Below are 72,089 nucleotides of genomic sequence, written 5' to 3' on the forward strand. Positions count from 1 at the left end.
CCAATCCATACCAATGATTAGATCGAAGCTCCCTAGTTCTATAGGTATCAAGTCAATTTCAAACTCTTTACCCATTAAGTTTAACGTACACCCCTGGTAAAATTTGTCGGCACTCAATAGTTTCCCGTTGGCCATTTCAATGGTATAAGTAGTATCTAGTGGAAGTGGTGGAGTGCTAAAAGAATGAGTCAAAGTGTTGGATACAAAACTCTTGTCGGCACCCGAATCGAATAAACAAGTAACATAAGTGTTGTTGAGAAGAAACTTACCCGTGACTAGTTCATTGTTATCTCGGGCTTCCTCGGTGTTAATGTTGAAAGCTCGGTCGCGCGTATTGGGGTTATCTTTCTTCTTTGGGCATGCATTTCTATAATTACCCGTTTGGCCACATTTGTAACAAGTGACCGTCTTTGGTGCAATGGGCCCCTTTCGAGCGACGGGGGTGGCACTTTTACAATCGTTGGCCTTATGACCAATTCTATGGCACCGATGGCAAATTAGCTTGCCACATTCACTAAAGTGATGCTTGTTGCATTTGTTGCAAAGAGGTAGGTTTTCGTCATAACCCTTCTTGCCGTCGGAGGAAAAAGGCTTCTTGGCAAAGTTGTTGTTGCTTGATTGGGGAGCTTCCCATTTTCTTTTGTTGTTACTCGACTTATCCTCGGCTTTAGGTGCCGACACTACAATTTCGTCCACCGTTTCTATCAATTTGCGGGCCATATTCAAAGCTTCTTGATGATTAGTGGGTTTGGATGACATTACTCCGTGTTTGATGCTCTTTGGAAGACCATCCATGTAGAGTTCAACCCTTAAAGACTCGGGGTTCACAAGGTTTGGGCACATCAAGGATAGTTCGGAAAATTGTTGATTATAGGCCTTGAGATCGTTTCCAACCGCTTTTAAAGTTCTTAGCTCTTGTTCGAGCCTTCGGGTTTCTTCACGAGGAAAATATTCGATGATCATCTTTTCCCTTAAATCGGCCCAAGAGAGGGCGTGGGCTTCATCGGTACCCATCGATTGCACATAGGTGTTCCACAAGTGAGAGCGGCGCCGGCGAATGTGTGAGTGGAGTACTTGACCTTGTCTTGGTCTCGACAACTGCTTATGCTAAAGACGGCTTCCGTTTACTCAACCCATCGGGTGAGCACAACCGGTCCCCCGGTTCCGTCGAAGGTGTGAGGTTTGCATCCCATGAAAGCTTTATAGGAGCATCCCTCGTTTGAATTACCGGCTCCATTGTTGTTGTTGTTGTTGTGGTTGTTGTTATTGTTATTGTTGTTGGATGAGTGACCGGCCATGGCCACATCCACGGCGGTGGTTATCATTCGTTGTAGAGCTTGTTCGGGAGTCTCATGGTGTGGTACACGGCGAGGGGGCATTGTTCCTTCAAAACACAAGAATATCATTGATTAGTATTCTCAATAATACTAACCGTGATATGGAATGAGGATAAAGAGAAAATTTTCCTTGACTCGCCTTAAATTCTTTATGTCATAATATCGGAACGTTCATATGAGTCATCATAATATAATCCCTAAAATTATATTACCCTAATTCATATGTGCATTCGACATTATTTCGCTAAGTTAAGGTGGCGTGTCAATCAAATTAAACAGCGTGAGATTAAGATGAAATAAGAGTAGATATGAGTAGAAACGTTCGAGTATAAATGAACAAGTAGTCAAGTAATTCCTACTTCAAGTCTATATGCAGGTTGTAGTCTAGATTCACTAATGTACCCTATGACTCGGGGTTGACACCAATGAACTCTAAATCCCTACAACCAACGCTCTGATACCATCTGTAGCAACCCGACAAAATCGTCATTGATGGCGCCGACTACTTAGGTCCCATTACGTGGTCATAAGTCTTTAAAACAACGTTTGACCAAAAATATGTCGCATTCATTTCAAATGTAAAGATTGTTTCAAAGTTTACAAGAATAGTTCAACCATAAGTTACGTTACAACGTTATAAGTACAAATGAAACCTATGCGACACAATTTAAAAGTAACCAAAAGACGCTCCATGTATGCATATATACTCGACATCCAATTCAAGTATCAAAATAATGAGCGGAAGCATGTATCACAAAACGTTCAAGGACCTGAGAAAAACATAGAAATCTGTCAACGAAAACGTTGGTGAAATCATAGGTTTAAGTAAGTAAGTAAGTACAAATGAACCACAAGATTTATATCATTGAAATAATAGTAAACCATTCTAAAATTTGTTATCACGAGCACCCAATTATCAAGGCTTAACTTTCCATCCATAGAACCACATCACAATAGTGTTAGAACATACACTGTTTCTCGAAAATATATTTCATCCGCATAACGGTAGCGAACCGTTCGAATGAGGGTTTGTCAAAACCATATGGCCATACAACATAAGTTCTCGCTTACACCCAGCAAGTGTAACTAATGATAATTGAATTGAGGATTTTGTTCTAACTCGTATGTAGAATGTTTGTTTTCGTACTTGTGTTCACTTTGTAAAATGAAACGTTTATGTTTTCTCATCCCAAATGTAAGTTTAAAAGAGTAAAAGTGGGACTATGATCTCACCTTGAGTGCACGAGTAATAAAGTACTTCACAAATAAACGTGTGCAATGACAATTGCTAGTCTTGACCTAAACAAGTAGGTTGTATCAAAAACGGTAAACATGATTGGTCAAAGTGCTCAATTAGTCCTATGGCTCGTTACGACTCGATAAATATAGCATGTGAGTCAACTTGTCAAGTTTCATGCAAGATAAAAAGATAAAACCATGTTAGAATGATTGCATAAGTATTTGGTTAAGTTTGGGCAAAAGTCACCTTTGATCAAGTCAAAGTCAACGAAAAGTCAACACGTTCGGGTCGGGTCCCGAACTATTTTTCTAAGTCTAATAATCATATATAAGCATGTTAGAACAAGTTTCATGTTAATCGGAGGTGCGTAGCATAGTTAGAATTAAACGAAAAAGTGCACTTTCGGACAGCAAGGTTTGGAGCGCCGCTCAAGGGTATGGAGCGCCGCTCCATGTATCTGTTCAGCAATTCTGGGCAGTTTTAACACTTAAATGCACGAATCCAACTTCAAACAAGCATAACTAATGAACCGTAAACATTCAAAACACGTATATTATATCGTTGGAAAGGTAATTTAACAAGGAATATAACTAAACACTTTTCATCAAACAAAAACATCATTTAAAATAATCAAATTCTCATCGATTGATCATTAAAGGTTCATTATCAAGGTTTCAAGTTCACAAAATGCATAAGATGATTCGAGAACTTAATACACACATATAATACACCGTTTCATAGTTAATTATGTATACAATACTACTAAATACTTACAATTAACATTGCAAAGCATTTAATGCATCAAAAACCCATTTTACTTCTATCAAACCCTAACTCAAAATCACAAATTTAGCAATTATGTTTATGGAGTCTTTCTAAGTCAACCTACACATCAAATTAAGCAAGTGATGCTAGTAACATATTTAATACATGCAGTTTTAACATCTAACAACATTTAGGCAAACAAATCACAAGATCAAACACACCAAATTTCAAGTTCATGCTAGGTACTTAAAATAACAAGATCGAGCATATAAATCACATATTCTTGTTAGACTTGAGCCATAGACACTAATTAACACTTTTATAAGTTGAAAACATCACGAACACAAAATATAGTGATTTTAGAAAGTTACCCAAATGCAAAAAAGTTGGTATGGATTCGAAGAGGAAGATGCAAGGATTCCGAATATGTAATTTGTTTTGATGTTTGTTTCCTTAAAATGATTTAGATGATGATTCTTTGTATTGGGAGTTTGAGAGAAAAACGAGGTGGAAGTATTAGAGAGGGAGGTGAAAATGAATGGAGGAGTTGAGGGTTTGGCTCTTTGACTTAGTCACATCTTTGGTCATTTGGCAAGTCTAGTCCCTCGAGTTTGAATCGGGTGCGTGAATTACCTAAACAAGATATTTTAAAAACACGTATTAACGGAAGATGTTATAATTAAATAACGGACTTTAAAATAGTATAAAGGAAAAAGGCGGGATGTTACACATATTGCAAGTAAGCTTGCTAAAAGCTTAAATTACAAGTTGTGTAAATATCTATATGATTGATCTTAGAGTAACTATCTCTTGCTATGTGTGAGTATTACTTGCTACTTGCTAATATGTTTAATACTCATAAATTTGTCAACTTGATTAACATGCTTGCTATTTGCTTACTAGTTAGGATTCAAGTAACTAGTCTACTCCAACAAATTAAGTGTAAATTGGTTCACAATGAAATTATGATCAATTGTTTACTTGGTCTTGTCTAAGTAACAAATTGTGATTGCTTGTTCAAGTATGACTTAACTTTGATGTCTCTACATACTTAATGATTATCTTAGAAAGACATCATTCATTTAATCTACCTAAGCTTAAAATAAACATGACTTGTGATTAATTGAAACTAGGAAGTTAATGACATATTGACTAGTCTTTAGAATTGAACCAAATGCATTAAAGTGACTAACTAAGTCTTGACCAATCTGAGATTTCCCAAAATATCAATTAAGACACTTCTCCAAGAATGTTGGGTTTACCACTAATGGAGTGTTATGTCACTTTCACACAATAAGACCAAATCTCACACACTTAATGCATATAGTACTTGTATAGGATGTTTGGTTTCTTTTGCAGGTGCTAGAAGGAGTAAAGGTGCCAAAATGTGGTGTTCAAATTTGAGTCAAACGGCTATACAACGGATACCAATTTTGGACTGGAGCACGCACGGTCGAACCACGGTCTACCGTATTGGCAACCGTGTGTCAACGGCTATTTTTTGAATCCTACTATAAAAGGCAAGCATTGAAGAGTATTTGAAGTTGACCCTCTTGCATATTTCAAAACCTTATTTCCAGAGATCACAAGGGCTCTAATTACTGCTCAAATGTGATCAAATAAGAGAAGATTCTATAATCTTATAGATATAGAATTTGGTTGTTGTAAACTTACTAATCAAAATCATTAATCTTGTGAGTATAGTTAGTGTAATGTATGTCCTAGTATTGTCTTAGGATCATCATTACAAAGTGTATAAGTCTTGTAACTTCAATTAGTAGAAGCATAGGCTAGCTTAGTGATCTACTTCCTTAAAGGGACTTAGGAAGTTGATTAATCTTATTTGGAGATTAATACTTGTCCAAGGTGAAGACAAGTTGATCTAGGTTGGAGTTGATCTTTCAAAGGGATAGAAAGATTAGGTTTGTTGTCTACCAAAGAAGTTTAAGACTTGTAAATCGAATCTCCACCGAGTTTGGAGAAAAGTGTTAAGTGAAGCAACAAATCCCGATTAGTGTAATCGGGGAGTGGATTAAGGTGGATTAGTTAACATTCACCCGAACTACTATAAATCTTTGTGTCTATGTTCTTTACATTACTTTATTCATCATTTTTAACATATACACTACATACATCAAGTTTGAGTTGAATCGGTTGATCATAATTAATCGAATTTGGTGATCAATCGAAAAAATTGTAAAAACGTATTAAGTAACTATTCACCCTCCCCTCTAGTTACTTACAATTGGTATCAGAGCGGATGCTCAAATCATTGATCTATAAACGATTGTGAAAGTATCAAAATTCGTTTTGTGCAAAAACTTGAGTCAACGATTCTCGGATCAACTCAAACTATGTGATACTTGGAAGAATTTGTGAAAGAAGCAACAATCTTTGATAAGATGGATATTGATGTGTGAAAATTAAGATTTAAGGCTTATCTCAAATCCAAGGATTACTACTTGTGGAGAATAATCAAAGTAGGAGACTTTGTTCCACAAGCTAGTTCAAGACTAGTAAAGTCAACATTTTAAAACAATGATGTTTTGAAACAATTTGATGCAATTTCACTACTTCATGGAATTCTTCCTAGTAAAGAAAGATTAAAGATAATTACATGTGAAAGTGCAAAGGAATGTTGGGATTCACTATGTTCTCAAGAAGAAGAAAACTCTAGGAGTTTAAAGGGTAAAGGAATAGGGAAGGTTTTGGAGAAGCTTGGTGATTCTCAACCAAAGGGTTTGAATGGAAATGAAGACTTTTGCCTCATGAGTTCTTGGGATGATCTAAATCAAGATGGTCAAAGTGAGGAAGAGGCTGAATCTCCCTTCAAAGAAGATGATGTCTTAAGCATAGATTGCAATGAGGTACATGTATTATATCCTTATAATTATGAAGAATTGTTAAATGATTACAAGACTATTAAATTTGTGTATGATAGTAGTCGTGACAAAGTAAAACTTTTGGAGAAAGAATTACACAAAGTTAGACAACTTAACAAAGTTTTAATTGATGAAAATAACACCTTGAAAAGAAAAATTGAAGGGATAACTATTTATGATTCATCAAAAGATAAACTTGTAATGAACGTGTGTCACGACTCTGGTAAACACAAGTCATGTAATCAAAGTCCATTGTCAATTATTAGAAGAATTGAGAACATGGGGAAAATGGATCAAGCTAACAATTCAATGGTAGGGATAAGTCAAGGATTGGGTAATCTTAAAATCAATCAAAACCAATGTTCAAAATGCTAATGAGAATAACTTTCTCAAAAGACTTTGTATTAATTAAAGGTTTTTCTTACAAATGCAAAATAGTTTTGGAAAAATTATTTTAAAAGATTATTGAAGGAAGCTTAATTATATTAGGATTGTGTGCTTGTGTGAAACTATGTATTGCATGCTAAATACAAGATTGATGCGTTTTGTGTATACTATGTGCATGATTGAATATATATATATATATATATATATATATATATATATATATATATATATATATATATATATATATATATATATATATATATATATATATACATATACATATACATATATATATATATATATGTATATATATATATATATATACATATACATATACATATATATATATATATATATATATATGTATATATATATATATATGTATATATATGTATGTATATATATATATACATATATTTATATGTATATTACGTGTCATTGATGATTAAACATCGGGATGATGTAATCATTCAATGTTAGGAAAAGAAAACTTGTCCTCAAGTATTCTATAGAACCTAAGAATTGTCAAAACGCGCTCAAAGAAAGAAGAAGCGAAGAAATTGGAGATCAGAAGAATCCATGGCACCATCACGGCTGACCGTATACCCAACCGTAGCCTGTCCTGTACGTATGAAAATTTCTGCACGGCTAACACCACGGTCGACCGCACGAAGAAGAACGCTCATTCCTTCAATCTCAATTTCTACTTTCGGTATGATTAATCCTTTCCTTCCTAGCATTCAATTGTGTTTGTATGATGAATTAGGGCTATGAAGAAACCCTAACTAGAATGAATCAAAACTTAAATTGATGCAAACAATCAAAATTGTTCTTGAAGAACAACTTGGAAACGATTGTAGTAGTACCTATCTATGCATTAATTTAACATTGAATAATTCTAGGGTTCAATATACATCTAGGTTAGATTTTCATAGAATCATTGTTCATATGATACAAATGATATTGTTGCAAATTGAGTGTAATAATGTTGGATGTCAAAACATGTGTTGATGATGATCTCAAAAGTCTAGAACACATATGAACTTTGTGAAAATTTTAATCTAGTTGCAAACTCATTGACACTAATGAAGAGTGAAAATATGAAGAATATTAACATCAAAACATCCAAGTATTGATGATAATTAAAGTTTGTAAAACTTGTTGCCTACAATTGAAATTATACACTTTGAATTAATTTGAAGTATCATCGTGTATAAAATGGCAAGAACCAGGGATGCTCAATCAAGAGGCGGTGAGGAAAGATATAATTCTCCAGCCGATGCAAGACAACGTACATTATACAACAAGAAATGGCTCAAAGCAAGAACAATAGCAGAAGTAAGAATCATAAACCTTGAAGCATTCCCTGAAATAAATGACAAGCTGTTTCAAAGGAATCTAGCGTCTTTTGTACTAATGAATGGACCTATATATCCTGAGCTGATAAGAGAATTCTATACCAACTTCAGTTTTAACTTAGAAACTAACGTGGTAAGATTTCATCTTAACAAAAAATGGTGGGAATATCCTCTCAAAACTTTTGGTGAAATTCTGGGTGTACCTACTGAAGGAATGGAGTTCTACAGCAGAAGACACAAGCTAGAACATCTTCCTGAATTTATTCAAGCTACTGATGCATTAACCTTGCTCTGTAAACCTACCGCCAATCACTTAGAAATCCTATCCAAGGGACTAACCGGAAAGGATCTCCGGTCGGACGTTGATATTCTGAACAAAATCATTGACCACAACATCTACTGTAGGCTAGGAAACCACTCCCACATTCATGTCACTCAAATTTATGTTATGTGGGCAATTGAACTAAATGTGAAAATTATTGTGGCGTTTCTGATGGCGTCCCGAATGAGCAACCTGATGACTGAATCAACTAGATCTCTTTCTTATGGAATGCATCTGAATAGTTTGTTTAGCTACCTCAAAGTAACTCACGCTATTGTTCAACAACCTTCATTCGATCCACTAGATAAGTCGACCATCATTCGAAGTGGTCATCTATCAGAAACCTCTCGTGGAAGAAGATCAAGTCTTCAAGAGGATCTCTATGAGATTGAGAACTATCAACCAGAGGAGGAATCGGATGAAGAAGGAATAGAAGATGAGGAGGAAAACTTACAGGAACATCAAGAATTCGTGAACTCGAATTTCGAAACCAAGATCGACAGGATTCTTAAGCGGGAGGAAGAGAGTAGTGAGAATCACTCTAGGTTCAAGAAGGCATTGAAAGGATTTGTGAAAACAATCTCTTGCAGTAGGTCATAACTTGTGTGTTTGGGATAATGATATTTATTGAATACTTTTGTGCTCTGTGAAGTGCTTAAATGTTGGCACTAAAAAAATTACGTGTAAGATAATTCGTAATGTTATGTTTATTGTGTGTTTAAATTGATTTTGCTTGTATAACCATGCAAAAAGATAAATTTGTCACTGTACGACTACTCCCACGGTCGACCGTGATTCGACCGCAGAACACCTGACAGAATTGATTTGTCCTAACACTCTTAAACAAATTCAATGATCAATAGACTGCAAAAGGACAAATTAATATTTCTGTCAAAGTGCTCTTAAATTAGCTACCTACCCCATCAAGTTTATTAGACAACATTCATCATTTGTCTATTAAAGCAAATACATTCAACAAATTCACACCCACATCAATTATTCCAAATATCTCTTTGCAAAGCAAAAGTTCTTCACAATGAGGTCTATTGTTGAAGGGAGAGAAGTTCTTACACATCATCTTACTACCTACTCTCTTGAAAGCTTCTCAAACATCAAGTGAGATGTTTTTCTAAATCTAAGAGGTACACTTTATCCTCTTCACATCAATGAACTCTATGAGAATTTTCAATTCTCACAAAATAATGAGAAAATCTCATTTTCTCTTTATGGAAGAAGTCATTCATTAACGCTTAAAGAATTTGGAAATATTATGGATGTTCCGAATGAAGGGCGAACATTCTTTCTAAAACCAAATTCGTTCAATGAATTTCCTGAATGGGTAAAGAGAGACAATGCACTAGACATTATGCGCAACGGAACTCTTAAACTCGAATACATCAAAAAGGATGGATTCCTTTGTCAACATCTTGCATAAACATATGATCTCTGGCAATAGATCATCACTTCAAATGTTTATGGAAAGGGGGAACTACTGGATCGACTTGATGCAAATGAAATCACCTTCATATGGTGTCTCCTGAACTCCATCAAAGTAAATGTTACACACTTAATGGCATCAAGAATTCAACATGCAGCTCAACATTTCCATATGTCGCTTTCGTATGGTCTCCATCTGACCAAACTATTCGCACATGTTGGAATGACATCTCCATTTCACCATTCCATTCAAGTCTCTTCATATCCAATATGTAAAGCTTCAACCAAGCAGATTCAAGAACTTCCTCTTGAAAATCCACCCAACTTTTGTTCTCTTTTGACACAGGGACAAAACAGTGTGATTCATGGAAACATTCTAAAACTTGGTCGAAGAGTGTCACGACTTGAAGACAAGGACAAGGGTCACTCCTCGCTTCATGATAATTGAACTTTTCTGACTGTCATGAATTATCTATGTATGAATTATCTATGTTTAGTATGTGACTTGAATGAAATGTGTGCTTGTTATGTTTTATTATATGTTTTCCAACGTGCACAAGTTAAGGGGGAGCTTTGCTTTAAGGGAGAGCTTAGTTCTAGGGGGAGCTAACCTTTTTGCTTCGACAAAAGGGGGAGAAAGATAGATACAAGTGATTGTTAACACTTGCTTATTTATAACAAAATGTCCCTCATCACTTGTAAGTTTGTCATCATCAAAAAGGGAGAGAATGTTGGTTGAATGTTGGTTAATGAACTAAATGACAAAATTAAGTATGAGGATTAACCAAGGAATAGGTTTTGATGATGACACATACATATGCATAAGTGATGACTGACATCTTAACATAAAACACGCAAGGTCACTAATCCATACTTTATCTTGCAAATGACCAAGTCAAACATAGCTTAAGAATGAAATTAAAGATCAACTAAATACACGGTCAAGGTACGGTTGACCGCATAGCCAGCCGCAGAACCCCAAACTGAATTGCAATGCAGTTTTGTGAAAACAAGTTGCACGGTCACCACCACGGTCAACTGCAGTACGACCGCAGTTTTCTCTGTTACCAATTTTGACCAAATAAAGTTTGACTAGTTTCCGACATCTATAATTCATGAAATCTTTCTCAACACGCTTAGAATAGATGCCTTCTCCATACTCAATTGAGTTTTGGTCATAAAAACACTAATCATGGTTAATTATGCCTAATGACATCTTAATGACAAATTAACCAAGATTAGGCGTAACACATAAGTGTTAAACAACAACTTGTGATCTTAAATCTTATCAAGACTTCCTTAGTATGATCATCAAGTACCAACACACTTAAGCCAATATCACTTGAACAATAATTGTTATTAAAGATGACTTAGTGATTAATTAAGGGAAATGCTTTCAATTGTAACTAGTAAAGACTTGTAATCCTAAAATACACTTAGATACATTTAGGATGGTCACCAAGTCCCAACTAGAGATTGCTCTTCCCTTGTGCATGTGTTGGACATTAATGTGTGCTTACACATTAATCATGTAATATGTCATATTGCAAGTAAGCTTGCTAAAAGCTTAAATTACAAGTTGTACAAATATCTATATGATTGATCTTAGAGTAACTATCTCTTGCTATGTGTGAGTATTACTTGCTACTTGCTAATATGTTTAATACTCATAAATTTGTCAACTTGATTAACATGCTTGCTATGTACTTACTAGTTAGGATTCAAGTAACTAGTCTACTCCAACAAATTAAGTGTAAATTGGTTCACAATGAAATTATGATCAATTGTTTACTTGGTCTTGTCTAAGTAAAAAATTGTGATTGCTTGTTCAAGTATGACTTAACTTTGATGTCTCTACATACTTAATGATTATCTTAGAAAGACATTATTCAATTAATCTATCTAAGCTTAAAATAAACATGATTTGTGATTAATTGAAACTAGGAAGTTAATGACATATTGACTAGTCTTTAGAATTAAACCAAATGCATTAAAGTGACTAACTAAGTCTTGACCAATCTGAGATTTTCCAAAATATCAATCAAGACACTTCTCCAAGAATGTTGGGTTTACCACTAATGGAGTGTTATGTCACTTTCACACAATAAGACCAAATCTCACACACTTAATGCATATAGTACTTGTATAGGATGTTTGATTTCTTTTGCAGGTGCTAGAAGGAGTAAAGGTGCCAAAATGTGGTGTTCAAATTTGAGTCAAACGGCTAAACAACGGATACCAATTTTGGACTGGAGCACGCACGGTCAAACCACGGTTGACCGTGCTGGCAACCGTGTGTCAACTGAAAGGACCCGTTCATATACATTATAAACGATTCACAATAGTTGATTACATTGCGAGGTATTTGACCTCTATATGATACATTTTACAAACATTGCATTCGTTTTTAAAAGACAATCTTTCTTTACATCAAAAATTGACAGGCATGCATACCATTTCATAATATCCACTATCCAACTATAAATTGATTTAATAATAATCTTTGATGAACTCAATGACTCGAATGCAACGTTCTTCGAAATATGCTATTAAAGACTCCAAGTAATATCTTTAAAATGAGCAAATGTACATCGGACGATTTCTTTAACACCTGAGAATAAACATGCTTTAAAGTTTCAACCAAAAGGTTGGTGAGTTCATTAGTTTATCATAATCATTTATTTCCATCATTTTAATAGACCACAAGAATTTCATTTCCAGTTCTCATAAATATACGTCCCATGCATAGAGACAAAAATAATCATTCATATGGTGAACACCTGGTAACCGACATTAACTAGATACATATAAGAATATCCCCTATCATTCCGGGATCCTCCTTCGGACATGATATAAATTTCGAAGTACTAAAGCATCCGGTACTTTGGATGGGGTTTGTTAGGCCCAATAGATCTATCTTTAGGATTCGCGTCAATTAGGGTGTCTGTTCCCTAATTCTTAGATTACCAGACTTTAATAAAAAGGGGCATATTCGATTTCGATAATTCAACCATAGAATGTAGTTTCAATTACTTGTGTCTATTTCGTCAAACATTTATAAAAGCGCATGTATTCTCAGTCCCAAAAATATAAAGGGTAAAAAGGCAAATGAAACTCACCATACTGTATTTCGTAGTAAAAATACATATAACGTCATTGAACAAGTGCAAGGTTGGCCTCGGATTCACGAACCTAAATTAATTATATATATTTATGTGTTGGTCAATATTTGTCTAACAAATTAGGTCAAGTCATAGTGTACCACAATCCTAATGCTCGAGACTAATATGCAAAAGTCAACAAAAGTAAATTTGGCTCAAAATAATTTCCAAAAATCTATACATGATTAATATATAGTTTAAATATCATCGTTTTATATTTTTAAATATTTTTAAAAGATTTATTAGAGTAAATAATATAATTTATTTATTAATAAATAAAATTTTATATTAAATTTTATAACAAAATATACTTTTATATATATTAAGTAATAAAATTTATAGGGTTCATTTAATATCATAAAGATAATATGATAGGTATTATTAAAGTAAGTTATTACACGTAGTAAAATATGTTTGTATCACATATTTATTTAATAAAATAATATCTATAATGATAGTAAGTAAAAGTTGTATTATTTTGTAATAATAATTATTATTATAAAAATATCAATATTTATAATTACTAAGATGACATTATGATAAAACGATAATTCTAATTATGATAACTTTAATATTTACGATAATTTTTAATATTATCTTTAAAATAATAATTCTATTTAAAATAATAATAATAATAATGATATTTTATAGTAACAATGACATTTCTATTAAAATGATAATTTTTGTTAAAATGATAGTTTTAATACTAACGATACTTTTAATAATAATAGTAATGATAAAAATAATAAGAACGATAATTTTATCTAAATCAATATCTTATAATATTTTAATTTCATCATGATACTCTTACCCATTATTTCCTAATCGTTTCGTTTAATAGCTTTTAATCGTCTTTTATATCGTGTTCATAATAATGATAATAATAGTAATCAAAATAATTAGGTGTTACAAATATTTGTTTTAATTACACTAATATTAATAATGATAGTTACTATAACATTATTAACGATAATACTAAAGGAAAAGTTCTTAATTTTTCGCTAGCTTTCCAAGGACATGCATATCTTATACCTTATCTCAACCGCAAGTTTAACTAATTCAAGATTCAACCTAACCTGTCTAAGGGCAATATCAAAAGTACAAGCATGCATAATCCTAAATACTCGAGCACTAGTCAGGGATACACTATTAGTATGTAAAAGTTAAATTATGAGTACTCACGTATCAATATTGAGATTCAATATTGCAGGAAAGGTACGTAGACGCAACGGAAATGATAAACACTGTATTGACCGCACGAGCATACCCATGAACCATACTCAATCACCTCCATAGCTATAACCCATAATTTTCTTAATCCTATCCCACTCGAAAAACAATTTCGAAATCACTCGGACAGCACTCCGTCGTAATATTTTATGTATACTAATAATATCTTGAAATAATACTGAGTAAATATAAATATATATATATATATATATATATATATATATATATATATATATATATATATATATATATATATATATATATATATATATATATGTGTAAATCGATTGAGAGAGTTTAGAGAAAAATATTTTCAAGTTTCTATGAAATAATGAAACCTATTGAATTCTATTTATAATAGATTTTTGAATTATTAAAGTGAATTATTAAAGTATGAATTATTAAAGTATGAATTATTAAAGTGAATTATTAAAGTATGAATTATTAAAGTGAATTATTAAAGTATGAATTATTAAAGTGAATTATTAAAGTATGAATTATTAAAGTGAATTATTAAAGTTAAAGTAAAGTAAAAATAAAGTAAAGGTAAAGTTTAAGTATAGTAAAAGTATAAAACTATGTACGTATAATACGCGTATAAATATATATAATATTAATTTAAATCGTTATATATATTTAATAAAATAAAATATAAATATCGTTATCTTTATCATACTAGTTAAGTAATGAGTTGTCAAAAGTGGTTCTAGATATTTATAAAAGTTATATACGTTTTAATAATAAAGTTCTTTTTAAACTGAAAACGTTTTTGTACGTTTGAAACTAAATAGATCAATCGAGTCTTTATGATATTCATTCTTCCACTATCCTTTGTCTAATTCTCAATGATTGAAAATTTGTTCTTATTTATAAATCACTTTACCATTTTTCGAATATTGTTAAAATGGAAAGATTTCTCAAATCAACGTGGGCCTTTCAACAGAGACTTGTAATCATAATTCAATATATCTGATAATTCAATCATTTGATCTTATCTTCTAATTCTATTGATAAACATTTTGAAACAGATACAATCATATAAAGTATTTAATCTAATATTTTGTTTACGTTTCAAGTTATATTATATATACACATATACATATATAATCATATTCGTTTAATGGTTCGTGAATCGTTGGAACTTGGTCGAGGTTGAATGAATGTATGAACATAGTTTAAAATTCTTGAAATTTAACTTAACAAATATTGCTTATCATGTCGGAAACATATAAAGATTAAAGTTTAAATTTGGTTGGAAATTTCCGGGTTTTCACATCAACGGCTATTTTTTGAATCCTACTATAAAAGGCAAGCATTGAAGAGCATTTGAAGTTGACCCTCTTGATATTTCAAAAGCTTATTTCCAGAGATCACAAGGGCTCTGATTACTACTCAAATGTGATCAAGCAAGAGAAGATTCTATAATCTTATAGATATAGAATTTAGTTGTTGTAAACTTACTAATCAAAATCATTAATCTTGTGAGTTTACTTAGTGTAATGTATGTCCTAGTATCATCTTAGGATCATCATTACAAAGTGTATAAGTCTTGTAACTTCAATTAGTAGAAGCATAGGCTAGCTTAGTGATCTACTTCCTTAAAGGGACTTAGGAAGTTGATTAATCTTATTTGGAGATTAATACTTGTCCAAGTGAAGACAAGTTGATCTAGGTTGGAGTTGATCTTTCAAAGGGTTAGAAAGATTAGGTTTGTTGTCTACCAAAGAAGTTGAAGACTTGTAAATCGGATCTCCACCGGCTTTGTAGAAAAGTGCTTAGTGAAGCAGCAAATCCCGATTAGTGTAATCGGGGAGTGGATTAAGGTGGATTAGTTAACATCCACCCGCACCACTATAAATCTTTGTGTCTATGTTCTTTACATTAATTTATTCATCATTTTGAACATATACACTACACACATCAAGTTTGAGTTGAATCGGTTGATCATAATTAATCGAATTTGGTGATCAATTGAAAAAGTGGTAAAAACGTATTAAGTAACTATTCACCCCCTCTAGTTACTTACAAAATTATCAATAAATTGTCTTGTGTTGCTGACCTTATATGTATTTATGTTACCAATTGACCAAACAAATGAATCCTCTTCATCTGTGAGTTGTACCTCTTGTAACGAACTTTGTAATTCAGTAAGGAACACTGTGTTTCTTCCACCAATATTCTCTCTATTCCATGTCCAATTTCACTTCTCATTACTGAATTTATCAGAGATAACACAATTTTGTCGCTAGACAAGTGATACAATCTATTAAATCGTAAGTACAGAGGACCACCATTACACCAATTGTATGTCCAAAACAACGTATTCGGCCCATTTTTCACCTTGCTAACAATGGGATTAGAAGGTATCAGATTAAATAATTGTTGTTTCCGGTAAGCTTTGATCAAGTTTATCCAAATGCTGCATACACCTGAAATCATCAACATTGTTAGTAGCAGCCCTATGACCATAAATGGATGTAATGACTTGTTTTCACGGATGCTCATGTTGTGTGTGAACCTCTATATCCATTAAACATCAACGCCAAGTCAAAATCCTCCAAAATTCTGATATTCAATTCCCCTTTATCGAAAGAAGATAAGATCGAATCCTATTTGATCCATGACATCTTTTTAACTTCATCGTCACTACCCAAAAAAGAACTTTTTAAACTTTCGAGTATTTAAAGCACCTTTTTAGGCATTTGAAAATCAACAGATATTATATTCCAATACTCCCTAAAACCGACTTTATCAAGCATAAATTACCACCATATGATAACATTCTTCCTTTCCACATCGACAACCTCTTTTTGAATTTATCTAGTAACGGATTCCAACTAGAGATCAAGTTCATGTTGTAACCAAGAGGTAAGCCAAGATAAATGCATGAAAAGCGACCCAAGTTAATTTCATTAGTCGAATCTATTTTACATATATAACTTGGTTTTTAAAGTGTCATTTTTTTGTAACGAAGAACTCTTATGAATGAGCACATTGGCTCCATCATAGCAGGTATACATCGGACATCGGGAACCCATGCGTCACCTCGATGTCGGGTAAAGCACCTTCCACTGTAAATACCGGACATCAGGAACCCATGCGTCATCCCGGTACCAGGTAAAATACCTTCCATTGTAAATCCCTAATAAGGTTCATCTAACTTTACCAATGATCGCACACGAGACTTGCAGTTTCACTAGGAGTCCCGATGGCCAATTGAGTTATGCGTAAAAGGTTTTTTTTTTCTTTCAAAAATGTCATTCAACGTTTGTATTTAAAACTAGTAAAATGACCCGTGAAATCACGGGTTTGTTTAAACAAAACAATTTAATGACATGTTTTAGGTATTAAGTGAATGTAAATGTTGAATTCATTTATTTTAATGACCCGTTTAACTAAGAAACTTGTCGTTGTTTTAATGACCCGTCTGAATACATATGTAACGTAATTAATTTTGTAAAAAGAATCCATATTTGAATATTAATAATATAATAATTATAATTATAATTATAATTATTATATTAAAAGTAAATAATAATAATAATAATAAAGTTCGCTCAAAGTTAAGTATTTATATTTTTAATAATAATAATAATTATTAGTAAAATAAATGCTTTTTAAATTTTTTTAGAAAATTAAAATTACAATTTAGGAGAGATTAGTATTTCCTTTTATAAAAGATTTTCTATTATTTTTTTAATTAAATTGATATATAATTATGACATCATCATTATGAAAATTAAAAGGAAATTAGCTTAATAATGAAATCATCATTTTAAAGCTTTATATGACTATATAGATAGATATAGATGTGTATTTAAGTAAGTTCTAGTTTTTTTGTCCAAAAAGTGAAAATAAAATTAATAAATAATATATGTATTTAAAATATGTTTGGCTAAATATTTTTATTCTTATTAGAAAGTATAAATTAAAATAATGAACGTGAACTATATAATAATAAATGAAGAGAAACCGAAAGTTTATTATTTCTTATATTTACTAGGGGATACTTCTTTCATTGAAAAATAAAATAGTAAAATGGATATTTATTTATTATGTATATTGAATTGAATTGAATAATAGTTAATTTGAAATGTTTATCTTGTAAATTTTTTCCCCTAAATGAATATGTTGTTAATATAAATACGTATTATATTATATTATATTATATTATATTATATTTTATATATATATATATATATATATATATATATATATATATATATATATATATATATATATATATATATATATATATATATATATAAATCTCTATCATGATGATGTTATAAATGAGTAATTTACAAGCTTAAAAAAATTCAAAAATAAAAATCAAAAATTTTAAGCTATTCATGATGATGTCATTAAAATAATTAATTATTTATTTAATAAAAATATTAATGTTAGTTGTACAATATGGAAAGTATTATGTAAAAACTTATAGTAAACACCCCGATGACCATATGTACAATCTTTGAAACACTATGTACAATCTAATTGTAAAACACCTCATGACCATATGTACAATATTTGAAGCATTATGTACAACTTAATGATAAAACACCACAGGACTTTATATACAATATTTGAAGCATTATATACAACCTTATAATCCCAATGACCATATATACAATCTTTAAAACAAATTTTACAATATTTCACAAAATATCGCATGAACACATGTACAAACTTTGAAGCACGTTGTACAACGTTTACATAATAATTGTATTTTATTTTATTTTTTTAAGAATTCTAGAGTCATTTGTTATTACTAATAATAATGATTACTAATATAAAATCCCTATAATGACGATGTTATAAATAAGGATTATTAAACTTAAAAAAAAAATTGAAAATAAAGAGAAAAATTGTAAACCCTCCATGACTATGTCATTAAAATAATTAATTGTATTTAATAAAAAAAATTAACATGTTATATATATATATATATATATATATATATATATATATATATATATATATATATATATATATAATTGGTAAACATGATAAATAGTAACATCTCAATTAATTTTTGATTGCGCCAATTCAACGTCTTTTATTAGTTAAATATGTTTAGTTTCATTATTATAACAAACGCAAATATAGTCCAACGGTAAGCTTTTGTGTTTGCATACCAAATGTCCCATGTTCGATATCCTTCCATCAGCTATAGCATTTGGACCCAACGTAGCGGGCTTGTCAGTATTTTTTGATATATTTTTCCTAGAGAAATATATATGCCTGTCTAATTGATTAAAGTGTAAGTTTTAAATATAAGAAATACTATATAAGATATAGATAAAGTGATTAAATATTTCAAGAAAGCGCGAATGATTTGAGTTCAAAATTTCTAGTGCAAATTCAAGTTCAATATCATAAACTTTAACTTTTAAGGCCTTTAACTTCGTTTAAAAAAAATTGGTAATGATTTTAATACCACTAACTTATTGAAAGAAATCTTAACTACCGACAGTTAATTTTTCCTTAGACCATTATTAACGGAGCATGATGACGAGTTTTTGGAGCATCACCCTACTAATCACGCCATAATGGGGCGGCATCCAACAAACAAAATGTTGGCGTAGGAATTGGGCGTGATTTGGTTTCAACTAATGAAAATAGTTACATATATATAATTTAATTAGTTAACTAAAAAATAGTAAATAACTAAAAAAATGAGACCCCTTTAACACACGTCATCGCTATTATAAATTCTATCACGTTATCACAATTGTCACGTCAACACTATACTAAAAAAAAAAAAATCCCATCACACACCATCACCCTTATTTATGGTCTTATATCATTTTAACTTAATAACCCTGCTAATATGCTAAGCTATCATATGTGTCATTCACCAATTCTCTATTCAAATTGCCATTATTAATTTTTAAGTGTCATTATACTTTTGAGTGTGTTTGGATGAAAGTAGCTTGAGCTGGAGCTTGTAGCTGGAGCTGAAGCTTATTTTTAAAGCTGGTAGCTGAAGCTTATTATTTTTTATAAGTGTTTGGTAAACTAGCTGGAACTTATTTTTCAGTTCATAAGCTCTACTTTTTTTTCATAAGTTACTACAAGTAGCTTATTTTTTAAGAGCTTATGATTTTCATAAGCTACTTTTTATGTTTACCAAACAAAGTTTATGACTTGAAGTTTATTAAAATCATAAACTCAAGCTCATATAAGCTTTCATAAGCTGGTGTACCAAATAAACCCTTTGAGTAGGTTGATTAGTAGGATGAAATCATTACTCTTATGAGGATTCTTATCTAAAGACATTTGAAAACTGATAATTATAAATTAAAATTTTGACTTTTTCTAGGAAATTTATTTCATAAAGTCGACTCTTACGTCTACAAAAACACATTTGGAAACTGCCTTATTTATATACTACTCGTATCATACATTTCAATCCAATTCAATTCCTTGTCTATTTTCTACATACAATGGAAATATCAACAACTTTTTTATTACTTTCCATAATATTCTTTTATCATTTTTTCGAAGCATCTTTATGTTTGGATCCAATGTACGAATCTTGTGTCCCCAAAGACTGTGGTGATGGTATGAATATAACCTATCCATTTTATATTCAGGGTTTACAAAGTTCAGATTGTGCTTACCCTGGTTTCAAACTCAAGTGCAACACTAACGGGTCCTCGGTTATTCGAATATCAGGAAATAACTACGTAGTTAAGCATATTAACTATACCAACCGCTCAATGCGATTGATGAATACCCTGGATTCAATCTCATGCCTGCCGGAAGTACTCACAAATTTAACACTAGATCCCGGTCGATTTGTACTTGACGATATTTCATCAACAAAAATTGTTTTTCTTACAAGTTGCTCTAAGCAACTCCCTATAAATGTTACAAGATATAGACTAGAGTCATCTTGTGATCAATCCAACAGAACAACTGATCAGTTAGTTATGCTTGAAAACGACACGAATTTGGGTATTGGGAAGGAAGTTTGTAGTCATGTGGTTGTGGCACCGGTAGAAATGGACAAATCAACTGAGGTGGTGGTAGACAGGGGAAATTATGTGGAGGTGGTGAAGAGGGGGTTTATGATGTCGTGGTTGCCGTTAGCGTCAGATTGTGGCTTGTGTGAAAGAAGTGGTGGAAAATGTGGATTTAATATGACAATGTTCGTGTTTCAATGTTTCTGCCTCGATGGACCTGACGCCGTGAGTTGCAAAACTGGTAAAAGACCTACTTTCTACCCTCTCTATCTCAATTTTTTTTTTTCATTCATATCATTTTTAGTTAAATATTATATAACACGAATGACAAAAATACCGTACCCGATAAAGAAACCCGAAACCTGATATTTTTGGGTCGGGTTCAGGCCGGGTATATAGGGTCTTGGGCCAGGTATGAGAATGATTTTAGATACAAACCCGATTATCAGGCCCGTATACTCGAAAAAACCAGAAACCTTATACCCGACATGTTTAAATTTCAACAGTATATAATATTGCATATATTTCTTTTGTAATATATGTATATTCTATTTAGGGATTATAAGATACCGAGTAAAAATTATTATATTTACTTTACAATTTTTACCTATTACGGAAAATATCATTTATACGGAGTAAAAATTGTTATTTTACTTTACAAATGTTACCTATTACTTTTTAAATATCATTTTTGTTTTACATTTCATTACATGCATACATAAAGTGTATAGGAAAACTTTGTCTTTTAATCATCATCTATTTATTACGTAAAAAGTTGGACAAATAGTAATTTGAAATAGTATAAAAAAGTAATAGCATAATTAAATTGCGACGCAGAGAGTACTTTTTACCACTGTTGTAAAAAACCCGATTATTAATCCCCGATTACTCATTTTTAAGAGCAATCTGTTCCGATTTTACAAAATCCGTTTATTTAATCGGCCAACGTCCATTGATGGGTCAAAATCAAATTTAGCAATCAAAGTCGGTCAAAGTCATAATTGGTCAACATTTTAATACAAATAAAAACTGGACTTAAGAATTTTTTAACAAAATGAAAATTTTTAGACAATTTTGTTAACGTTTAGTTTTATGTTTATGATTTTCTTCTATATTTATATATATAATTTTTGAAATTTAATATTTAAATTTATAACAATCCGATTAATCTCCGAATTGCCGATTAAATCTTCTAAAATTTTGACCGATTAATCCCCAAATAGTGAATTTTGCAACCTTGCTTTTTACCACCTCTAATATCTTTAAAGGTTTCCTCATGAAAAGAGTTTGACACAAGAGTGTTATTATGTTAAATTATTTGAATTTGGGTTTTTTTAGATTTTCAAATTTGTTTTTTTAACCCGTAAACTACAATGAAAATAAGGTTTGGACATTTGGATTCTGATCGTATTTCAGGTAATACGTTAAAACCCAAATAAGATGATATCTTACATTTCAGGTATGCCGATTTCTTATTGGTATTAACATACTCTCTCTTCTAAATCCGTACTTTTTGTAGGTGATGGGGAAAGAACTTCAAAATGGATAATTCTTGTCTCAGGTAATTTGTCTTAAGACATACTCCCTCCGTCCCTAGTCCACTGTTCCATTTTGGATGTCAAATTAATTGTCCACTTCCATAAATAGAAAAAAATAAGAAGCTTAAGTTCGATTATACTCCTAATGTATATGTATATGATCAAAAGAAAAAGAAAAGGTAAGGGTAAAACTGAAAAGTAAACAGAAAATACAATACTTTTATGACATTTTCTTAAACTGTTTGTTTTTTTTGTCTGTGAACTATTAATATGGGACGGAAGGAGTAATATATTATTGCGCTAACCCACTACTTCACTACTCACTAGGAATATTGAACTACGTCTATTGAATCTTGCAGTCCTGGGAGTACTAGGAGTTGTGTCAATTGCAATATTAATCGTCATAAAGTTATGCTTAAAACGAGATCTTGGATGGCTGAAAGTAAAGAAGTACAATGTCAATGCGGAAATGTTTCTAAAGAATCAAGAATTTTTAGCTCCAAAAAGGTACACTTATTCGCAAGTTAAGAAAATGACGAACTCCTTTGAAGTTAAAGTTGAAATGTCCCGTTCTTATTGATTAAAAACGTTCCATATTAATTGATTTCGTTGCGAGGTTTTGACCTCTATATGAGACGTTTTCAAAGACTGCATTCATTTTTAAAACAAACCATAACCTTTATTTCATAAATAAAGGTTTAAAAAGCTTTACGTAGATTATCAAATAATGATAATCTAAAATATCCTGTTTACACACGACCATTACATAATGGTTTACAATACAAATATGTTACATCGAAATCAGTTTCTTGAATGCAGTTTTTACACAATATCATACAAACATGGACTCCAAATCTTGTCCTTATTTTAGTATGCAACAGCGGAAGCTCTTAATATTCACCTGAGAATAAACATGCTTTAAACGTCAACAAAAATGTTGGTGAGTTATAGGTTTAACCTATATATATCAAATCGTAACAATAGACCACAAGATTTCATATTTCAATACACATCCCATACATAGAGATAAAAATCATTCATATGGTGAACACCTGGTAACCGACATTAACAAGATGCATATATAAGAATATCCCCATCATTCCGGGACACCCTTCGGATATGATATAAATTTTGAAGTACTAAAGCATCCGGTACTTTGGATGGGGTTTGTTAAGCCCAATAGATCTATCTTTAGGATTCGCGTCAATTAGGGTGTCTGTTCCCTAATTCTTAGATTACCAGACTTAATAAAAAGGGGCATATTCGATTTCGATAATTCAACCATAGAATGTAGTTTCACGTACTTGTGTCTATTTTGTAAATCATTTATAAAACCTGCATGTATTCTCATCCCAAAAATATTAGATTTTAAAAGTGGGACTATAACTCACTTTCACAGATTTTTACTTCGTCGGGAAGTAAGACTTGGCCACTGGTTGATTCACGAACCTATAACAATATATACATATATATCAAAGTATGTTCAAAATATATTTACAACACTTTTAATATATTTTGATGTTTTAAGTTTATTAAGTCAGCTGTCCTCGTTAGTAACCTACAACTAGTTGTCCACAGTTAAATGTACAGAAATAAATCGATAAATATTATCTTGAATCAATCCACGACCCAGTGTATACGTATCTCAGTATTGATCACAACTCAAACTATATATATTTTGGAATCAACCTCAACCCTGTATAGCTAACTCCAACATTCACATATAGAGTGTCTATGGTTGTTCCGAAATATATATAGATGTGTCGACATGATAGGTCGAAACATTGTATACGTGTCTATGGTATCTCAAGATTACATAATATATAATACAAGTTGATTAAGTTATGGTTGGAATAGATTTGTTACCAATTTTCACGTAGCTAAAATGAGAAAAATTATCCAATCTTGTTTTACCCATAACTTCTTCATTTTAAATCCGTTTTGAGTGAATCAAATTGCTATGGTTTCATATTGAACTCTATTTTATGAATCTAAACAAAAAAAGTATAGTTTTCTAGTCGGAAAAATAAGTTACAAGTCGTTTTTGTAAAGGTAGTCATTTCAGTCGAAAGAACGACGTCTAGATGACTATTTTAGAAAACATACTTCCACTTTGAGTTTAACCATAATTTTTGGATATAGTTTCATGTTCATAATAAAAATCATTTTCTCAGAATAACAACTTTTAAATCAAAGTTTATCATAGTTTTTAATTAACTAACCCAAAACAGCCCGCGGTGTTACTACGACGGCGTAAATCCGGTTTTACGGTGTTTTTCATGTTTCCAGGTTTTAAATCATTAAGTTAGCATATCATATAGATATAGAACATGTGTTTAGTTGATTTTAAAAGTCAAGTTAGAAGGATTAACTTTTGTTTGCGAACAAGTTTAGAATTAACTAAACTATGTTCTAGTGATTACAAGTTTAAACCTTCGAATAAGATAGCTTTATATGTATGAATCGAATGATGTTATGAACATCATTACTACCTTAAGTTCCTTGGATAAACCTACTGGAAAAGAGAAAAATGGATCTAGCTTCAATGGATCCTTGGATGGCTCGAAGTTCTTGAAGCAGAATCATGACACGAAAACAAGTTCAAGTAAGATCATCACTTGAAATAAGATTGTTATAGTTATAGAAATTGAACCAAAGTTTGAATATGATTATTACCTTGTATTAGAATGATAACCTACTGTAAGAAGCAAAGATTTCTTGAGGTTGGATGATCACCTTACAAGATTGGAAGTGAGCTAGCAAACTTGAAAGTATTCTTGATTTTATGAAACTAGAACTTTTAGAATTTATGAAGAACACTTAGAACATGAAGATAGAACTTGAGAGAGATTAATTAGATGAAGAAAATTGAAGAATGAAAGTGTTTGTAGGTGTTTTTGGTCGTTGGTGTATGGATTAGATATAAAGGATATGTTATTTTGTTTTCATGTAAATAAGTCATGAATGATTACTCATATTTTTGTAATTTTATGAGATATTTCATGCTAGTTGCCAAATGATGGTTCCCACATGTGTTAGGTGACTCACATGGGCTGCTAAGAGCTGATCATTGGAGTGTATATACCAATAGTACATACATCTAAAAGCTGTGTATTGTACGAGTACGAATACGGGTGCATACGAGTAGAATTGTTGATGAAACTGAACGAGGATCTAATTGTAAGCATTTTTGTTAAGTAGAAGTATTTTGATAAGTGTCTTGAAGTCTTTCAAAAGTGTATGAATACATATTAAAACACTACATGTATATACATTTTAACTGAGTCGTTAAGTCATCGTTAGTCGTTACATGTAAATGTTGTTTTGAAACCTTTAGGTTAACGATCTTGTTAAATGTTGTTAACCCAATGTTTATATTATCAAAAGAGATTTTAAATTATTATATTATCATGATATTATGATGTACGAATATCTCTTAATATGATATGTATACATTAAATGTCGTTACAACGATAAACGTTACATATATGTCTCGTTTCAAAATCATTAAGTTAGTAGTCTTGTTTTTACATATGTAGTTCATTGTTAATATAATTAATGATATGTTTACTTATCATAATATCATGTTAACTATATATATAACCATATATATGTCATCATATAGTTTTTTTACAAGTTTTAACGTTCGTGAATCACCGGTCAACTTGGGTGGTCAATTGTCTATATGAAACATATTTCAATTAATCAAGTCTTAACAAGTTTGATTGCTTAACATGTTAGAAACATTTAATCATGTAAATATCAATCTCAATTAATATATATAAACATGGAAAAGTTCGGGTCACTACAGTACCTACCCGTTAAATAAATTTCGTCCCGAAATTTTAAGCTGTTGAAGGTGTTGACGAATCTTCTGGAAATAGATGCGGGTATTTCTTCTTCATCTGATCTTCACGCTCCCAGGTGAACTCGGGTCCTCTACGAGCATTCCATCGAACCTTAACAATTGGTATCTTGTTTTGCTTAAGTCTTTTAACCTCACGATCCATTATTTCGACGGGTTCTTCGATGAATTGAAGTTTTTCGTTGATTTGGATTTCATCTAACGGAATAGTGAGATCTTCTTTAGCAAAACATTTCTTCAAATTCGAGACGTGGAAAGTGTTATGTACAGCCGCGAGTTGTTGAGGTAACTCAAGTCGGTAAGCTACTGGTCCAAAACGATCAATAATCTTGAATGGTCCAATATACCTTGGATTTAATTTCCCTCGTTTACCAAATCGAACAACGCCTTTCCAAGGTGCAACTTTAAGCATGACCATCTCTCCAATTTCAAATTCTATATCTTTTCTTTTAATGTCAGCGTAGCTCTTTTGTCGACTTTGGGCGGTTTTCAACCGTTGTTGAATTTGGATGATCTTCTCGGTAGTTTCTTGTATAATCTCCGGACCCGTAATCTGTCTATCCCCCACTTCACTCCAACAAATCGGAGACCTGCACTTTCTACCATAAAGTGCTTCAAATGGCGCCATCTCAATGCTTTAATGGTAGCTGTTGTTGTAGGAAAATTCTGCTAACGGTAGATGTCGATCCCAACTGTTTCCGAAATCAATAACACATGCTCGTAGCATGTCTTCAAGCGTTTGTATCGTCCTTTCACTCTGCCCATCAGTTTGTGGATGATAGGCAGTACTCATGTCTAGACGAGTTCCTAATGCTTGCTGTAATGTCTGCCAGAATCTTGAAATAAATCTGCCATCCCTATCAGAGATAATAGAGATTGGTATTCCATGTCTGGAGACGACTTCCTTCAAATACAGTCGTGCTAACTTCTCCATCTTGTCATCTTCTCTTATTGGCAGGAAGTGTGCTGATTTGGTGAGACGATCAACTATTACCCAAATAGTATCAAAACCACTTGCAGTCCTTGGCAATTTAGTGATGAAATCCATGGTAATGTTTTCCCATTTCCATTCCGGGATTTCGGGTTGTTGAAGTAGACCTGATGGTTTCTGATGCTCAGCTTTGACCTTAGAACACGTCAAACATTCTCCTACGTATTTAGCAACATCGTCTTTCATACCCGGCCACCAAAAATGTTTCTTGAGATCCTTGTACATCTTCCCCGTTCCAGGATGTATTGAGTATCTGGTTTTATGAGCTTCTCTAAGTACCATTTCTCTCATATCTCCAAATTTTGGTACCCAAATCCTTTCAGCCCTATACCGGGTTCCGTCTTCCCGAATATTAAGATGCTTCTCCGATCCTTTGGGTATTTCATCCTTTAAATTTCCCTCTTTTAAAACTCCTTGTTGTGCCTCCTTTATTTGAGTAGTAAGGTTATTATGAATCATTATATTCATAGATTTTACTCGAATGGGTTCTCTGTCCTTCCTGCTCAAGGCATCGGCTACCACATTTGCCTTCCCCGGGTGGTAACGAATCTCAAAGTCGTAATCATTCAACAATTCAATCCACCTACGCTGCCTCATATTCAGTTGTTTCTGATTAAATATGTGTTGAAGACTTTTGTGGTCGGTATATATAATACTTTTGACCCCATATAAGTAGTGCCTCCAAGTCTTTAATGCAAAAATAACCGCGCCTAATTCCAAATCATGCGTCGTATAATTTTGTTCGTGAATCTTCAATTGTCTAGACGCATAAGCAATCACCTTCGTTCGTTGCATTAATACACAACCGAGACCTTGCTTTGATGCGTCACAATAAATCACAAAATCATCATTCCCTTCAGGCAATGACAATATAGGTGCCGTAGTTAGCTTTTTCTTCAATAACTGAAACGCTTTCTCTTGTTCATCATTCCATTCAAATTTCTTCCCTTTATGCGTTAATGCAGTCAAGGGTTTTGCTATTCTGGAAAAGTCTTGGATGAACCTTCTGTAGTAACCAGCTAGTCCTAAAAACTGGCGTATGTGTTTCGGAGTTTTCGGGGTTTCCCACTTTTCAACAGTTTCTATCTTTGACGGATCCACCTTAATACCTTCTTTGTTCACTATGTGACCGAGGAATTGAACTTCTTCCAACCAAAATGCACACTTTGAAAACTTAGCGTACAATTTTTCCTTCCTCAATACTTCTAACACCTTTCTCAAATGTTCACCGTGTTCTTGGTCATTCTTTGAGTAAATAAGTATGTCATCAATGAAAACAATGACAAACTTGTCAAGGTATGGTCCACACACTCGGTTCATAAGGTCCATGAATACAGCTGGTGCATTAGTTAAACCAAACGGCATGACCATAAACTCGTAATGACCGTAACGTGTTCTGAAAGCAGTCTTTGGAATATCATCTTCTTTCACCCGCATTTGATGATACCCGGAACGTAAGTCAATCTTTGAATAAACAGACGAGCCTTGTAGTTGATCAAATAAGTCATCGATTCTCGGTAGTGGGTAGCGGTTCTTGATGGTAAGTTTGTTCAACTCTCGGTAGTCGATACACAACCTGAATGTACCATCTTTCTTCTTGACAAACAACACAGGAGCTCCCCACGGTGATGTGCTTGGTCGAATGAAACCACGCTCTAAAAGTTCTTGTAATTGGCTTTGTAGTTCTTTCATCTCGCTGGGTGCGAGTCTGTAAGGAGCACGAGCTATTGGTGCAGCTCCTGGTACAAGATCTATTTGAAATTCAACGGATCGATGTGGGGGTAATCCCGGTAATTCTTTCGGAAATACATCAGGAAATTCTTTTGCGACGGGAACATCATTGATGCTCTTTTCTTCAGTTTGTACTTTCTCGACGTGTGCTAGAACAGCATAGCAACCTTTTCTTATTAGTTTTTGTGCCTTCAAATTACTAATAAGATGTAGCTTCGTGTTGCCCTTTTCTCCGTACACCATTAAGGGTTTTCCTTTTTCTCGTATAATGCGAATTGCATTTTTGTAACAAACGATCTCCGCTTTCACTTCTTTCAACCAGTCCATACCGATTATCACATCAAAACTCCCTAACTCTACTGGTATCAAATCAATCTTAAATGTTTCGCTAACCAGTTTAATTTCTCGATTCCGACATATATTATCTGCTGAAATTAATTTACCATTTGCTAATTCGAGTAAAAATTTACTATCCAAAGGCGTCAATGGACAACTTAATTTAGCACAAAAATCTCTACTCATATAGCTTCTATCCGCACCCGAATCAAATAAAACGTAAGCAGATTTATTGTCAATAAGAAACGTACCCGTAACAAGCTCCGGGTCTTCCTGTGCCTCTGCCGCATTAATATTGAAAACTCTTCCACGGCCTTGTCCATTCGTGTTCTCCTGGTTCGGGCAATTTCTAATAATGTGGCCCGGTTTTCCACATTTATAACAAACTACATTGGCATAACTTGCTCCGACACTACTTGCTCCGCCATTACTCGTTCCGACACCATTTGTTCCTTTCGTTCTATTAACCCCTGGTCCGTAGACCTCACACTTCGCCGCGCTATGACCATTTCTTTTACACTTGATGCAAAATTTGGTGCAGAACCCCGAGTGATTCTTTTCACACCTTTGGCATAGCTGCTTCTGATTGTTGTTGTTGTTGCGGTTATTATTGTTGTTGGGATGATTGTTGTAGTTGCTGTTGTTGTTATTGTTGTTGTTGTTGTTGTTGGGCCGTTTGTTGTAGTTGCGATTGATGTTGCGATTGTTGGGATAATTGTTGCGATTATTGTTGTAATTGCTGTTGTTGTTGTATTGGTGATTCTTATCACCGTTTTTCTCTCACTTTCTTTTGACTTGCTTCACATTGGCCTCTTCAGCAGTCTGTTCTTTAATTCTTTCTTCAATTTGGTTCACGAGTTTGTGAGCCATTCTACATGCCTGTTGTATGGAGGCGGGCTCGTGTGAACTTATATCTTCTTGGATTCTTTCCGGTAATCCTTTCACAAACGCGTCGATCTTCTCTTCCTCATCTTCGAATGCTCCCGGACACAATAGGCACAATTCTGTGAATCGTCTTTCGTACGTGGTAATATCAAATCCTTGGGTTCGTAACCCTCTAAGTTCTGTCTTGAGCTTATTGACCTCGGTTCTGGGACGGTACTTCTCGTTCATCAAGTGCTTGAATGCTGACCACGGTAGTGCGTACGCATCATCTTGTCCCACTTGCTCTAGATAGGTATTCCACCATGTTAACGCAGAACCTGTGAAGGTATGCGTAGCGTACTTCACTTTGTCCTCTTCAGTACACTTACTTATGGCAAACACCGATTCGACCTTCTCGGTCCACCATTTCAATCCGATCGGTCCTTCGGTTCCATCAAATTCCAAAGGTTTGCAGGCAGTGAATTCTTTGTAGGTGCATCCTACACGATTTCCTGTACTGCTAGATCCAAGGTTATTGTTGGTATGTAGCGCAGCCTGTACTGCGGCTATGTTTGAAGCTAGAAAAGTACGGAATTCCTCTTCATTCATATTCACGGTGTGTCGAGTAGTCGGTGCCATTTCCTTCAAAATAGTTAAATGGAACAAGTTAATCATACAGAATATTAAGAGTAGTTAATAGTATTTCGTAGCATAATATGAACTCATTTATAAAAGCTTTTTCTTCATATTAGCGTTTTATAAGTTTAAATTCGGGTAGTACCTACCCGTTAAGTTCATACTTAGTAGCTAATATACAATTCAACTACTACAATTCTATATGAAAAACTGATTATAATAATATTTCGCGTTCAAACTTTTATACAATATTTTACAAACTTACAATACCTCTTATTTTACATAAAGCATGAAATATAGCACACCATAACTTTGATACAAGATAGTTGTGAAGATAATTGTAGCTAGTACACAAGTCGTTCAGCAAAGGCAATAAAGACACGTAATTCATACGTCCAGAAACAAGTCATGCATTCTGGTTTTACTAGGACTACTTCCCATCCTTGGTCTTGTGCAACATAACCGTTATGGCCGTTGATAAGACAGCGTGTTGTAACGTCGTCAAAGGGACGAGGGTTACGTAATGTCCAACAGTCCCGTAATAATCTAAAAACCTCATTTCTTACCCCAATTACCGACTCCGTCACTTGTGGAAACGTTTTGTTTAATAGTTGTAGCCCGATGTTCTTGTTCTCATTTTGGTGAGAAGCGAACATTACTAATCCGTAAGCATAACATGCTTCTTTATGTTGCATGTTAGCCGCTTTTTCTAAATCACGAAGTCCAATATTCGGATATATTGAGTCAAAATAATTTCTTAACCCGTTGCGTAAAATAGCATTTGGGTTCCCCGCAATATATGCGTCAAAGTAAACACATCGTAACTTATGGGTTTCCCAATGTGATATCCCCCATCTTTCAAACGAAAGTCTCTTATAAACCAAGACATTCTTGGAACGTTCTTCGAATGTCTTACAAACTGATCTCGCCTTAAATAGTTGTGCCGAGGAATTCTGGCCGACTCTAGACAAGATTTCATCAATCATGTCTCCGGGTAGGTCTCTTAAAATATTGGGTTGTCTATCCATTTTGTGTTTTTAAACTGTAAAATAGACAAGAGTTAGATTCATAAAAAAAATACTTATTAATACAAGCAATTTTTACATATATCATAAAGCATAAGAACACTATATTACATATATTACACCACACGAATACAACTATCTTATTCCGACTCGCTCGTTTCTTCTTCTTCGGTTTTGGTTCGTTTTGCCAAGTTTCTAGGGATATATGATGTTCCCCTAATACGAGCCGTCGTTGTCCACATTGGTTTAGAAAAACCTGGTGGTTTAGAGGTTCCCGGGTCATTGTTACAACTTAAGGACTTCGGGCGTTGACGATACATATAAAGTTCATCGGGGTTGGAATTAGATTTCTCTATTTTTATGCCCTTTCCCTTATTATTTTCTTTTGCCTTTTTAAATTTAGTTGGGGTAATTTCTATAACATCATCGGAATTCTCGTCGGAATCCGATTCATCGGAGAATTGGTAATCCTCCCAATATTTTGCTTCCTTGGCGGAAACACCATTGACCATAATTAACCTTGGTCGGTTGGTTGAGGATTTTCTTTTACTTAACCGTTTTATTATTTCCCCCACCGGTTCTATTTCTTCATCCGGTTCCGATTCTTCTTCCGGTTCCGATTCTTCTTCCGGTTCCTCTTCGGGAACTTGTGAATCAGTCCACGAATCATTCCAATTTACATTTGACTCTTCATTATTATTAGGTGAGTCAATGGGACTTGTTCTAGAGGTAGACATCTATCACATAATATCAAACGCGTTAAGAGATTAATATATCACATAATATTCACATGTTAAAAATATATAGTTTCCAACAAAATTTGTTAAGCAATCATTTTTCAAGTAAACACGGTCGAAGTCCAGACTCACTAATGCATCCTAACAAACTCGATAAGACACACTAATGAAAAATTCTGGTTCTCTAAGACCAACGCTCGGATACCAACTGAAATGTCCCGTTCTTATTGATTAAAAACGTTCCATATTAATTGATTTCGTTGCGAGGTTTTGACCTCTATATGAGACGTTTTCAAAGACTGCATTCATTTTTAAAACAACCCATAACCTTTATTTCATAAATAAAGGTTTAAAAAGCTTTACGTAGATTATCAAATAATGATAATCTAAAATATCCTGTTTACACACGACCATTACATAATGGTTTACAATACAAATATGTTACATCGAAATCAGTTTCTTGAATGCAGTTTTTACACAATATCATACAAACATGGACTCCAAATCTTGTCCTTATTTTAGTATGCAACAGCGGAAACTCTTAATATTCACCTGAGAATAAACATGCTTTAAACGTCAACAAAAATGTTGGTGAGTTATAGGTTTAACCTATATATATCAAATCGTAACAATAGACCACAAGATTTCATATTTCAATACACATCCCATACATAGAGATAAAAATCATTCATATGGTGAACACCTGGTAACCGACATTAACAAGATGCATATATAAGAATATCCCCATCATTCCGGGACACCCTTCGAATATGATATAAATTTCGAAGTACTAAAGCATCCGGTACTTTGGATGGGGTTTGTTAAGCCCAATAGATCTATCTTTAGGATTCGCGTCAATTAGGGTGTCTGTTCCCTAATTCTTAGATTACCAGACTTAATAAAAAGGGGCATATTCGATTTCGATAATTCAACCATAGAATGTAGTTTCACGTACTTGTGTCTATTTTGTAAATCATTTATAAAACCTGCATGTATTCTCATCCCAAAAATATTAGATTTTAAAAGTGGGACTATAACTCACTTTCACAGATTTTTACTTCGTCGGGAAGTAAGACTTGGCCACTGGTTGATTCACGAACCTATAACAATATATACATATATATCAAAGTATGTTCAAAATATATTTACAACACTTTTAATATATTTTGATGTTTTAAGTTTATTAAGTCAGCTGTCCTCGTTAGTAACCTACAACTAGTTGTCCACAGTTAAATGTACAGAAATAAATCGATAAATATTATCTTGAATCAATCCACGACCCAGTGTATACGTATCTCAGTATTGATCACAACTCAAACTATATATATTTTGGAATCAACCTCAACCCTGTATAGCTAACTCCAACATTCACATATAGAGTGTCTATGGTTGTTCCGAAATATATATAGATGTGTCGACATGATAGGTCGAAACATTGTATACGTGTCTATGGTATCTCAAGATTACATAATATATAATACAAGTTGATTAAGTTATGGTTGGAATAGATTTGTTACCAATTTTCACGTAGCTAAAATGAGAAAAATTATCCAATCTTGTTTTACCCATAACTTCTTCATTTTAAATCCGTTTTGAGTGAATCAAATTGCTATGGTTTCATATTGAACTCTATTTTATGAATCTAAACAAAAAAAGTATAGTTTTCTAGTCGGAAAAATAAGTTACAAGTCGTTTTTGTAAAGGTAGTCATTTCAGTCGAAAGAACGACGTCTAGATGACTATTTTAGAAAACATACTTCCACTTTGAGTTTAACCATAATTTTTGGATATAGTTTCATGTTCATAATAAAAATCATTTTCTCAGAATAACAACTTTTAAATCAAAGTTTATCATAGTTTTTAATTAACTAACCCAAAACAGCCCGCGGTGTTACTACGACGGCGTAAATCCGGTTTTACGGTGTTTTTCATGTTTCCAGGTTTTAAATCATTAAGTTAGCATATCATATAGATATAGAACATGTGTTTAGTTGATTTTAAAAGTCAAGTTAGAAGGATTAACTTTTGTTTGCGAACAAGTTTAGAATTAACTAAACTATGTTCTAGTGATTACAAGTTTAAACCTTCGAATAAGATAGCTTTATATGTATGAATCGAATGATGTTATGAACATCATTACTACCTTAAGTTCCTTGGATAAACCTACTGGAAAAGAGAAAAATGGATCTAGCTTCAATGGATCCTTGGATGGCTCGAAGTTCTTGAAGCAGAATCATGACACGAAAACAAGTTCAAGTAAGATCATCACTTGAAATAAGATTGTTATAGTTATAGAAATTGAACCAAAGTTTGAATATGATTATTACCTTGTATTAGAATGATAACCTACTGTAAGAAGCAAAGATTTCTTGAGGTTGGATGATCACCTTACAAGATTGGAAGTGAGCTAGCAAACTTGAAAGTATTCTTGATTTTATGAAACTAGAACTTTTAGAATTTATGAAGAACACTTAGAACATGAAGATAGAACTTGAGAGAGATTAATTAGATGAAGAAAATTGAAGAATGAAAGTGTTTGTAGGTGTTTTTGGTCGTTGGTGTATGGATTAGATATAAAGGATATGTTATTTTGTTTTCATGTAAATAAGTCATGAATGATTACTCATATTTTTGTAATTTTATGAGATATTTCATGCTAGTTGCCAAATGATGGTTCCCACATGTGTTAGGTGACTCACATGGGCTGCTAAGAGCTGATCATTGGAGTGTATATACCAATAGTACATACATCTAAAAGCTGTGTATTGTACGAGTACGAATACGGGTGCATACGAGTAGAATTGTTGATGAAACTGAACGAGGATCTAATTGTAAGCATTTTTGTTAAGTAGAAGTATTTTGATAAGTGTCTTGAAGTCTTTCAAAAGTGTATGAATACATATTAAAACACTACATGTATATACATTTTAACTGAGTCGTTAAGTCATCGTTAGTCGTTACATGTAAATGTTGTTTTGAAACCTTTAGGTTAACGATCTTGTTAAATGTTGTTAACCCAATGTTTATATTATCAAAAGAGATTTTAAATTATTATATTATCATGATATTATGATGTACGAATATCTCTTAATATGATATGTATACATTAAATGTCGTTACAACGATAAACGTTACATATATGTCTCGTTTCAAAATCATTAAGTTAGTAGTCTTGTTTTTACATATGTAGTTCATTGTTAATATAATTAATGATATGTTTACTTATCATAATATCATGTTAACTATATATATAACCATATATATGTCATCATATAGTTTTTTTACAAGTTTTAACGTTCGTGAATCACCGGTCAACTTGGGTGGTCAATTGTCTATATGAAACATATTTCAATTAATCAAGTCTTAACAAGTTTGATTGCTTAACATGTTGGAAACATTTAATCATGTAAATATCAATCTCAATTAATATATATAAACATGGAAAAGTTCGGGTCACTACAAAAGTAGGCCAAGGTGGTTTCGGTTCTGTTTATATAGGAAAACTAAGCAATCAAGACCAAATAGCGGTAAAGGTTTTGAGTAAAGTGAAAGGAAACGGGGAAGATTTCATTAATGAAGTTGCAAGTGTTGGAAGGACTTCTCATGTTAATATTGTTACTCTTGTGGGATTTTGTTTAGAAGGTAATCATAGAGTTTTGATCTATGAATTCATGCCTAATGGCTCCTTAGAGAGATTCATATATGGTCGGAGTTCTTCGAATTGTAGCCAACTTGGGTGGGAAAAGTTGCTCGAGATTGCTGTTGGGATTGCGAGAGGCTTAGAATACTTGCATAGGGGTTGTAATACACGGATACTACATTTTGACATAAAACCCCATAATATTTTATTGGATCAAGATTTTTGTCCGAAGATATCTGACTTTGGGCTGGCTAAGTTGTTCCCTGATAAAGGGAGTACGATATCCATGTCTCAAATGAGAGGAACGCCTGGTTATATCGCTCCTGAATTATTCTCTAGAAGTTTCGGAGGTGTGTCACATAAATCAGACGTTTATAGTTATGGAATGATGATTTTGGAGATAGTTGGAGGGAGGAGAAATATCGAGGTTGAAGTCGAACATACAAGTGAAATATACTTTCCTCATTGGATTTATAAAAAGGTTGAATCACACGGAGAGCAATTAGGGCTGCACGGAATAGTGAATGACTCAGAAAATGATATGGCAAGAAAAATGATTATTGTAGGTTTGTGGTGTATACAAACTAATTCCATGAACCGTCCAACAATCACAAGGGTGTTAGAAATGTTAGAAGGCGGGTTAGAGTTATTGGAGATCCCTCCGAAACCTTATTTTTTGTCTCCATCAAGTTCACTTCATTCACCAACTACAAATTACTTTAATCCTAGTTGTTCAGCAATTGAAAACCTTTAATGTTTTTTATCGTTTAAGTATTTATTTGTTAATTGTTATTTATTAGTTCCCTGAAGAATTTTGAAAGCATATTTGTCTATTATACTAAAAGAGGACAAGTTAACTTTTTGGTCATTTAAGTACTCAATACGACACTTCTCATTTTCTTTTTTCTTTTTCTAAGCAGCTCTTAAAAGTATCACGTGTTTAAGTGTTTTATTTATTTTGAAATAATTGTGTCGTTGGTCCCTCCATTTTACCCCAAAAAACTAACAGTGTCTCTCAAGTTTTTTTTTTAACTTTCAGCGTCCCTCTATTATCACTTTTTTTGATTACGCGTCCCTCCGTCAGTCAGACGTTAATCTTGGACGTTAAGTCCCATCACGTGCATGAAACGTGATGGGTATTTTCGTCCTTTTAATCTATTTGTCTTTTTCTTTTCTTTTTCATTTATTTTAATAAATATTTCTTCCCTTTTATCTTCATCATCTTAGCTTCATCTTCATCCCCAAATTAAAACCTTAACTTTAATACTCAACAAACTCATACTCCGTATAACGCTCGAGATAAAAAAAATGGTAACTTTATCATAAACAATGAGTTATATAAAAACGCATTACTTTGTATTATTTAGTAGACATTTTATGAAATTATTTTGGAGTGCTTTGCCAAAGATAAGAAGAAAGCCTCAAATTGAGGATCTTCATCACAAATTGAGCTGAGATTTATGTTCTATATGTAAATCCTAAACCTCGTTTATTATTATAACACATCAAAAACAACAGATTCAAGCTAATTGATTCTAGTTCTTCATTTTTCTCAAAAACGCAACCGTTTTGGCTTCCGATCATTTCGGAATCATTTTTAGAAAAGTAAAAATGCAGATGTCTTCAAAATCATCTCGTGATACTCTCTGCACATATTCAGATCCGGATATGAAGAATTGAATTCAAATTTTGAAGTCAAACTTCGAAGTAAAAAGTCTACAGCGCTTTGATTCTTCGAATTTGAAGTCTATGTTGTGGTTCAGATTAATTTGATGCTTTTCGAGCATCATGTATATCATTTAGAACATTTATTCATGAAGAGATCGGGTTCCGAAATCATCTAAAACGTAAAAACAATTTTTGAGTTCATATGAATATGAAGCTTCTGTTCAACAATGATTCTGATAGTTTGATTGCGTTTTGATGATGAATCCTTCATAAAAGATGATTATCGATGCACAAGGAATCAGTTTCAATTGAATACGAGAATTAATTTGTTCAAATTTGATATCTCATATTTGTGTTATGAAGATGAACACCAAGAACTGGTACTATTCGGATAAATTTGTGATGAAGATCCTCAGATCATGATTTCTCAAATTGACTACATTTATTTCCTTTTTAAGTTACTAGATGTAAGCTTCGTACATAAATAAATAAATACATAATTCGTTTTTGGTTATTAGCAAGTAATAATAATACGAATTAATAGATACAAAAGATATTATAAATTTATAGTATTAGATTAAAGAGTGCGTATCACCTGAAATTGGTTGAATTATCGAGTATAAAATTAATTCCACCATGTGGGTTTTTTTATGTATATGTTAATGTTAATGATTTAAATGTTGAAATAAATCCAATTTATTGTTATTAGATTTGATTATGAGAAAAAGAGATAAACTTAAAAAGACAATTTATTGTTAGACAGATATATAGCCTCACATGCCTAGCAAATGACTAACTTAAGAAGACAATTTTACCCTAACATGCAATGCATATGTCATAACTTAACAGACATTTTTAACGGGAGATTGACGGAGGGACTCGGTATGCTTAAAAGTAATCATAGAGGGACGCTGAAAGTCAAAAAAAAACTTGAGGGATGCTGTTAGCTTTTTGGGGTAAAATGGAGGGACCAACGACACAATTATTTCATTTATTTTTGATAATTGGTTGTTTTTTTTTTGTTTTTTTTAAAGATTATTTATATACACTTTTATCTTACTTTTCATTTAGTAAAAAAGTTTGGACCAATCGTCGATGTACACGTATCTATAAGTTCTATTATATTACTAAAATGATGACATCATAAATAAGCCTTTTTTCCATTAAAATAAATTAAAAAAGAAAAAGAAAAATTTAGAGAGTATGTACATGATGTCATAATTCTTAATTAATTTTAAATTAAATAATTAAACAAATCTTTTATAAAAGGAAATACTAATCTCTCATATTATAAATTTTAAAGCATATTGTACAACTTTTATATAATAATTGTATTTTAATTTTTCTAAAAGGCATTTATTATTATTACTAATAATTATTACTGTATTAAAAATATAAACACTTAACTTTGAGCAAACTTTATTATTACTCTATTATTTATTTTTATTATAATAATTATAATTATTATATTATTAATATTCAAATATGAATTCTCTTTACGAGATTAATTACGTTACATATGTATGCGAAAATTGTTGGGAAGTTATCCCACATGTCTCTATATATTTGTAAAAACAACGACAAGTTTCTTATTCGAACGGGTCATTAAAATAAATGGCTTTAGCATTTACATTTACTTAATACCTAAAACATGTCATTAAATTGTTTCGTTTAAACAAACCCGTGATTTCACGGGTCATTTCACTAGTTGTGATTATAATTTACTTATACACTGTTAAAGTATAGAATGAAACTACTTACCGCAGCAATGCACGAACATCTCACCGCTAGATTGTAATTATAGAATATTGAAACAATGTTTAAGGTATGAAGCGAAACCATTTCCCACAGCAACGCCCTGCTCGTTTACATCAATGTGGCACACACTACATGACGCCTATTTAGTGTAGTCAATTTGTAAGAACTCCAACATCATCTATAAGTACATCAGAAATCCATAGGCAATTCAATAACAATCGGTGTACAGGTTTCAAATAGAACTTAACAACATCAACTTCTACTGCAAATGCAAATGCTAAACGTAGTTTTGATTAATTAGCACATATAAGTATCGGTTTTAAACAGAAAGATTTACAGATTCTGTCCAATTGAATCATTGACTTTCAAACTATTCAAACACATATTTGAATCAGATTCAGCATTTCATCCATAATCCCTAAGACCCTAACCAAATCTTGAATATTAATTTGAGTTTAGATCATAAAAAACAATGGAGATCTGAAAATTTAAATTTTTTCCACAAAGTGCTAAAAAACCTAAATGACAACATGCGGCAATACTAATTTATTACTCCTACCTGAAAGTGATAATGTTATGGTACTAAAAACAAAGTGAAAAACTATCCCAAGGTAGCCCAAGTGGTTGGGGCCTTGACATCCTTGCAAGAAGTCTTGAGTTCGAATCTTGAGATGGTCAGGGAAGGGTTGAAAACGGCCAGGGTTTTCCTAGGAAAACCTTACAACAACATACTGTACCTTGAAATAGTCTTCGTAATAGAGCAAAAAGAAAGAACTATAAGAAAAACTTTTCTCATTTCCATATCAAAGGGGTGAACAATCTGACACATGAGTCACCTTATCACCATATAACTTTTAAAAGATTTCATTCATTATTAGACCAGACGAAATATTACTAGTAAACAACAATAATATGTATCTTTTTAATACATAAGTCTCATGTCCTGATGAAATTCCAGAAAATACAAACACAAGTTGATGGAAAAAGCATAAAAGGTATCACATCAAATACCAAATAAACCTTCGATTCGAGTATCATGATCTCAAACAATCGGGTCACGTTCTTTAATCTCTTGTAACAGTTGTTCTCTTACCCTCCTGATCTCTGCTTCCTTCTCCATTCTTTCTTTCTGTAAATTGTTACAAACAACCGATATTCAGTGCGTCAAGTCACAATACCTGTTCCATATCACTATTTTCATCTCAAAATATGACCACCAACCCTAAACTTAGTATAAAGTAATAGAAAATCAAGTTGAAACTTTCAGAATTCACAATTTTCTTCGAAAGTTTACATAATTGGTTAACTGTAGTTCATTACCTTTTTAAGTGCAAAGAAACATCATCTATGGTCTAGTAGGTTAAAAACTAGAGACATACTTCAATTTTCGAAAACGAACAAACTACGTAGGCGTCTGTCTCAAGATAGATTCCACACTAATAATGTGTCACCAGTAAAATTCATATTCGATATACAGGCATAATTTCATTAAATAGTAATAAATACTATACGCGCTAGTACAAGCAGCCAGTTTCTAAGTAAGAGCACACGGAGTCGTGGCTTTTTTTCGCCGTTGCCACAATCCGACGCCGGGGACAAGGGGAGTGCCGAATCCATCCCGGCGTCAAAACTCGCCGTTGGGCCTCACCGTTGCCATGGTAACGTTGGTTTGGAGCGTATGATTCTGAAATATATCCGTTATTCAACTGAAATGGACATTGAAATTGGACACTTAACGATTTCCCCTGTTTTGACTTCAGTGTTAAATCTCAGTGTTTTTGAGGACACTGAAATTGGACACTGAGTTCGGTGTTACGACTCCTTGTGCTCCAACAATTTAACACACACAAAAAAAAAGCATATGAGAGAGAGAGAGGCAATAGTTTCATCTCTACAATTTGGAACAAAACTTGAATCTAATTTGAAATTTAAACCAATACACATTCTAATTTCGATAATTAACATCACAGGTGAGTAATGAACAGTGCAAACCCTATTTCATAAAATTTTAGGTACCTAAAAATATCGGAGCAAGATCCAATTCAAAGCATATACACATACAAACACATAGACAAATAAATTATGTATATGTATATAAATTAAATTTAAATCTGGAAATAAAAAGGAGGTTAATGGAAAGATATAGACCTTTTCATCCTGATGAAGAGCGATCCAAACATGAACTTTATCCATTGATTGCCAGAACACAAAAGCGCCTAATGACATCCCGAAAAACGTCTTCATGTTCACCATCTTATTAATCCAATTTCTGATTTGATTGGTTGCTGACGAAGATAATCGAACTATGAAAATGGCGTCGTTAGCAAAGGGAAAAAAGAAAGGAAACGAATACTGTACTAGTTCATGTTTTATTTTGGTCCCGGTTGTTTCTTATACTTACGGATATGGTCCTTACTTTTTACAATATTCCTATGAAAAAGTCCGAGCTAGTTTTGTAATCCCTTGAATCCAATAATTTGATTGAAATTCAACGGATCAAGAGCGCGACACGTGGCGCGACAATCACATGTGATTTAAAAAAATAAATTCAAATTTTTTTTAATTTTGTTTAAAAAAAAAATTAACAAATGCTAACAAACTTAATCAAATCAACGAATTAAAGTCTGAAATTTTGAAGTTATGATCACGAAACGCTAACAAACTTAACCAAATCACCGAATTAAAGTTTGCTTCCTGTTGAAATTTTTTTTGAAAAAAAAATTTGATTTTTTTTTCCAATCACATTTGATTGGATTTGACATACAGAATCACATGTGATTGTGTTTTACAATCACATGTGATTGGGTTTGACAATCATTGGATTCGACATGCTAAATTTAAAAAAAAAAAAATTAAAAAATTTTTGATTTTTTTTTCAATCACATGTGATTGCCGCGCCATATGTCGCACTCTGATTGGTCCGTTGAATTTCAAGCAAATTATTAGATTCAAGGAATTACAACCCATCACAATTAACAAAATCACGAATTCATGATGCATAATTTTTAGCTTTAAAATGAGTTTCAACCTTCTTAAAGACATAAAATTGCCGAATCACGGAGAGGCAAAAAAACGATGAAACGTGAGCATAGGAAGCCAACTATATGTAGGAATATAATATACGAAACTGAAAATAATATAAACATATCACAACTTATACATAATAATCGGATTATAATATTCACACAAAAATAAATAATCAGATTAATAACGAAAAGATAGAACGATCTAACCGAATTGAAGGTTGAACCGGGCTTGTGTTTGACACAATTCCCTTAAACAGATTCGACGTCTATTCCCAGGGTACACCGGTCCGAAGCAGCGTACTGCCGGACTTGAACACTTGCCTGAAAGGTAACCGGAACGGGGAGACCTTATTGCGGCTGAGAGGAAACTCTAATCATATAAGAATGATTATATGATTTTTGGTGTATTTTTCTTCAAAGCCTAAGGTCTTTATTTATAGTGGAGACTATAGCCTTAGGTTTGTTCCCACAACCGATGTGGGACAAAATACTAAACTTCTAGATTTTGCACCAAACTAGCAACTTTGAGATTCGATATCTCATTCACATTTAATCCATTTTGGACACTCTTTAACTCATTTTAAAGCCTTCGTCAAGGACTACAAAACTCACTAAATAGTTACTATTATATGTCACTCGAACATATAATTATTTGTGTCCAAAGTTTGGTGAAAACACATGTTTTTATCAAGTTTTTCCAACAATCCCCCACATGAATGGAGATCGATCTCAGAAACAACAATATTCCGATTAAGTTTCAGCGGTTGAATCTTGCATACGATAAGTAGGTGTTACCCTTTGAACTTTCGCTTGTGAAAACGCACTTAGTCTACTGGCTCTGAGTAGACGGCGATGTCTTTGAACTCGTCTGCCGTTTGTGTAGGCGACAATACGCTTCACACAAGACTCTCCCTGACAACTTCAAGTCCTCATAGTTATGTTCGTTATGGTCATGAACATTAGCCTGGTTCTGCGAGAGCTTATCAAGTATTGTGCCCCAACAATACCCTTCGAAGCGACCCCACTTCTGTCTCACATAGGTGATTCACCACTGAATGGCTACTGACTAACCACGCATGGTTATTTCAGTTGAATCATTAAAAGCCATAGGCTTATCCTCTTACTTGTCACTTTTAGGAATGGACTAGGAAGTCTACTCTAATTAGTAAACTCCCTTTAAAAGTGTAGGGGTTGCTAGTTTAGTAATTATCTCCCCCACAGTGACCGTCGCCAGTTCATACAAGTAGGTTGTCCTATTGAACTCAGATCTTGGGATCTCCAGTCAACTGAGTTAGGTTTTCCTTCATATAAACTTAGCCTTTTAAGGGCTTCAGTCCCATTCCCACGCACGACTCATACACTAACTCTCTGCTTAAGCCTTTTTTCAGCAGATCCGCAACATTATCCTTTGACTTCACATAGTCAATAGTGATAATTCCTTTAGAGAATAGTTGTCGTACTTTATTATGTCTACATCTCATATGTTTATTCATACTGTAACATCCTCAATCAGGCCTAGATGTAAGATTACTAGATTGCCCTTAAGTTTGTATTGCGTTATTATATGCTTTTATTTTATTTAATATTTATTATTAAATAATAATGTGGTTAGGACCAGTTTGTGACAAGGGTCACAGAACAGGTTTGTTTATTTAATTTGGATTTTGTTTGGGTTGCCAAATGTTGTACGAAAGATATCAGATAACTTATAAATACCCGTGTGTCACACAGTGTAGGAATTATCCACAATTAAGTGACTAGTGCATGTGTTCTTCTTCCCAATTCTAGAAAATTCCCAAACACACACCGTACCTTCCCTTCCACCTACAATCAAACCCTAATCCTTAATCTTCATCTAGAGCTCAAATTGTTCATATCTTTGTGTTCCTTGTGATTCACTGATTCTTTTAAGGTAAGAATCATAAGCTTCCATGCTCTAATATTTGAAAATTTTAAGGTTTTGTGTTAGTTTTCATAAAAGTGTAAATTTGTGTCAAAACAAGTGATTTAAATGTGGTTATGGTCAAATTGTTGTGGGTTTTGAGTCTATAACAAGTAGTGAACAAGTTGTGGTCAATTTTGGTGTTTAAAACGAGCTCTAGATCGAGATTTGAGGATTTCATCGTGAAGTCCGTAGCCTTTGTTCAGTTTCTGATGAAGATGAACACACTCGGCCGACTGTCAGTCGACAGTCGACCGACTGAGGGTTGAACGGCCGATTGATGAAGACAACCGACCGACTGTTGAGTGAACCGACCGACTGAGATTTACCTTCGGTCGATTGATGTAATACCATATGAATCGACCGACTGGGAGGGTCAGTCGACCGGTTGTGTCTACAGTCGACCGACTGTCAGAGTCAGTCGACCGACTGAGTGTCCAGGGCAGAATATTTTACCAAGTGTCGATTTTTAGCCGTTATGCTGCCCGTTTATATTTTGATGTTTATATGTAAATTTTGAAAGTGTACAAGTGTTAAGCAAAAATTTTTAGCGGACAGTTTTTGATACAAAAATTTATCTATTGTGTTATTTGATGTTAACGAACAGAAACTAACTTGTGTATATGTTTTTCTCAGGAGAAAAGGAGAAAGAGAAGGTTCAGTGATTAGATAGCTGAATACCTTCTCGTTTGCTGGTAATCGGTGAGTGGGACTAACTGGAGAATATAGTATATAGTAGCATGTTATATTATGATTGTCATGCTTGTTAAATATACTTATTGTTGTAATTAGTTAGTTCCCAGTGATGACTGCATGTTGGTTGATGCTTGTCTGTTGGAACCTAGTGCGTCCCTATCTTGTGGTAGCCTAATTCGATAGGAGAGATCAACCTGCGGGTTGGGTTCCTCATGTGGTAGCCTATTTGCATCGGTGTAGTATATGTTTGAATGACGCGTTCATCGCGTGTGGATGATTTATGCAGCACGGTATGTAGGAGGAACTTCCGGTAAACCCCAGCCCGATCAACTGGAGGTTAATGGTTTGGCCGAACCGCCGGAGTCTCTGTAGGCTGCATTACTGGGTGATGTTTGTGTGTTAGACTATGTGACATGATTAGTATAACACTTCTGTATGCTATGGCATGTAGTTAGTCGTACTCACTTAGCTTCGTGCTAATTCCCCGCCATCTCCTCCCTGCAGGTTGATAGCTTTTGTAGATAGTGCTTTTTGGGAGAAGACGGGCATGGTGATGTTATGTTTGATAGGATTAACTCTGATGTGATCTTTTATAGTTTAAACTGTGTTCCTTTGAAAACAGATTGTAACTACATCTTCTCCGTATAAACATGTATTTTGTAATGACACGTGACACTGGTTGTCTTAGCAATAGTTAATGTTTATTTTGTAATTAATAAATCAATGCTTCCGCCACGTTTAAAAAAAAATAGCGGTGTCACAAATTGGTATCAGAGATGAGTTTGGCAGCATGTGCATTGTGATCAACATGTCATGTTCCCAAACTTAGAAGAGTCATGTCAAACATAACATGCTGGGGATGGGTTAAGTGATTATTAGGACAGGATATGTGTTAGTTGTTAGTACTAACAGAATTTATACTAAGCTTTGGTGTGAGTGTTGTGGTAGTGCAGTAATGGCAGATAATCAAGCAATCGCTACTGGCCCTACTGTCCCTGGAACTGGTACTTTTAGAGCCCCTGACGATGATGGATATGTGTCTTCAGAAGAAGAAACCTCTCAAGAAGTAATAGAACTTCAAAGTCGGTTACTAGAAGCTCAGGAGAAAATTAAGGAATTGGAACAAGAACGGGCGCAATGGAACCCTAATACCACTGCGTTAAACACAACTCTTCCTCCAAATTTCTATACTCAAGCTGGAGGCAGTACCCAATCACAGTTTCCTCAAACCACTTATCAAAACCTCCAAATGCCATTCCCGTTTAACCAGGCATTTCCAAATCAGATGATATACCCTTTTCAAGTCCCTGAGATAAGAAAGAAGTGTACGTATAAACAGTTTCTAGACTGTAAACCTCCTGAGTACAGCGGACTTACAAACCCTACGATGACCCTCAATTGGCTAAGAGAAGTGGAGAGGGCGTTAGAAGCATGTTTTTGTGAGCCATGAATCCATGGAGTTATTTGCTAGTAGGCTTCTCAAAGATGAAGCAATGAAATGGTGGGACTCTATCACTGCATATTTACCTAAAGAACAGATCATTCAAATTACCTGGGAACAATTTGAAATGTCCCGTTCTTATTGATTAAAAACGTTCCATATTAATTGATTTCGTTGCGAGGTTTTGACCTCTATATGAGACGTTTTTCAAAGACTGCATTCATTTTAAAACAAACCATAACCTTTATTTCATCAATAAAGGTTTAAAAAGCTTTACGTAGATTATCAAATAATGATAATCTAAAATATCCTGTTTACACACGACCATTACATAATGGTTTACAATACAAATATGTTACAACAAAATAAGTTTCTTGAATGCAGTTTCTACACAATATCATACAAGCATGGACTCCAAATCTCGTCCTTATTTAAGTATGCGATAGCGGAAGCTCTTAATAATCACCTGAGAATAAACATGCTTAAAACGTCAACAAAAATGTTGGTGAGTTATAGGTTTAACCTATATATATCAAATCGTAACAATAGACCACAAGATTTCATATTTCAATACACATCCCATACATAGAGATAAAAATCATTCATATGGTGAACACCTGGTAACCGACATTAACAAGATGCATATATATATATAAGAATATCCCCATCATTCCGGGACACCCTTCGGATATGATATAAATTTCGAAGTACTAAAGCATCCGGTACTTTGGATGGGGTTTGTTAGGCCCAATAGATCTATCTTTAGGATTCGCGTCAATTAGGGTGTCTGTTCCCTAATTCTTAGATTACCAGACTTAATAAAAAGGGGCATATTCGATTTCGATAATTCAACCATAGAATGTAGTTTCACGTACTTGTGTCTATTTTGTAAATCATTTATAAAACCTGCATGTATTCTCATCCCAAAAATATTAGATTTTAAAAGTGGGACTATAACTCACTTTCACAGATTTTTACTTCGTCGGGAAGTAAGACTTGGCCACTGGTTGATTCACGAACCTATAACAATATATACATATATATCAAAGTATGTTCAAAATATATTTACAACACTTTTAATATATTTTGATGTTTTAAGTTTATTAAGTCAGCTGTCCTCGTTAGTAACCTACAACTAGTTGTCCACAGTAGATATACAGAAATAAATCGATAAATATTATCTTGAATCAATCCACGACCCAGTGTATACGAATCTCAGTATTGATCACAACTCAAACTATACATATTTTGGAATCAACCTCAACCCTGTATAGCTAACTCCAACATTCACATATAGAGTGTCTATGGTTGTTCCGAAATATATATAGATGTGTCAACATGATAGGTCGAAACATTGTATACGTGTTTATGGTATCTCAAGATTACATAATATACAATACAAGTTGATTAAGTTATGGTTGGAATATATTTGTTACCAATTTTCACGTAGCTAAAATGAGAAAAATTATCCAATCTTGTTTTACCCATAACTTCTTCATTTTAAATCCGTTTTGAGTGAATCAAATTGCTATGGTTTCATATTGAACTATATTTTATGAATCTAAATAGAAAAAGTATAGGTTTATAGTCGGAAAAATAAGTTACAAGTCGTTTTTGTAAAGGTAGTCATTTCAGTCGAAAGAACGACGTCTAGATGACCATTTTAGAAAACATACTTCCACTTTGAGTTTAACCATAATTTTTGGATATAGTTTCATGTTCATAATAAAAATCATTTTCTCATAATAACAACTTTTAAATCAAAGTTTATCATAGTTTTTAATTAACTAACCCAAAACAGCCCGCGGTGTTACTACGACGGCGTAAATCCGGTTTTACGGTGTTTTTCGTGTTTCCAGGTTTTAAATCATTAAGTTAGCATATCATATAGATATAGAACATGTGTTTAGTTGATTTTAAAAGTCAAGTTAGAAGGATTAACTTTTGTTTGCGAACAAGTTTAGAATTAACTAAACTATGTTCTAGTGATTACAAGTTTAAACCTTCGAATAAGATAGCTTTATATGTATGAATCGAATGATGTTATGAACATCATTACTACCTTAAGTTCCTTGGATAAACCTACTGGAAAAGAGAAAAATGGATCTAGCTTCAACGGATCCTTGGATGGCTCGAAGTTCTTGAAGCAGAATTATGACACGAAAACAAGTTCAAGTAAGATCATCACTTGAAATAAGATTGTTATAGTTATAGAAATTGAACCAAAGTTTGAATATGATTATTACCTTGTATTAGAATGATAACCTACTGTAAGAAACAAAGATTTCTTGAGGTTGGATGATCACCTTACAAGATTGGAAGTGAGCTAGCAAACTTGAAAGTATTCTTGATTTTATGTAACTAGAACTTGTAGAATATATGAAGAACACTTAGAACTTGAAGATAGAACTTGAGAGAGATCAATTAGATGAAGAAAATTGAAGAATGAAAGTGTTTGTAGGTGTTTTTGGTCGTTGGTGTATGGATTAGATATAAAGGATATGTAATTTTGTTTTCATGTAAATAAGTCATGAATGATTACTCATATTTTTGTAATTTTATGAGATATTTCATGCTAGTTGCCAAATGATGGTTCCCACATGTGTTAGGTGACTCACATGGGCTGCTAAGAGCTGATCATTGGAGTGTATATACCAATAGTACATACATCTAAAAGCTGTGTATTGTACGAGTACGAATACGGGTGCATACGAGTAGAATTATTGATGAAACTGAACGAGGATGTAATTGTAAGCATTTTTGTTAAGTAGAAGTATTTTAATAAGTGTATTGAAGTCTTTCAAAAGTGTATAAATACATATTAAAACACTACATGTATATACATTTTAACTGAGTCGTTAAGTCATCGTTAGTCGTTACATGTAAGTGTTGTTTTGAAACTTTTAGGTTAACGATCTTGTTAAATGTTGTTAACCCAATGTTTATAATATCAAATGTGATTTAAATTATTATATTATCATGATATTATCATGTATGAATATCTCTTAATATGATATATATACATTAAATGTCTTTACAACGATAATCGTTACATATATGTCTCGTTTAAAAATCATTAAGTTAGTAGTCTTGTTTTTACATATGTAGTTCATTGTTAATATACTTAATGATATGTTTACTTATCATAGTATCATGTTAACTATATATATATCCATATATATGTCATCATATAGTTTTTACAAGTTTTAACGTTCGTGAATCACCGGTCAACTTGGGTGGTCAATTGTCTATATGAAACATATTTCAATTAATCAAGTCTTAACAAGTTTGATTGCTTAACATGTTAGAAACATTTAATTATGTAAATATCAATCTCAATTAATATATATAAACATGGAAAAGTTCGGGTCACTACAGTACCTACCCGTTAAATAAATTTCGTCCCGAAATTTTAAGCTGTTGAAGGTGTTGACGAATCTTCTGGAAATAGATGCGGGTATTTCTTCTTCATCTGATCTTCACGCTCCCAGGTGAACTCGGGTCCTCTACGAGCATTCCATCGAACCTTAACAATTGGTATCTTGTTTTGCTTAAGTCTTTTAACCTCACGATCCATTATTTCGACGGGTTCTTCGATGAATTGAAGTTTTTCGTTGATTTGGATTTCATCTAACGGAATAGTGAGATCTTCTTTAGCAAAACATTTCTTCAAATTCGAGACGTGGAAAGTGTTATGTACAGCAGCGAGTTGTTTAGGTAACTCAAGTCGGTAAGCTACTGGTCCGACACGATCAATAATCTTGAATGGTCCAATATACCTTGGATTTAATTTCCCTCGTTTACCAAATCGAACAACGCCTTTCCAAGGTGCAACTTTAAGCATGACCATCTCTCCAATTTCAAATTCTATATATTTTATTTTAATGTCAGCGTAACTCTTTTGTCGACTTTGGGCGGTTTTCAACCGTTGTTGAATTTGGATGATCTTCTCGGTAGTTTCTTGTATAATCTCCGGACTCGTAATCTGTCTATCCCCCACTTCACTCCAACAAATCGGAGACCTGCACTTTCTACCATAAAGTGCTTCAAACGGCGCCATCTCAATGCTTGAATGGTAGCTGTTGTTGTAGGAAAATTCTGCTAACGGTAGATGTCGATCCCAACTGTTTCCGAAATCAATAACACATGCTCGTAGCATGTCTTCAAGCGTTTGTATCGTCCTTTCGCTCTGCCCATCAGTTTGTGGATGATAGGCAGTACTCATGTCTAGACGAGTTCCTAATGCTTGCTGTAATGTCTGCCAGAATCTTGAAATAAATCTGCCATCCCTATCAGAGATAATAGAGATTGGTATTCCATGTCTGGAGATGATTTCCTTCAAATACAGTCGTGTTAACTTCTCCATCTTGTCATCTTCTCTTATTGGCAGGAAGTGTGCTGATTTGGTGAGACGATCAACTATTACCCAAATAGTATCAAAACCACTTGCAGTCCTTGGCAATTTAGTGATGAAATCCATGGTAATGTTTTCCCATTTCCATTCCAGGATTTCGGGTTGTTGAAGTAGACCTGATGGTTTCTGATGCTCAGCTTTGACCTTAGAACACGTCAAATATTCTCCTACGTATTTAGCAACATCGGCTTTCATACCCGGCCACCAAAAATGTTTCTTGAGATCCTTGTACATCTTCCCCGTTCCAGGATGTATTGAGTATCTGGTTTTATGAGCTTCTCTAAGTACTATTTCTCTCATATCTCCAAATTTTGGTACCCAAATCCTTTCAGCCCTATACCGGGTTCCGTCTTCCCGAATATTAAGATGCTTCTCCGATCCTTTGGGTATTTCATCCTTTAAATTTCCCTCTTTTAAAACTCCTTGTTGCGCCTCCTTTATTTGAGTAGTAAGGTTATTATGAATCATTATATTCATAGATTTTACTCGAATGGGTTCTCTATCCTTCCTGCTCAAGGCATCGGCTACCACATTTGCCTTCCCCGGGTGGTAACGAATCTCAAAGTCGTAATCATTCAATAATTCAATCCACCTACGCTGCCTCATATTCAGTTGTTTCTGATTAAATATGTGTTGAAGACTTTTGTGGTCGGTATATATAATACTTTTGACCCCATATAAGTAGTGCCTCCAAGTCTTTAATGCAAAAACAACCGCGCCTAATTCCAAATCATGCGTCGTATAATTTTGTTCATGAATCTTCAATTGTCTAGACGCATAAGCAATCACCTTCGTTCGTTGCATTAATACACAACCGAGACCTTGCTTTGATGCGTCACAATAAATCACAAAATCATCATTCCCTTCAGGCAATGACAATATAGGTGCCGTAGTTAGCTTTTTCTTCAATAACTGAAACGCTTTCTCTTGTTCATCATTCCATTCAAATTTCTTCCCTTTATGCGTTAATGCAGTCAAGGGTTTTGCTATTCTGGAAAAGTCTTGGATGAACCTTCTGTAGTAACCAGCTAGTCCTAAAAACTGGCGTATGTGTTTCAGAGTTTTCGGGGTTTCCCACTTTTCAACAGTTTCTATCTTTGCCGGATCCACCTTAATACCTTCTTTGTTCACTATGTGACCGAGGAATTGAACTTCTTCCAACCAAAATGCACACTTTGAAAACTTAGCGTACAATTCTTCCTTCCTCAATACTTCTAACACCTTTCTCAAATGTTCACCGTGTTCTTGGTCATTCTTTGAGTAAATAAGTATGTCATCAATGAAAACAATGACAAACTTGTCAAGGTATGGTCCACACACTCGGTTCATAAGGTCCATGAACACAGCTGGTGCATTAGTTAAACCAAACGGCATGACCATAAACTCGTAATGACCATAACGTGTTCTGAAAGCAGTCTTTGGAATATCATCTTCTTTCACCCGCATTTGATGATACCCGGAACGTAAGTCAATCTTTGAATAAACAGACGAGCCTTGTAGTTGATCAAATAAGTCATCGATTCTCGGTAGTGGGTAGCGGTTCTTGATGGTAAGTTTGTTCAACTCTCGGTAGTCGATACACAACCTGAATGTACCATCTTTCTTCTTGACAAACAAAACAGGAGCTCCCCACGGTGATGTGCTTGGTCGAATGAAACCACGCTCTAAAAGTTCTTGTAATTGGCTTTGTAGTTCTTTCATCTCGCCGGGTGCGAGTCTATAAGGAGCACGAGCTATTGGTGTAGCTCCTGGTACAAGATCTATTTGAAATTCAACGGATCGATGTGGGGGTAATCCCGGTAATTCTTTCGGAAATACATCGGGAAATTCTTTTGCAATGGGAACATCATTGATGCTCTTTTCTTCAGTTTGTACTTTCTCGACGTGTGCTAGAACAGCATAGCAACCTTTTCTTATTAGTTTTTGTGCCTTCAAATTACTAATAATATGTAGCTTCGTGTTGCCCTTTTCTCCGTACACCATTAAGGGTTTTCCTTTTTCTCGTATAATGCGAATTGCATTTTTGTAACAAACGATCTCTGCTTTCACTTCTTTCAACCAGTCCATACCGATTATCACATCAAAACTCCCTAACTCTACTGGTATCAAATCAATCTTAAATATTTCGCTAACCAGTTTAATTTCTCGATTCCGACATATATTATCTGCTGAAATTAATTTACCATTTGCTAATTCGAGTAAAAATTTACTATCCAAAGGCGTCAATGGATAACTTAATTTAGCACAAAAATCTCTACTCATATAGCTTCTATCCGCACCCGAATCAAATAAAACGTAAGCAGATTTATTGTCAATAAGAAACGTACCCGTAACAAGCTCCGGGTCTTCCTGTGCCTCTGCCGCATTAATATTGAAAACTCTTCTGCGGCCTTGTCCATTCGTGTTCTCCTGGTTCGGGCAATTTCTAATAATGTGGCCCGGTTTTCCACATTTATAACAAACTACATTGGCATAACTTGCTCCGACACTACTTGCTCCGCCATTACTCGTTCTGACACCATTTGTTCCTTTCGTTCTGTTAACCCCTGGTCCGTAGACATCACACTTCGCCGCGCTATGACCATTTCTTTTACACTTGTTGCAAAATTTGGTGCAGAACCCCGAGTGATACTTTTCACACCTTTGGCATAGCTGCTTCTGATTGTTGTTGTTGTTGCGGTTATTATTGTTGTTAAGATGATTGTTGTGGTTGTTGTTGTTGTTGTTGTTGGGCCGTTTGTTGATGTTGCGATTGATGTTGCGATTGTTAGGATAGTTGTTGCGATTATTGTTATAATTGCTGTTGTTGTTGTTGTATTGGTGATTCTTATCACCGTTTTCCTCCTACTTTCTTTTGACTTGCTTCATATTGGCCTCTTCAGCAGTTTGTTCTTTAATTTTTTCTTCAATCTGGTTCACTAGTTTGTGAGCCATTCTACATGCCTGTTGTATGGAGGCGGGCTCGTGTGAACTTATATCTTCTTGGATTCTTTCCGGTAATCCTTTCACAAACGCGTCGATCTTCTCTTCCTCATCTTCGAATGCTCCCGGACACAATAGGCACAATTCTGTGAATCGTCTTTCGTACGTGGTAATATCAAATCCTTGGGTTCGTAACCCTCTAAGTTCTGTCTTGAGCTTATTGACCTCGGTTCTGGGACGGTACTTCTCGTTCATCAAGTGCTTGAATGCTGACCATGGTAGTGCGTACGCATCGTCTTGTCCCACTTGCTCTAGATAGGTATTCCACCATGTTAACGCAGAACCTGTGAAGGTATGCGTAGCGTACTTCACTTTGTCCTCTTCAGTACACTTACTTATGGAAAAAACCGATTCAACCTTCTCGGTCCACCGTTTCAATCCGATTGGTCCTTCGGTTCCATCAAATTCCAAAGGTTTGCAGGCAGTGAATTCTTTGTAGGTGCATCCTACACGATTTCCTGTACTGCTAGATCCAAGGTTATTGTTGGTATGTAGCGCAGCCTGTACTGCGGCTATGTTTGAAGCTAGAAAAGTACGGAATTCCTCTTCATTCATATTCACGGTGTGTCGAGTAGTCGGTGCCATTTCCTTCAAAATAGTTAAATGGAACAAGTTAATCATACAGAATATTAAGAGTAGTTAATAGTATTTCGTAGCATAATATGAACTCATTTATAAAAGCTTTTTCTTCATATTAGCGTTTTATAAGTTTAAATTCGGGTAGTACCTACCCGTTAAGTTCATACTTAGTAGCTAATATACTATTCAACTACTACAATTCTTATATGAAAAACTGATTATAATAATATTTCGCGTTCAAACTTTTACACAATATTTTACAAACTTACAATACCGCTTATTTTACATATAGCATGAAATATAGCACACAATAAATTTGATACAAGATGGTTGTGAAGATAATTCTAGCTAGTACACAAGTCGTTCAGCAAAGGCAATAAAGACACGTAATTCATACGTCCAGAAACAAGTCATGCATTCTGGTTTTACTAGGATTACTTCCCATCCTTGGTCTTGTGGAACATAACCGTTATGGCCGTTGATAAGACAGCGTGTTGTAACGTCGTCAAAGGGACGAGGGTTACGTAATGTCCAACAGTCCCGTAACAATCTAAAAACCTCATTTCTTACCCCAATTACCGACTCCGTCACTTGTGGGAATGTTTTGTTTAATAGTTGTAGCCCGATGTTCTTGTTCTCACTTTGGTGATAAGCGAACATTACTAATCCGTAAGCATAACATGCTTCTTTATGTTGCATGTTAGCCGCTTTTTCTAAATCACGAAGTCCAATATTCGGATATATTGAGTCAAAATAATTTCTTAACCCATTGCGTAAAATAGCATTTGGGTTCCCCGCAATATATGCGTCAAAGTAAACACATCGTAACTTATGGATTTCCCAATGTGATATCCCCCATCTTTCGAATGAAAGTCTTTTATAAACCAAGGCATTCTTGGAACGTTCTTCGAATGTCTTACAAACTGATCTCGCCTTAAATAGTTGTGCCGAAGAATTCTGACCGACTATTGACAAGATTTCATCAATCATGTCTCCGGGTAGGTCTCTTAAAATATTGGGTTGTCTATCCATTTTGTGTTTTTATACTGTAAAATAGACAAGAGTTAGATTCATAAAAAAAATACTTATTAATACAAGCAATTTTTACATATATCATAAAGCATAAGCACACTATATTACTTATATTACACCACACGAATACAACTATCTTATTCCGACTCGCTTGTTTCTTCTTCTTCGGTTTTGGTTCGTTTTGCCAAGTTTCTAGGGATATATGATGTTCCCCTAATACGAGCCGTCGTTGTCCACATTGGTTTAGAAAAACCTGGTGGTTTAGAGGTTCCCGGGTCATTGTTACAACTTAAGGACTTCGGGGGTTGACGATACATATAAAGTTCTTCGGGGTTGGAATTAGATTTCTCTATTTTTATGCCCTTTCCCTTCTTATTTTCTTTTGCCTTTTTAAATTCAGTTGGGGTAATCTCTATAACATCATCGGAATTCTCGTCGAAATCCGATTCATCGGAGAATTGGTAATCCTCCCAATATTTTGCTTCCTTGGCGGAAACACCATTGACCATAATTAACCTTGGTCGGTTGGTTGAGGATTTTATTTTACTTAACCGTTTTATTATTTCTCCCACTGGTTCTATTTCTTCATCCGGTTCCGATTCTTCTTCCTGTTCCGATTCTTCTTCCGGTTCCTACTCTTCTTCCGGTTCCTCTTCGGGAACTTGTGAATCAGTCCACGAATCATTCCAATTTACATTTGACTCTTCATTATTATTAGGTGAGTCAATGGGACTTGTTCTAGAGGTAGACATCTATCACATAATATCAAACGCGTTAAGAGATTAATATATCACATAATATTCACATGTTAAAAATATATAGTTTCCAACAAAATTTGTTAAGCAATCATTTTTCAAGTAAACACGGTCGAAGTCCAGACTCACTAATGCATCCTAACAAACTAGATAAGACACACTAATGCAAAATTCTGGTTCTCTAAGACCAACGCTCAGATACCAACTGAAATGTCCCGTTCTTATTGATTAAAAACGTTCCATATTAATTGATTTCGTTGCGAGGTTTTGACCTCTATATGAGACGTTTTTCAAAGACTGCATTCATTTTAAAACAAACCATAACCTTTATTTCATCAATAAAGGTTTAAAAAGCTTTACGTAGATTATCAAATAATGATAATCTAAAATATCCTGTTTACACACGACCATTACATAATGGTTTACAATACAAATATGTTACAACAAAATAAGTTTCTTGAATGCAGTTTTTACACAATATCATACAAGCATGGACTCCAAATCTCGTCCTTATTTAAGTATGCGACAGCGGAAGCTCTTAATAATCACCTGAGAATAAACATGCTTAAAACGTCAACAAAAATGTTGGTGAGTTATAGGTTTAACCTATATATATCAAATCGTAACAATAGACCACAAGATTTCATATTTCAATACACATCCCATACATAGAGATAAAAATCATTCATATGGTGAACACCTGGTAACCGACATTAACAAGATGCATATATATAAGAATATCCCCATCATTCCGGGACACCCTTCGGATATGATATAAATTTCGAAGTACTAAAGCATCCGGTACTTTGGATGGGGTTTGTTAGGCCCAATAGATCTATCTTTAGGATTCGCGTCAATTAGGGTGTCTGTTCCCTAATTCTTAGATTACCAGACTTAATAAAAAGGGGCATATTCGATTTCGATAATTCAACCATAGAATGTAGTTTCACGTACTTGTGTCTATTTTGTAAATCATTTATAAAACCTGCATGTATTCTCATCCCAAAAATATTAGATTTTAAAAGTGGGACTATAACTCAGTTTCACAGATTTTTACTTCGTCGGGAAGTAAGACTTGGCCACTGGTTGATTCACGAACCTATAACAATATATACATATATATCAAAGTATGTTCAAAATATATTTACAACACTTTTAATATATTTTGATGTTTTAAGTTTATTAAGTCAGCTGTCCTCGTTAGTAACCTACAACTAGTTGTCCACAGTAGATATACAGAAATAAATCGATAAATATTATCTTGAATCAATCCATGACCCAGTGTATACGTATCTCAGTATTGATCACAACTCAAACTATACATATTTTGGAATCAACCTCAACCCTGTATAGCTAACTCCAACATTCACATATAGAGTGTCTATGGTTGTTCCAAAATATATATAGATGTGTCAACATGATAGGTCGAAACATTGTATACGTGTCTATGGTATCTCAAGATTACATAATATACAATACAAGTTGATTAAGTTATGGTTGGAATATATTTGTTACCAATTTTCACGTAGCTAAAATGAGAAAAATTATCCAATCTTGTTTTACCCATAACTTCTTCATTTTAAATCCGTTTTGAGTGAATCAAATTGCTATGGTTTCATATTGAACTATATTTTATGAATCTAAACAGAAAAAGTATAGGTTTATAGTCGGAAAAATAAGTTACAAGTCGTTTTTGTAAAGGTAGTCATTTCAGTCGAAAGAACGACGTCTAGATGACCATTTTAGAAAACATACTTCCACTTTGAGTTTAACCATAATTTTTGGATATAGTTTCATGTTCATAATAAAAATCATTTTCTCATAATAACAACTTTTAAATCAAAGTTTATCATAGTTTTTAATTAACTAACCCAAAACAGCCCGCGGTGTTACTACGACGGCGTAAATCCGGTTTTACGGTGTTTTTCGTGTTTCCAGGTTTTAAATCATTAGGTTAGAATATCATATAGATATAGAACATGTGTTTAGTTGATTTTAAAAGTCAAGTTAGAAGGATTAACTTTTGTTTGCGAACAAGTTTAGAATTAACTAAACTATGTTCTAGTGATTACAAGTTTAAACCTTCGAATAAGATAGCTTTATATGTATGAATCGAATGATGTTATGAACATCATTACTACCTTAAGTTCCTTGGATAAACCTACTGGAAAAGAGAAAAATGGATCTAGCTTCAACGGATCCTTGGATGGCTCGAAGTTCTTGAAGCAGAATCATGACACGAAAACAAGTTCAAGTAAGATCATCACTTGAAATAAGATTGTTATAGTTATAGAAATTGAACCAAAGTTTGAATATGATTATTACCTTGTATTAGAATGATAACCTACTGTAAGAAACAAAGATTTCTTGAGGTTGGATGATCACCTTACAAGATTGGAAGTGAGCTAGCAAACTTGAAAGTATTCTTGATTTTATGTAACTAGAACTTGTAGAATATATGAAGAACACTTAGAACTTGAAGATAGAACTTGAGAGAGATCAATTAGATGAAGAAAATTGAAGAATGAAAGTGTTTGTAGGTGTTTTTGGTCGTTGGTGTATGGATTAGATATAAAGGATATGTAATTTTGTTTTCATGTAAATAAGTCATGAATGATTACTCATATTTTTGTAATTTTATGAGATATTTCATGCTAGTTGCCAAATGATGGTTCCCACATGTGTTAGGTGACTCACATGGGCTGCTAAGAGCTGATCATTGGAGTGTATATACCAATAGTACATACATCTAAAAGCTGTGTATTGTACGAGTACGAATACGGGTGCATACGAGTAGAATTATTGATAAAACTGAACGAGGATGTAATTGTAAGCATTTTTGTTAAGTAGAAGTATTTTGATAAGTGTATTGAAGTCTTTCAAAAGTGTATAAATACATATTAAAACACTACATGTATATACATTTTAACTGAGTCGTTAAGTCATCGTTAGTCGTTACATGTAAGTGTTGTTTTGAAACTTTTAGGTTAACGATCTTGTTAAATGTTGTTAACCCAATGTTTATAATATCAAATGTGATTTAAATTATTATATTATCATGATATTATCATGTATGAATATCTCTTAATATGATATATATACATTAAATGTCTTTACAACGATAATCGTTACATATATGTCTCGTTTAAAAATCATTAAGTTAGTAGTCTTGTTTTTACATATGTAGTTCATTGTTAATATACTTAATGATATGTTTACTTATCATAGTATCATGTTAACTATATATATATCCATATATATGTCATCATATAGTTTTTACAAGTTTTAACGTTCGTGAATCACCGGTCAACTTGGGTGGTCAATTGTCTATATGAAACATATTTCAATTAATCAAGTCTTAACAAGTTTGATTGCTTAACATGTTGGAAACATTTAATCATGTAAATATCAATCTCAATTAATATATATAAACATGGAAAAGTTCGGGTCACTACACAATTTGCTGCTAAAGTTCGTGAGCAGTATTGTTCTGAGTATGAGATGGAAAGATTGAAAACCGAGTTTCTGAGTATGAAGATGACAGAAAGTATGATGATTGATGAGGTTTTCAGAGATTTCACATCTAAACTAAGGTTCGTTCAACAGTGGGTACCAACTGATAAAGATAAGATTCAGCATTTTATACGGGTGATTAAGCCGGAGTACAGAACCGTTGCGAGATTTGTAACAACCTTGGCGCAGGCTCATGAGATGGCTAAAGTTACAGAAGGTGATATAATGGCAGCAAAAAGAGAAAGTTCGAGAAGTGGATCTTTTGGGGGTAAATCAGAAGGTCAATCGGGTGGTCAGTCTGTTCAACAATCAAGTAAGCAATCAGGATTTCGTGGTAAGAAGTCAGGTGGGTTTAAACAGAAAAGTAAGTCTGGTATGAGTGGATCAGGTTCTAGTCAGTCTGGGTGGTGTAATTTTTGCAAGTCGACCCATGTCGGTCCGTGTTCTGCAATGACCAGAAGGTGTTTGAAATGTGGAGTGTTAGGTCATGAATCAACAGCTTGTTCTTTTAAGTCTAATGTTTGTTGGAGTTGCCATCAAGAGGGGCATAGATCAGCAAATTATCCATCTGCGTCAAGATCCGGTTCTGGGGCAGGGTCAGGGGCGAGGTCGGTTACTTCTGGGGGATCTTCTGCTTCTACTGCCGGTCAGAAGAGAAAGAATCCTCCAACAGCAGAGGCAAGGGCGTTTCAGATGACGATAGATGCTGCAACCGCTACCGATGATGTCATTACCGGTATGTTCTTGGTTAATTCCTTGCCAGCTCGTGTGTTATTTGATTCTGGAGCGAATCGATCTTTTATGTCCTTAGACTTCTGTGATAAGTTGAAGTTGCCTGTTAGGATGTTAGATGAGCCTTTGGGAATAGAAGTAGCTGATGGTAAAATGGTTCCATGCACATCATCTGTGTCTGGAATTCCATCGAAATTGACGGTCATTCCTTCCCTTTAACTTGTTTGTTGATGCCTATACCTAGCTTTGATGTAGTCATAGGTATGAATTGGTTAAGAGCTAATAGGGCTAATATTAAGTGTGATAAGAATATGATTTCTTTCTGTTTGGCCGATGGATCCCGAGTGATAGCTAGGGGAGAGCGCAGTGGATTTAACTTTCCTATGGTTTCCCTAATGAAAGCTTAGAAGGCAATAACGAAAGGGTGTGATTCATTCTTAGCCTACGTGATTGATGTTAAGAAAGAGAAGAAGCAGGTGACCGATATTCCCGTTGTGTCAGAATTTCCCGAAGTATTTCCAGATGATTTACCAGGGTTACCTCCAGTACGTGAAGTAGAGTATAAAATTGATTTGGTTCCCGGTGCTACGCCAGTTGCAAAAGCTCCTTACAGATTAGCTCCATAAGAAATTCGAGAAATGATGTCTCAGATTCAGAAATTGTTAGATAAGGGGTTTATTCGACCAAGTTCTTCACCATGGGGTGCTCCTATGTTGTTTGTGAAAAAGAAAGATGGGTCGTTTCGTATGTGTATAGATTACCGTGATTTGAATAAGAGAACAATAAAGAATAAATATCCCTTACCGAGAATAGATGATTTATTTGATCAGTTACAGGGTGCTTCTTACTTTTCAAAGATTGATTTACGTTCAGGGTATCATCAGGTACGTATTGCAGAGACCGACATACCGAAAATAGCGTTCAGAACTAGATATGGTCATTATGAATTTTTAGTTATGCCATTTGGGTTAACAAACGCGCCAGCAGTGTTTATGGATTTAATGAACAGGGTGTGTCACCAGTATCTCGACAAGTTTGTAATTGTTTTCATAGATGATATTTTAATATATTCAAAAACCGAGAAAGATCATGCTACGCATCTAAGGTTGGTGTTAGAACTTCTGAAACAGGAACAATTGTACGCTAAATTCTCCAAATGTGAATTTTGGTTGCGGGAAGTACAGTTTCTGGGTCATGTGATTTGTGAACAGGGTATTAAAGTAGATCAGTCTAAGATAGAGGCCGTAATGAATTGGAACTCACCGAAAACGCCGACAGAAATTAAGAGTTTTCTGGGTTTAGCAGGTTATTACCGCCGATTTATCAAAGACTTCTCTAAAATAGCAGGTCCGTTGAATAAGTTAACTAGAAAAGATGTAGCCTTTCGATGGACTGATGAACAAGAAAAGGCTTTTTGGACTCTCAAACAGTTGTTATGTCAAGCGCCAGTTTTAGCTTTACCAGAGGGAACAGAAGATTTTGTGGTCTACTGCGATGCGTCACGTGTAGGTCTGGGTTGTGTTTTGATGCAGAGAAATAAAGTTATAGCGTATGCTTCACGACAGTTGAAGAATCATGAACGAAACTACCCTACTCACGATTTAGAGTTAACTGCAGTTGTGTTTGCTTTGAAGCTTTGGAGACATTATTTGTATGGTACACATTGTGAAATCTATACAGATCATAAGAGTCTTCAATATATCTTTTTGCAGAAATAATTAAATATGCGTCAACGTCGATGTTTAGAATTGATTAAAGACTACGATTGTGAGAAGAAGTACCATCCGGGTAAAGCAAATGTGGTCGCAGATGCTCTGAGTCGCAAGAAAACCATCGAAAATGTTAGATTTATGAGAATTGAAATAGTTTCAGACTTGATTGATTGATTGAAAACCGTTCAGTTAGCAGCATTGAATGATGAAAACCTAAAGACTGAGCAGATGACTAAAAGAAAATTTGACCTATGCAATGATTCTAGAGGATTAAAGACCTATAATGACCGAATATGGGTGCCTATGCTTGGAGATTTGAGGGATTTAATCCTTACTGAAGCGCATAAATTGAGATTATCAGTGCATCCAGGTAGTACAAAGATGTATAGAGACTTGAAAACATTGTATTGGTGGCCGACAATGAAGACAGTTAGAAATTCCTTAGTGGAAATGGGATCATATAACGATGGATTTTGTAACCAAGTTACCCCGAACCCAGAAAGGACACGACATGATCTGGGTGATAGTGGATCGTCTGACAAAGAGTGCTCACTTCTTAGCTACCCGTGAAACAGCTTTGTTGAGTGATTTGGCATAGTTGTACTTGAAAGAGATCGTTAGTCGACATGGTGTACCGTTGTCATTAGTTTCTGATAGAGATACTAGGTTTGTATCGAACTACTGGAACAGTTTACAACAGAATCTGGGTACGCGTGTGAATTTAAGTACAACATATCATCCACAAACAGACGGTCAAAGTGAACGAACGATTCAAACGTTAGAAGACATGTTGAGAGCGTGTGTCTTAGAATATGGTGGTTCTTGGGATTCGCATCTTCCACTGATAGAGTTTGCTTACAAAAATTCATATCATTCGAGTATTGGAATGCCGCCATATGAAATGTTGTATGGTCGTAAGTGTAGAACTCCGACATGTTGGTTAGAAGCAGGTGAGAAACAATTTGCAGGTCCCGAAATTGTTCAGTTAACTGCAGAAAAGTTGAAATTGCACGTGGGAAGTTAAAAGCAGCCAGAGACCGACAAAAGATGTATGCTGATCCGCGCAGACGTCCGGTGACATTTAATGTAGGTGATCGTGTTTATCTGAAAGTTTCGCCATGGAAAGGGGTGATCAGATTTGGTAAACGTGGTAAACTAGCACCGAGGTTTATTGGTCCATTTCCGATCAAAGAAATTTTAAATGATCAGACTGTTGTTTTAGATCTTCCATCAGAGTTAGCAGGAATACACAACATGTTCAATGTTTGTTATTTAAGAAAGTGTAAAGTAGACGATGAAAGTCAGATTCTTCCATTTAAAGACTTGAAAGTTGATTTGACTAAGAAGTTACTAGAAGAGCCGGTTAGAATAGTGGACAAGAAAGTCACAAAGTTAAGAAAGAAACAGATTGCAATGGTGTTAGTGGAATGGCGGTACAATTTAGGTTTTAACTTGACGTAGGAAACCGAGGAGTTAATGAGGGCGCGCTATCCCTAGTTGTTTGACCTTGACCAGATTCCGAGGACGGAATCTTCTTAAAGGGGGTAGATTTGTAACATCCTCAATCGGGCTTAGATGTAAGATTACTAGATTGCCCTTAAGTTTGTATTGCGTTATTATATGCTTTTATTTTATTTAATATTTATTATTTATTATTAAATAATGATGTGGTTAGGACCAGTTTGTGACAAGGGTCACAGAACAGGTTTTTTTTATTTAATTTGGATTTCGTTTTGGTTGCCAAATGTTGTACGAAAGATATCAGATAACTGATAAATACCCGTGTGTCACACAGTGTAGGAATTATCCACAATTAAGTGACTAGTGCATGTGTTCTTTTTCCCAATTCTAGAAAATTCTCAAACACACACCGTACATTCCCTTCCACCTACAACAAACCCTAATCCTTAATCTTCATCTAGAGCTCAAATTGTTCATATCTTTGTGTTCCTTGTGATTCACTGATTCTTTTAAGGTAAGAATCATAAGCTTCCATGCTCTAATCTTTGAGAAATTTAAGGTTTTGTGTTAGTTTTCATAAAAGTGTAAATTTGTGTCAAAACAAGTGATTTAAGTGTTGTTATGGTCAAATTGTTGTGGGTTTTGAGTCTATAACAAGTAGTGAACAAGTTGTGGTCGATTTTGGTGTTTAAAACGAGCTCTAGATCGAGATTTGAGGATTTCATCGTGAATTCCGTAGCCTTTGTTCAGTTTCTGATGAAGATGAACACACTCGGCCGACTGTCGGTCGACAGTCGACCGACTGAGGGTTGAACAGCCGATTGACGAAGACAACCGACCGACTGAGATTTACCTTCGGTCGATTGATGTAATACCATATGAATCGACCGACTGGGAGGGTCAGTCGACCGGTTGTGTCTACAGTCGACCGACTGTCAGAGTCAGTCGACCGACTGAGTGTCCAGGGCAGAATATTTTACCAAGTGTCGATTTTTAGCCGTTATGCTGCCCGTTTATATTTTGATGTTTATATGTAAATTTTGAAAGTGTACAAGTGTTAAGCAAAAAATTTTAGCGGACATTTTTTGATACACAAATTTATATATTGTGTTATTTGATGTTAACGAACAGAAACTAACTTGTGTATATGTTTTTCTCAGGAGAAAAGGAGAAAGAGAAGGTTCAGTGATTAGATAGCTGAATACCTTCTCGTTTGCTGGTAATCGGTGAGTGGGACTAACTGGAGAATATAGTATATAGTAGCATGTTATATTATGATTGCCATGCTTGTTAAATATACTTATTGTTGTAATTAGTTAGTTCCCTGTGATGACTGCATGTTGGTTGATGCTTGTCTGTTGGAACCCAGTGCGTCCCTATCTTATGGTAGCCTAATTCGATAGGAGAGATCAACCTGCGGGTTGGGTTCCTCATGTGGTAGCCTATTTGCATCCGTGTAGTATATGTTTGAATGACGCGTTCGTCGCGTGTGGATGATTTATGTAGCACGGTATGTAGGAGGAACTTCCGGTAAACCCCAGCCCGATCAACTGGAGGTTAATGGTTTGGCCGAACCGTCGGAGTCTCTGTAGACTGCATTACTGGGTGATGTTTGTGTGTTAGACTATGTGACATGATTAGTATAACACTTCTGTATGCTATGGCCTGTAGTTAGTCGTACTCACTTAGCTTCGTGCTAATTCCCCTCCATCTCCTCCCTGCAGGTTGATAGCTTTTGAAGATAGTGCTTTTTGGGAGAAGACGGGCATGGTGATGTTATGTTTGACAGGATTAACTCTGATGTGATCTTTTATAGTTTAAACTGTGTTCCTTTGAAAACAGATTGTAACTACATCTTCTCCGTATAAACATGTATTTTGTAATGACACGTGGCACTGGTTGTCTTAGCAATAGTTAATGTTTATTTTGTAATTAATAAATCAATGCTTCCGCCACGTTTAAAAAAAATAGCGGTGTCACACATACCATAACACATTGTAATATGAGCTCTACCAATCACCGATTGGCTATCACAATGTATACATATATCCGACACCGGCTTAGGCCATTGGTATATCTTTAACGGATTGACGTAGCCATTCTACCTCTTCACCAGCTTTATCTAAAGCGATGAATTCTGATTCCATCGTGGATCTAGCAATAACCGCTTGTTTAAACGATTTCCAAGATATAGTCGCACCTCCAAGTGTGAATAAATACCCACTTGTCGCTCTGGAATCATTCGTATCAGATATATAGTTTGCATCACAGTGTCCCTTGATCACGGCACGATATCTGTTACTGACTTAACTATAATGAGATGTACTTTGATTACTCTTGTATCTACTTAGCTTGCTTACAGCATATGCTAAGTCGGATCTAGTACAAACTCATTAGATACATTAGAACGCATTATCATGTATCATGTTCTTGCTATCAAAATGCAAGACACCCCCACATTATCAAGCTACTGTGTTCATTTTACACAACTAACAAGGGCTACTGCTCATCCTTTTAAAGCTTCCCCCACATGTCTTGCAACTTGATATCATAATCATATATATCTAATATGATTCTAATCAATGAAGCGTTCAAATGACCACACATAAGATTTACATCTTTTGTGATTTATATTTTAACAAATTTGAGCAATTCTTAGTCATATTCTAGGTTTGACCTAGAGAAGTAGAATTTAGAAAACTTAACAAAGTACTCGCACTCAAATTATATTTCCACATCTGAATTCTGATTAGGTAATTCAAATATTAAGATAATAATATAATAATGATTGACATCTTTATATTTATAATTATCTTCAATATCATAATCCCACATAAAATGGAATAATTCACATCATCAATGATGTTCCAAATGCTTCTATTACTGAATGAAAGCGATTTTGTCTTTAAATAAATTCAACACATTGAAATATTAGTTGTTAATTGATCTCTACAGATGATCATCATTAACAAGTCCAAGTCTAGTACTCCATAGACTTTTGTTCAAAGCATTAGAATAAAAGACGCATCATTCATGTTCTCCATAGCTTTTCTCACAAGAAATGTCATGCCATATTCCTTGTATCATAACAAAATCGACTTCATATACTTAAACACCGCCTTAAATATACCATTTAAGAGGGTTTAAAATATCATGTATATCTTTTCATACATTCAGTATTAGTTCCTCTATAAGCATAATGTGTATGTCATATATCGAGGAAGTTCCTTTAATTCTCTATAAATAGAATTTTCCTTAGAAATTTCTCGCGTTGATATCAAATAATTCAATTTATTATCGCAAAATAAATATTTGATGGCATCTCTCCATTGAGATCCTTTTGAGGAAGTTCCTTTATCTACTAGTTCCTCTTGAACTAGCTCGTTAGGTGTCTCATCTTGAACACCTTCTCGTCTATCATAGACGAATTTCTATGTTCATTTGTAAAGCACGGAAATACATTTTCAAAGAACGAAGCATTTATCGATTCCATGATCGAACCTTTGTGTATATCCGAAATCTTGGATTCATGCACAAGGAACTGATAAGTCGTACTGTGTTCATCATATCCAATAAATATGCAGTCAACAGTCTTTGACCCTATCTTTTGTGCCTTAGGTAGTGGAACAACTATCTTTGCTAGGCACCCCCACACTTTGAGGTACTCATATGATGGTTTTCTTTTCCACCATAACTCGTATGGGGTTTCATCCCTTTTCTTTTGGGGTATCTTATTTAAAAGATAGTTTGCCGATAGGATGGTATCCCCCCACATTGACTGGCTTACACCAGAACTCACCAACATGGCATTCACCATTTCTTTCAAGGTTCTATTCTTTCGTTCAGCAGTGCCATTTGATTGAGGTGAGTAAGGTGCAGTGAATTCATGCCTAATGCCATTTTGCGCACAAAATTCAGCAAAAGGTGCAACATATTCACCACCTCTATCACTGTGGACAACCTTGATTTTCCATTCAAGTTGATTCTCAACTTCATTTTTATAAGCAATAAATTTCTCAATTGCTTCATCTTTACTTTTTAATAAGTAAACGTAACAGTACTTCGTGCTATCATCGATAAAAGTAATGAAGTACTTGTTACCATTCCTCGTTGGAATTGATTTCAAATCACACACATCGGTGTGGATCATAACAAGGGGTTCGGTTATTCGTTCAACCGATTTGAAGGATAATCTTGTTTATTTTCCTTCAACACACAATTCAACATATAATGTTGGTATGCAGTTCAATGTCATCAAACTACGAATAGAATTTAAGTTAATAATGACCACGTCGTTCATGCCACACATTTTACATAAGCAGAATTAGAAACAACCTAATTCATATCATTGTTCACAAGAATTGCACTTACTTTGAACATATTCTTCCATTCTTGGTCAACATGACCCTATCAGATTCAAACTATATTCTGACACCAAATATGGTTAACAACCATCTAGACACCAGATTTCTATGAATCTCATGAACATATAACACATTGTTCAATGTAAGTTCTTTTCCTGGAGTTTATTTTAGGATTACAATTCCCTTGCCATTGATATCATCAAAGGTAGAGTTATCCATGAAGAGCTTTTCTCCATTACACATACATGACAGATAACCCTTGTATAAATCTATCATACCTTGGTGTTAGAACCAATGAAGCTAACTTCATAAATCATCTGAAAACTAAACTGTTTAACAAAACAGAAGGTTTCAGTGGCTCAACTGTTGTTAACATAACAACAAGTATTACGTGAACTGAATTAATTTGAGTTTACAACTCAAAATCAAAGTTCCTGTTTATCATGAACAAGCTGAGATAAACTAAACAGGTTTCAAACCAATTAGGTTTTAACCTAAAACCGTTTCAACTCAAATGGTTAAACCAAACAGGTTTCAACCCTATTGTTAAACCAAGCAGGTTTAAACACAAACATGTAAACCAAACAGGTTAAAGCCCAATTGTTAAACTAACAAGTTTAAACCAGTCCAATAACAGTTTAAAACTGTCTCAGTGTTGCCCAAAGACAATCCATAACCAGTTTCGATTACTGTTCGGAACGTATCGACAAATGGTCCGAAAAAATGTTCAATACCATGTTATATAACGAACCAACTATGTCATTCATGACTTAGTTGCAGCATAAGGAATCCGAATGATTTCAAGCCTGAACCGCACTCACAGTTTGATCATCATGTTCCCCTTTAGCAATTTGGGACAAGAACCTCGCAAGGTTCAGCCGAGAACCTCGCAAGGTTCAGTCGAGAATCTCGCAAGGTTCAGTCAAGAACCTCGCAAGGTTCAATGTGGTCAGTTAAAAGAATATCTTTTACTGCCAACATTTAAAGTTCACACCAGTGAACTTCTCAGATTTCTCAGCATGAAAAAACTGTGTACACATGTTGAGATAGAGAACAAATCATAAAAACAAGCTTCACACAATTAATTATCTAAGATAGACAGCTAGGCCGGTCTAATGAAGGGCGTGATCCTTTTTAGTCCATGACTTTTTAGAAATCCACCAACCAAGTCTAAATAGAAACTTCTAAACACCAATCATTCGGTTAACAAACCAATATTGAACTCATAAATCAAAATTATTAATAATAAATTTTAATAAAGTTCAAACTTGATTAAGGCAAAGATTACAATTCAAGAATCTAGCGTATATTATACTCCGTAACATATACACAAACTTATTTACGAATCAAGTAAAGTATATGTGCTATCAAAATGGCAGTTTATATATAATACATATATGAAACAGAATATATAAGCAACCCACACTAATCAACAACATATATAACGCCGTTCAAAAAAAATATAACCACCAAATAATAATCAGTATGCAATCTTTTATCATAATCAGTTTGTAACGTAACAAGTTAATATCACACATATATAACCCGATTATGATTTTAATAAGAACAAAATAATATATCAAGTTTTGTTCAACAATCTAACATATTGTTTCAGCTTATCGGTGTACAAAATCGACTACTCGATCATCTCATTGAAGGATTAATGTGCAAGGTACAACATATAACTATATGGCCAAATTCATTTGAGCCTTCGGGGTCACACACATATACACCGAGACGTCAAATAAATATATATATGATGTATATATATTACTCAAGTAACAAAATAGTAAATCGAAATTAATTCATTTACTATTCATATGAATAGTAAATGAAACGAAATTAATTAATTTACTATTCACATGAAAGTGACATGATAGAAATTATTAATTATAAGTTTCATAAACTACCCCTAAAGTATTTGAGAAATACGACTTTTTAAAATATAGCATTGTATTTGAAAATGATCTTGATTTCTTTTGATTTGCTTTTTGCTATCAAACAAACGAATCTTGATTTCTTTTGATTTACTTTATGCTACCAAACAAATGGGATATATTATATATTCATATATGTGTATCATATTACGAAGTAATTTTTGAATCATTCTAATGCTTTCGATGAACTAAAAGGAAAAACACATATTACATATTTTGGGTTCATAATATTAATCAAAGGTTGATTGATTATTACTTGGGTTTGGACTAGCATCCATTGACGTTGTTTGAAGTGTAGTGTGGACTATCCAAAGAGACGGTCATATTTTTGATCGTAGGTTTCTCTCCTTCAATCAGTTTCTTCAAGAAAGGTATATCGTTTACTCATCTTATGATTTATATTCTTGACAATTATTATGGTGTAACTGGATTTTTGGGATCGTTAATCATGTGCATGTTTCATTAAATAAGTGAAAATTTAATCTTGTTAAATTTTGTTCATAAAATAATAAAAGATTATTATTTTAACAATCCGCTGCGTTAATCTGTTTTGGTAAAAGTACACATGATTTTCCATCAGTGGTATCCGAGCCGCTTTTACACCATCTTAATTGTCGCGTGATTTTCTTTAAATTTAGCTTTGTGGTGAATTGGTAAAAGTCGAAACCTTTTTGGTTTTTAAAGTCAACGCGGTTGATTTAGACTTAACCTCATGACGCACAAATATGATTGAAAGAATATCACTATTTTAAATTGTAGATTTAATTGTTATGGCTTGAATATTTATTATAATTGTTGATTGTTATATTCCATGGTTATACACATGCATTGTAACCATGGACAAGCCATATATAGATTTTAATAATGTAGTTATTAAAATTGTGATTGCATACATAGCCCGTAATGCCCCGACCTATGTGATTGTTGTGATTGTTGATTACGGCAATATTATATCATGTTGATTATTTATTTTATTAGAAAGGCCATTTTGAAGCCAAAGTTGTATTATATTTATTTTTCTTTTTCATAGTATTGTATTTAAGTTTATTTCAATTTGTAAAAGTATTAGTTTAGTTGTAATTTCAAATTTAAATAAATGTAACAAGATGAAGATTGAAGATACAATACAACATGCTTTTGGCTTAGAAGATGGCGAACAGGTCAAATTGACAACGATGGCGTTTTGTTAAGTTTTCACTTAATTCTTGAATTAAGTGGGAGCTACGATATTACCCTTAGTTTGACCTCTTGATCCCATGTCGGCTCATGGGATCAAGCATAGGATTTTTGGGCTAGGCTATGTGTGTGTGATGCATGGTTGTGTTTTATTTTACGCATTTATATTTAATGGTTGATTATAATATATGCTAAATGTTTTTGATGAAAACATTAAATAAAACCGGTAACGAGTTTCAAATATTAAAATTGATGATTTTAAAAGGTTAAACTCTAACGAGTTTAAAGTTAAATAATTTTGAGACTCAAATTATATATATATGTTTTTTGATGAAAACATTAACTAAAACTCTAAACGAGTTTCAAAGATTAAAATTGATGATTTTAAAATAAGTTAAACTCTAACGAGTTTAATGATAAATGATTTTGAAAGTCAAATAAAATATAT

At 33.8% G+C, this 72,089-nt stretch overlaps 2 protein-coding genes across 2 annotated transcripts; one reads left to right on the forward strand and one right to left on the reverse strand.

The window, feature by feature from the left end:
* Window positions 1-20,844: 20,844 nt before the first annotated feature.
* On the forward strand, window positions 20,845-37,321 carry LOC139860177 (LEAF RUST 10 DISEASE-RESISTANCE LOCUS RECEPTOR-LIKE PROTEIN KINASE-like 2.8). Its single transcript, XM_071848948.1, has 4 exons — window positions 20,845-21,331; window positions 22,610-22,651; window positions 22,988-23,197; window positions 36,261-37,321. The coding sequence occupies exons 1-4, from the start codon at window positions 20,845-20,847 to the stop codon at window positions 37,205-37,207; spliced, it is 1,686 nt and encodes a 561-aa protein (XP_071705049.1). The 3' UTR covers window positions 37,208-37,321.
* Window positions 37,322-40,777: 3,456 nt separating this feature from the next.
* On the reverse strand, window positions 40,778-42,226 carry LOC139858860 (uncharacterized). Its single transcript, XM_071847695.1, has 2 exons — window positions 42,028-42,226; window positions 40,778-41,008 (listed from the first exon to the last, which is right to left on the reverse strand). Exons 1-2 carry the CDS (start codon window positions 42,130-42,132, stop codon window positions 40,922-40,924), a joined length of 192 nt encoding a protein of 63 aa, XP_071703796.1. The 5' UTR covers window positions 42,133-42,226; the 3' UTR covers window positions 40,778-40,921.
* Between the last annotated feature and the right edge of the window lie 29,863 nt (window positions 42,227-72,089).

This window comes from Rutidosis leptorrhynchoides, chromosome 7 (assembly GCF_046630445.1).
Source record: "Rutidosis leptorrhynchoides isolate AG116_Rl617_1_P2 chromosome 7, CSIRO_AGI_Rlap_v1, whole genome shotgun sequence".
NCBI classification, from domain to species: domain Eukaryota; kingdom Viridiplantae; phylum Streptophyta; class Magnoliopsida; order Asterales; family Asteraceae; genus Rutidosis; species Rutidosis leptorrhynchoides.

Bases quoted from the DNA above. Each gene is read 5' to 3' on its own strand.
- LOC139860177 (XM_071848948.1), top strand. From the start codon at position 20,845: ATGCGATTGATGAATACCCTGGATTCAATCTCATGCCTGCCGGAAGTA. The intron at 21,332-22,609 runs GTAAAAGACCTA...TACTTTTTGTAG, and splicing joins CGCCGTGAGTTGCAAAACTG to GTGATGGGGAAAGAACTTCA. The intron at 22,652-22,987 runs GTAATTTGTCTT...TGAATCTTGCAG, and splicing joins ATGGATAATTCTTGTCTCAG to TCCTGGGAGTACTAGGAGTT.
- LOC139858860 (XM_071847695.1), bottom strand. From the start codon at position 42,132: ATGGTGAACATGAAGACGTTTTTCGGGATGTCATTAGGCGCTTTTGTG. The intron at 41,009-42,027 runs GTCTATATCTTT...AACAATTTACAG, and splicing joins CTCTTCATCAGGATGAAAAG to AAAGAAAGAATGGAGAAGGA.